We start from the raw sequence: 60,948 nt of genomic DNA, 5'->3' as shown, positions 1-60,948 counted from the left end.
AATGGCGCAATCACGCAACGGTGGGTAGTTACTTTACTTTACAATATCTGCGGGATTTTTGTAAAGTAACTACCCGCCGTTACTTTTTGCGCCGTTATCGTTAGCAGTAATGCGCAAACAGCGGCATCACGCGTAACGTAACGGGCCTCTTTTTTTGAGGCCTTTACCAGTAAAGTAACGCGTTATCCAGCGGATAACGCGTTATTGAGCAACTAGACTTTCAAGGCGGCTTCGCCGCCGCTCGTCCCAGACTAATTACAATCCAAACATCAATTCTAAATTCCCCTCAGCCCTACTTACAAGGAGTTGAAAAGCAACCGCCAACATTGTGTGATTTGAAGTTCAAATGTGAAATTTTAATGAAAAGGGATGCAGACTATTCTAATTCTAAGACTGTATACAAATGAAGCGCGAATGGTCTATGACATGACATTTCATTACGGCTCAGGAAATGATGGAATATGAATTTCAAGCAGACAGGTTGATAATGGATGAAAAGTAAGAAGGATTCCCGTTGTTGTAAGTAGGGGGGTTACCAAAAGTGCCTGAATTAACCTGGAGATTGAAGAATCAGCATTCATACTGATGTTCTTTTGGACAAACTACTTCATACCTTGACTATTAATCGGGAAGTGGTTGAATCAAACCCATCAAGCTCGCCTTTAAGAAACACCCTGACCCCAGGATACAAATTATCAGATACATCAGGATTAAGCTGGAATTTGTCGATTATGTATGCAACATAAAATTCGCGGGTGAACAGTGCCTGATTTGTGTTGTCAGCAACGTCGAATAAACCACGAGTTCATGACAAACTCACATCGGTGCGATGAGCAACCACGAGTTCAATAATACATGAATTTGCTGAGATTAGGGTGTTGACTTTTTGGATCAACCTCAGGCGTCGAATCGTACCTGTTCCTTCCATTTTGATCGGTTTCAATGGTTCATTAACGTGGTTTGATTGTATTCTGTAGAATTTTTCAGGCGTGTAACAAAACTCTTGATTTGCAAGAGTGTTGGAAACTCTCACGATTCCTTTCAACTGATAATATTCGCCCATGCGCAATTTTGGAACCCCACGACCATGACAAACGAGTCGTATCGCCAACATGCCCGCTGTTGATTCTAATAAGCTAGGGGAAAGAACTTTCGACTGGTAGACTTCTTCAGGAGAAACAATTCCATTGAATGTTTCAAGGCGCAATTTCTTTTACAATTCATAATCTCAGTTCCACTGACTGAATAAGAAGATAGGACAAGCAAACCTTACACAATCTGTAGCTTGAAACGTTCCCTTGAAGTGTAAACCATCAAAATCCGTTAGTCCATCGAAATCGGTGTGTGGCCTGATTGAAATCATAATGTTTGCGCGAATATATAAATGGAATTCGTGAAGTCGGATAATTACGGTATCAATTGGTAGATAAGTCACCAAGATTTTAATTGACGGGGGATTCTTGTCAGGAATCCTATGCAATGATGCTCTCTTTTATTGATGGGGCCGCAACGCCATCGGAAAAAACTAACGACCGGGGCAGCATGTTTAGCCAAGATCGTCTGGCTGAAGTTTGGCGATTGGCTTGGCGGCTGACACTGACTGGCCCTAAGTCCCAGCGCCGTCGCGCAAGGCATTAGCGGTTTGGCTCAGGTTGGCGTATTGTAAACAACGAATCACATTTCAGGCCATCAAGTTCTCACATCAAGACATAGTGTATCGCAAGAAAGGTAGTTGATTGATCTCCATGACATTTTCTAGCTGGAAACATGACGTCCTGGATTAAGATAGCGACTTTGCAATTAAGTTTAGATGTTGTATTTGAGTAGACGAGTGCGGAACAACCTTTGTAGATATGGAAGCGGAATTGGAGGAATGAGATGAAAAATTCAAAATTGTGATAAGGGCCTGCTGATTCTCTTAAGTGATAGACCCATACATTTCATGGAAGAAATACTTGAATGAGAGTCAATCAGATGTTTGAATAGTCAAGTGCTTTTGATTAATCGCTGTATGACTCTTCGTCTTGAATGTCTAAATCTCCACTGGTAACCTGATGCAATCATACTTGTCACTATAAAGCAGACCATATGAGACAGACTCGTACTCACCTCTACCCTCATCATATCCAGTTCCCGATTCCAACCGGCCAATGTTCCACGGAATAAGACTCGCTTCCCCGCTGAGAGTAATATAACCTCATCATCGGGAATAATCTTAGATGGGACGACATAATTTACAAGCATGCTATCATTCTCCGGGTCCTGTCCGATTAACAGGTTAGTATTCAAGTTGATAAAAGTGTTCCCAATTGCTTACATTTTCGTCGACTCCATCATGTCTTATGATTAAGGAGATGGGCCCTTGAAGCCCCAGGCTTGATTTAGAGTGTAAAGTCTGAACAATAACACCTAGTGAATGAACTCGAGTTTCTCCGCTGGCGTGCGTAGTCGGAACTTCCCGGGTGTTGTTAATGTTGAACATTATGAATGGCATTTCGTGCCTCTTTGCCCCAACAAGAAAACCCTCTATGGCATAAGTTTTACCGTAAGTCAACTTGCAGGAGAAGTTGGCGCGATACATTAACCGAACACAGGTGTGGTCCTTGTCCGCCATCAATCCACCAGAAACATCGTACTTGGCACGAGTCATTAATTCCGCCTTTAATCCATTCGTCGGTAACTGGTAAACAGACTTGTCAAAGTTGTGAGAATAAGTGTCTGTACTTTTGACGGATAAACTGGGTCGTGCTTACTGTGTGTGATATTGAGAAAACTCCTGAAAGCTCAAACCAAGAACCGCACTCAACATTTGCTTCACGAAAAAAGCAAGTCTTCATTGTCGTTAATGATTGGGGCAAAGCTCTCCATCTGTTTAAGGACGCCTTTTAACTTGATTTTCGTGATATCAACGCGAGTGAGGAGCTACTCCATTAAACCCTGGGGAAGACCCTGTCAAACCCTTAGCGCCCCTTGTGGTCAAGTTCGACCATCAGCCGCAATGATCAATAGAGACTGTACAAAGGTCAAAGGTAGATACTTCCAGTAATGTTGACTACTGAGAATTAGAGCCCTTGTTAGGCGGAATTTCATTGACAGTCTGTCGCCCTGGTGATCAAACGCAAAAGACGACGGTAAAGGTGGGGTACCTTTGAGGGACGATTTTGTCTTACTTCCTAGTATGTTGTAAAACTTAGGAGTAAGGGATTCCGTGAGAAAACAAGATTTTCTCAAAGATGAGCCTCAGGTGGTGCTCAAATCTACCGCCTTTTGGATACTCGGCTCTTCGTTGAAGGGGTTTATCTTCAGTTGTGAGTCTGTTGCTCAAGAATAACAACACAAAAGAAAAGTATTTTAACACATCAAGAAGTCATAGCACTCATGATTGTCACGGAGAGACGTCATCATCCGAGGTTTTGTTTTTTGAGCCAAAACTCAATGTAGTCACTTTGGAGAGGGCGGTGGTCGATATTCTCCAGACCAATACAATCAACAAGGACTCCGTTGTGTCACTCCGTCAACTAAGTGACCGACAAGAACTCCCGCGTGTCACTAGGTTGACTAAGTGACCACTTGCCCAAAATACTAACTTGAACAAAAACATTTAAACAATCAACACTCAGCATTATGCTAAATGAGATTGCTGATCATAAACATTTGTCGGAGGAAAAAACAGAGTCGGTTGTTCTTGACTAAAGTGATCATTAAGTTTGAGATTGAGAATAACTAATTCAATCCTAACTGACTAACAAACTTAGCAAGGCGGGTAGGGGCGTCAAATTATCATAATGACGAGTAGAAGTATTATGTTTGACAAGAACTGAGGATCAATCTCGAATTGAAATGAAAGTACGCTTAGGACCATTAGGGTAATTTGGACGGCCGGCAGTTATTCCTGAAGTCACCTGAAAAAATTTCGCAATGAGATGATATATTTATCAACACTATTAAAGTCGAACACGTACGTTTACAATTAACCTGCCAGTCTTAACTTTGAATCCAATGATATAGCCAGCAAACCTCACTCAAATACCCGGTTCCAACCGGACAAAGTCATCAACCAGAATTTGAGAGCTGTCAAGTACATATTTGGCGTAAAATTCGCCAGCAGTTGTGCTCTAGGAGAATGTCAATACTAATACACTCGATGGGAAAATGCGCGAGTAGACTCACATCTGATTTGTGGCCAACAATCATCTCAATAACATTGGTGTCAGTTCTTCCATTACTCCTGTTAGCCAGGTCTGGTAAAAGGCGAACCCGACGTATTGTGCCCACCCCAATAATTGAGATGAGTGACGATGAGGATGACGACCTCGTGTGCCGAATTTGATGAATTCCGACCGGAGAGTAGGAGAACTGCAGATTACCTAGAGGTTCGGATATAATTACTTCTCCTCGAAGGTTGTAATATTCGCCAATAGTGAATCCTCCTGGATTATCAGAGGTCGGTCCTAGTATGACACTGAATTTGGATGCTTGGGAGGTATGGTCTCCTTTCACTTCAATTATAGATTGGGTTGTGGCTGATATGTCTCCCTGGTTTGGTGTGAGGTTAATATCTCTAGTGAAGTCAGCGGTGAGTGTTTAGAATAAAGGGATGAACAGTGACTAACCATTGCAACTGCCTGAAATTTTCCTTCAAACCACATCCCGTTGATATCACCTATTTGATCTGGTGAAGACATCCGGACGACTTTCTGGAAATAAGAGTTGTTGATATCGGTCATGGTGAATAATAAAAAAAACAATAAGTGCGACTAAACTGGAAGTTTAAATAGATCGTCGGACCCTGCAGACCTGACGATTTGCCTTAATTCTTCGAGAATAACAAAGAGCCCATCACCTCAGACACGCTATCATCACACAAGACCCTAGACCCTTCATCCGCGGAATGAGGTGATGGTCGAGCATAAGATTAATGTGGCGTTTGTTGTTGGGGTTTCTGACCCTACGGTTGACAACTATCAAGTCGGTTACGGTAGAGGAAATCCATGGAAATGGCTTGAATGCAGGGTCCCTTCAGGCGAAGGGCTAGTCCTCTATTTAACTTACAAGATTGATGTGGAAAAATAACCAATATACCGCTCGGCCAAATAGGATGAGTTGTCTTTGGAAAAAATAGTCAACCTCGAGCTGAGTTGATATTAAACAAAGTTAATGAGTTGTCTGTTGCCTTCACGCTAATAATGAGGAACAATAATGTCGACTTCAGGTACACTAATCACATGATAGGAGTCCGCTTACTGGCGGGGCCTTTGGCCGAGCCGTAGGGACGCTGCAGCAACCTTTTTGATTCTCCCGTTACCCCAAAGACCAAATGCACCAACTTGAAGCCGGATTCTTTCAATTAGCTTCAGCTGGCGAATTAACTTTCATATTGGCGAAAAATTTAATAGTAACATTTCATTCTATGTCGTCAATATTCAATTCATCCTGATGCGTGTCAAATTTTAAGTTTTATATGGCCGACTTGTTCTTTGCATGAATACTCAGGTTTTTAACCAGAAATGAATATATTGCACCTAATGTATTTAGCCAAAAGATAATTCCTTGCACACCTTTAGGCAACCACCGCACCCCTTTACTCGACCACCAAGTCTATCAAACAAATATAATGGCTCTCGCAAGCGTCTGATACAATTTTTAGCAAATGCTATTAGGATTAAAGTCATTGTATCACGACCAGGCAAATAAAAAAATGCAATACTTAACTTTGACAATTAAATCTGTTTGGTCTCAGGCAACAAGTATCGGGTTATAATACCCAATGTGAGCTCTAGAGATGTTAGAAGAGCTTTAATGAAGTACCAAAATCCAGCTTGACAATAGTCATGGTAAATTGGGAGAAAACACGTGAAATTGAGGTGAGTTTCATTCACAAATGGGGACTTATTTGACTAACATGTGACATATGATAAATGCGGTGGTGTGAAGAACATGAAGAGAAATTATAATCAGGTTTGTGGGATCAATCCTAAGTAGGAGACTTAATTGTCCTAAGTCTTTGGAAAAACGAGTCAACAATCTTGCATTCAATCCAGCTTCGCAATAGGTGAAGCAACCAACCCTTCGATGAAAGATGAATAATTCGTCCACTAATCGGAGCGTCGCTCAATTCGCCCAAAGTGAACCTGTGAATGATATAAGTTTTTGACGCAAAGAATAAAAAGTTTAAGACATACCTCGACGATCATTAGGCCACTTTTTTCATCAATGCCCTGAAGTCTTCCGCACAAATCAACACAATCCCCAAATTCAAACCACGGTAAATGAGAAACGCCAAATTTTTCAGGTGTAATGATATAGTTGACGTAGACTTGGTTGTGGTCGAAGCCCTTTAATGAATGGGGTCAGCCAAATGACATTAACGTTTTCCTCAAGAAATGTTTAACCTTTAAGTTATGAAAAACGGTGAGTCTCAATGCTTTATTCCCACTGCCAGCAACAGGCTCAATGACCTCGTTCTTGAATATCATACCAACACCGGAGAATAAGACACCTCTCCTCGACAGTAGAGGACCACAAAAGGTCGTTTTGGTAACAGTGGAGGGAATAGCTTCGAGAATTGGAACCCGATCGGCGCCGAGACCGACTACATTCCCTTTGCATGCGTGTTTTTCTCCGAAGATGAGGACTTTTGTCGGTGGTTTGGCGGAGGTCAACATAACTGGGAGGCCGCGAGATGAATGGAAAACACCTGAAGTCCAAGCATAATTTTCTCCTATGTGCATATCTTGAAATTGCGGATCTGCGTAGTCCATCCGTGACTAAAATTCATGTCGTAAGGTTTTTATCTTCGGATAAGATGAATATAAGTGCTTACCGGAATGAGTACTTGAAATCTCCCTGAAAACATCAAGGAGTCAACAAAGTCAATCACAAATTCCCCTTTACGCGAGGAGAAGGTTAGTGTGGTCCCCGGCATCCGAGTAAGTAAAATCAAGTGCAAGGTGGATATAAAATCTACAAGGACAGCTTTTCATGGTAAATTGACCTTTTTTCGCCTTAAGATGTTCCCGGGCGGTTGTCAAGGGTTGATTAGGAACAAGAGCCCTTGGCACTGGTGACCACAAGGGTCTGTAAAGTGTTTCTAATCATTTCAAATATAGGGGCTTTAATTTCATCATCAAGCCTCGCTTTGTGTACAAGAATAATAGTGTATGTTGACGAAGTAAGAAAAAATACATTAAGAATCACTCAGCAAGTTTCGTCAACTATGTCGAATCTATATGTAAATTTCCGTTAATCTTTTATTATTGGGTGATCTGTATTTCCCATAAATGCCAGTTGAAGTGATCAGAAACTGAGTTCTTAAGGTTATAGAATTGAAAAGTGGTGGAAGCGGAACCCAACTCACTGAAAATAGTCTTGTGAACAACGTTGACGAGGCCTTCCTTCTGGTCAAGCTTACATACTAACAGATTTGCTTGTTGAGTAACCCGGGAGAGGGCAACGTATAGTTGGCCATGTGCAAAACAGGAGTTCGTGAGCATCACTCCGACCCGATTTAGCGTTTGACCTTGTGATTTATTAATTGACATGGCATACGCAGGCCTTATAGCCAACTGATGACGGAAGAAACTAAGGCCTGATTTCTGACTCCCTTCATGGTGAAGTTTTATTTTCGGGAGCATTACATTGTTGCCTTTGAAAGGGCCAGACATCCAGATCCCTTCGACGGATCCACGTCCTATTTGTGTCAAAATCAGCCTCGTTCCATTACAAATCCCCAATGAAATATCAAGGTTACGCATCACAACGACTGGCATTCCGACTTTTAATTCCAAGATGTGCTCAGGAAAATTTGGCACACTTATCTTGTTCAATACTTCCTCTGGAAGACTATCAAGTCCATTAGGGTCGGGACAATCAATAGAAATTGCTCGGATGAAAGGTACCTTGAGGCGAAGAGCTACTTCTCTATTTAACTTTCCCACATCGATGTTCAAAGGTGCCAAGATGCAGCGCTCGGCAAGATAGGATAAGTTGTCCTTGGGAGGAAAAGTCGACCTTGACATGAGTTCAGAATAAACGAAGTTGATGAGTTGTTTGTTCCCTTCACACTCATTTTGAACCGCGATGATATTAACCTCAGGTACACTGACCACATCATAGTCTGCTTGCTGGCCGGACCCTTCGCCAAGGCGTAGAAGCGCTTCGGAAAATTTTCGGTTCCCGCTCTTATCTTGAGAGCCAAAGGCACCGACTTGAAGCCGCATGTTTTGAATTAGCTTGAATTGCCGAATTGATTTCCACAACGGCGAAGACTTGATTGTCGCATCCCATGATTGAGGATATTCGTCATATTTGACCACCAGCAGGATTTGCCTAAAATCGCCAGAAAAAATTACCACCTTCCCTCCGAAGGGGAGGTCCGACTGACAACACCTTCTTAACAATCGGTCAACGGCTTCAATTGCGTCCTTATGTATAGTCACTATCTCGTCCCAAACAATCAGATGAGCCGTTGCAAGATGTTTTCCCAGTTTATGATGCGGCTCAAAGTTGCACTTGATGTCAGGTTTCAAGTGGATTGGTATACTGAATGCGGAATGTGATGTTTGACCGCCGGTGAGTAACAATGCGGCGACTCCAGAGGAAGCAGCAACGACCGGAATTTTTGCCATTGAATGACATAAATCGATAATCGAATTGAGGAGGAAAGTCTTGCCCGTTCCTCCCGGACCATCAAGGTAGAACATTTGGGGGACGTGTTGCTTGATCAGAGATGTCCTTACAATGGCAAAGAAATCCGCCTGTTCGTTGTTGAAACTTTCAATAGCAGCATCAAGTCGGACGACGACCGTGGTGAGGGATTTGATCTTTCCAGGAATATCCTCAAACTGGCGTAGTTTCCGATAATCAGAAGATGTTACACTTATTCCAACGCGCTGAAGGTCAGTATTCATCTTTTCCAACAAACACTTCAATTTGAAAAGTCCGTAGACGCGTCTCCGCAAGCAACTGAGAGGAATAGTGTTCCTATCTTTTCGATTGAGGCAAAGCAAATCATCAGTCATTGCGTCCCAATGCTTCGTATAAAGGGCAGTCGGGTTGGAAGGCGGTGAGTTAACAAGCATCAAACATAGGAGTTGATGTCCGCTCTGAAATGACGAAGCCTCTTCGAGGGCTTTATCGTAAAGGAGATCATTGACCAATAATCCCAGTTTGTTGCAAGCATCTTGATAAGACTCGCATAAGACTTCGCCGACCCTTCTGAGATCCTCATGTGATGTAGGCCCTTTCCGATGACAAAGTAGAGTTCGAAGATAAAACTTTTCTCCGGCTAGATACGAAACGCTAAAGATCCTTCCAACCAAAATGGTCTTGTTCTTGCGAGGAGTCCATTCCTTTTCCTTCTGATTCCAAGTAAAGAATTCAGGAATTTGTTCGAAGAGAAGTGTCAGCCTGCGTGATGCCAAGGACAATAATCCTTCTAGCTACACAAGCTGCAAAGTGAAATACTAGAGTTTTAAGGACTCTGGGGATGATATCCAAGGCTTTGGAGAGGTTGTGTGGCGTAAAAAATAGAGAAATAGTAGTTTAATTATATTAATAAAATTAATATAATTAAAATAAGAGGGGCCTGCAAGCAGGGGTGGTTTAGATCCCTCTAAGGTATTGTGCAAAAGCAGAAGATTTAGGTACCTGTTAGTACTGGGGCCTGCAAGCAGGGGTGGTTTAGATCCCTCTAAGGTATCGTGCAAAAGCAGAAGATTTAGGTACCTGTTAGTACTGGGGCCTGCAAGCAGGGGTGGTTTAGATCCCAGCAAGAATGAAGCGGAGAATCTCAAGAGAAAGGGGTTAAACTTACTAGAATTAAGCCCTTAAAGTCTTGAGGTTCTTCAGGGGAGAATCTGAGCAGATTCAGACGAAGGAATTGAGCTAAAGTCAGCAACTAAGGATCTTACCAGGCAGAGAACAGGTGTTGAGCACGTGTTGGAAGCGGGTAATGATCAGAGTAGGTGTAATAGCATGAGGGAGGGTCTTTGGAGCGCACAGAGGGCCCTTTAAATAGTCATGAAAGCCCTCAGGGAGCGCTCAGGGAGCCATATAGCTGCTGGCCAACTTGTGGGCGTAATTCTGGCTCAATTTGGCGGTTGGCCAACTTGTGGGCGTGATTTTAGACCAATTTGGCAACGCTACAGGAGGACTATTCCTTTTTGGGGCGTGCAAATGGCTGCAAAAGTAATATTTGGCCGTATCAGGACTAGTCTAAAACACTTCTAACTAGTAGGGGTTGTTACGTGTGTCCTATCTTCTAGATTGGGCCACTTATGATGCTCCTGTATCATAATTAGTCTGAAACACATGGTAATTGTTTCAGGCTAATTTACAGGTTACATAATAGTAATTACTGTTTGGGACATGCAGACTGTCACGTGTGGCCAATTGTTCTGCTTTGGTCTACATAATGACATCACATGTACCAATTGGTTGGTACTTCTTATCTTTGTGCGTCAAGAATGTTTTATTTACATCATTACATATGTAATGGAACATTCTAGGCGCTCATGGGACTCAGAAGGTGTCATATCTTCATAGTATGGCGTGATCACGGCCTTTTTGGGTGTCTGTGGCGCTTACAAGCATATGTACATGAGCATATAAGCATGAGCGCTACCTTATCCGTGGTAACTGGGTATATTTTCATGTGTAATTTACACAGGGAAGGAGTAAGAGTTTAGGGTACGTTGCAGTGAGGTACCCTAGTTTATTTTAGGCGTAGATTAGGAATCTGAAGTAATATTCTACAATTTACATATGTAAGAGTGCGTAATAATGTCTCTTTCATAGGTAATATTTATACTTTTTATAGTGTTACATATGTAGGAGATTAGTAATAATGTCTCTAACATATGTAACAATTTTATTATTTTTCTGTGATATTATGTCACGGTGGCTCTGACATAGTAGCCAGCTGACAAGAAGAGATTGGGCCCGACGACCCTCTGCACCTATGGCGTCATTCGCGTTGAGAGCAAAGAAGGCAAGAAGATTTGTGTTTCCTGGATCTTGAAATTTCAATTGATCCATGACTTCGACACCATCCCGGAAGTAAACCATTTGTTCGTCCTTATCGTGAATACTCAATCTGGTAACAGGAGGCCATCGCCTTGAGAGAGGGAATTTTAACAGTCTCCATGCCGCTAAATTGAAAAATCAGTATAACTAAAATTGGAATTGAGAAGAGGAAGCCCTCACCTTCTGGAGCACTGATGTATTGAGCGTCAAGAAAAGCCTTTGTCTCATCGCCGTCTTTAATCTCAATGGAGGACCGATCGTGTCCTTTCGTGATGTACTTGTATAAGTATTTTACTGCTGTGCTGTCGACTGGAATCTCTACGTTGATGTGACAATCGAACTTGAGGGAAAGGTACTTGTTATAAGGAACTACATGGGAGCTATCAAAAGTTTGTTTGTTCTTCGAGATGACGTGACCGGAAATACGTCTGCGATAGACGGGATAAGCGCCACTTATATTAATTGTCCTCGCGGTGAAAGGTTTGGGGTAACCGGCGCTACAACCATCCTTGGACCAGCATGCTCTGCCAGTGCATGGGCCGTGAATCATCAACCGGGAGACTATATTGTGAAGCTTTGGTTCTTGCTTTGGGTCGGGCACTTCTGCACAGACAAGAAAGTCAATTTTATCAGCTGTGTCAGGCCTATTGGTCTCCTCGAGAGTCACCATCAAATGTAGGTGAGGAAGACCACGTTTTTGGAACTCAATGACTGAGACGTGGGAAATAACTTTGCCTAGCCGGCCTAGGTCGACAATTTCTTCAAGAAGAGCGTCGACTTTTAGCTTGAAAACTCTATCAACTAGCACAGGATGATCGGCCGATGAATCTGAAAGACCAATCTCATCAGTGATATCCTTCCACTTTGGGTTGGCAGTCATAGTAATAAATAATGACGGTGGACCGTATTTCCTAACGATCGCCATTGAATCGTGGTACAACTGAGTCATCGCTTGAGGACTGCCAATAAACGTCGACGGAAGAATGACGCGACGGCCAGTGGGAACAATAGAGTTCTCAATAGAAGCCATGAGACTGTTGTACTGACTCGCCTTTAAGGCAAGTTGATGGTTGCGGATGAAGTTGAGCCGTGAGCCTTCAACGCAAACGTACATGTCTACAACAAACTCTTGGAAAAGAGTCCTCCCGTGCAAGATTATTGAATATTGACCGACTCTGGCGAAAAGGAGGAAAGCAAACCACTCGAGTGACTTTACTGGCCGATTCGTGGCTGCGAAGTGGGTTAGTTTGAATATGAAATGGTTAGGTTAAGACTGGTCTACTCACATCATTTTGTTGAACACCTGTAAACGTTGTCCCATTGTTGGGAACCAAATGGAAAGAAGATTGGATATTGGAGGGGAAAATAGGAGGAATGGAGGTCGGATATGTATTCGAATCTCCCGTCTTTGCGTCTCAACTGGATGTGGCGGGCCTTGTTGAGTTCGCCGCCTCCTTCAATGACGATCCCTACTTCCTCCGGCTTGGGTATGTTATATCGTTTCGGATCCGTGCCAGGTTTGTGAATCGTTGTAAGAGCAAGTGTTTTCGAGGGTGATCCTTTGAGGGTTGCTCGCGCATTTTGGTAAAGCTTGGCATAAGGATTCCGGCGATACATCAACGTCATCAAGTCCGAAACAATGTCCTCTCTCATGTTGAACTTGGATCCTGCTGGGTTACGCCGGCCGGAGGCTTTTGTGATTTGTAAGCGGGTTTCCTCGAGTCCGCCATTGCCGACGACGTATATTTGTGCCCATCCGGGGTCACTCATATTGAGAGGCTCTACGCTTGGCACTAAGTGACTTAGACCCCCCAAAATTCTAAAAACGTCAATTCCTTTTTGGCCCCTGGCAGAGGTGTCGATATTTGCCCCGAGGGAAGTGAAACTGAGAGAATTGTTATAAAGGCGAATTAATGCTTGAAAGTTGACAGCCCCTAGTTGAGAAAGAGTTAGCAAGTCAATGAGATATTCATTGCAATAGGTAAAAACCTTACTCTCATCAGTTCCGGTAAACAAATCTTCGAGGACTCTTGGCGTCTCGGGTGCCTCGGGGTCCATCATCGGCAAAGTAACTTGGTTCTTTTGACAACAGGTTGAAAATTCTTTGTGAACTTTCACTTGGTCGAGTTTGGTCGCTTCTTCGTTGAAGTGTAGTGCACCGCAACCAGTGCAAACAACACAACACCCACCGAGCCGATGAGGAATAGTAAATAAGACTTGGTTCAAAATATAGTTCTCGTTGTTGTCGCATTCGCGAGTAATAGCTTTGAACTTGAAGGTCATACCTAAAAAATAAATGTGGGATGAAATTCTAAGCTCTTTGTCCTGCGAATTTGAAAGTGTGGATCATAGCATGAAATGAGGTTAATCAACTAATTTTTATAATGACTCACTTGAAGGAAGTGATTAAATTATTTGGCAGGTAACCTTTTGCCGTGAATCTTTTAGGAGGAGGTGTTTGTTGAGTTAGTATGGCTTTTTAATCGGATTATTGTTAGTTAATGACTTACAAGAGCCTTCAAAATGTTCTGGATCCTCCTTTGGCAAAATGGATTAAATATCAGAGCCTGCGTGCTCGTTTTAACCAAAGGAAAAAATGAATCTAGCTGGTAGGATTTTTTCGACCGAACAATTAAAAGAATTTTGTCAATGAAAGGTTGAATTCTTTCCGAGGAAAGAATGTGGTGGAACGAGCGTAACTGTATATATTAACCAAAAAGTGACACGAGTTGACGACGACTTGATCTGCGGTTGAATAAGAAGTGTTAAAGAATATGTGAATAGACCGAAAAATGGGACGGGTTGGAAGCTTCAAATGAATCTTTGCAGTGGTATCTGAGAAGGGACAAGTGGTACAACGATGAGGAAGTGAAGTTGGACCTTATAATGAAGAAACCAGATGAAGCAAAGGGGACTTGCGGATTCTCTTTTAAAAGCGAGCGGCGGCAGATCTTAATTGTAGTTTGCGCGGTAAAGCCAGCTCTCGTGTGCGATGGAAAGGTTGCGATGCAGTCGTGACCGGGCCAGGCAAATGAAGGTAGTGGGGCTGCAATGAACGACGTGACCCTAAATTTGACCTTAAGTCCATGAAAAACATGACCCGACGGTTGACTCACCAACTTGGGATGTACAGAAAAAACACCCTTGGATCATTTCAACACGGGACAGGCCATTTTGTACGAGGCGGGGTTCTATGTTAAGTGGTTGAATGAATACGAGTAACAGGCTGGGCCTTGACAACCTCGTGTTCAGGAAAAGTTGGGAAAGAATCTGGACCAGTTGAACCACTTAGATGAGAAGGACCGCCACGTTGAAGAAAAGAGCGATAGATTGAATCTTACCTTGAGTCTATGAAAAGGAAGACCCAGTACTTAACTTACCAGTTTGCCGTGGACACTAACAGCGGATCGAACGCCTTGTCTTGAAGGTTTCAAACAGATTTGCTGCCTGTTCCTGTATCTCTCAAGCAGTTATAAATGATTTTACAACATCATTAATCCCGATGTTAGGCTGTTTATACCAGGAGAGAACTCTTACAAAGTCTTAGAAACGCTGAACAATCACATAAGACATATCTCAACTACAATTTCTGTTGCGGACCGAATCTTCATGTTCCTCTTCTTATGGTCTTACCTTTAATAGATACCCTTGATTTAGTTATGCTGTCAGAGTCTCCCAATCCAAACATTAATTTATGGATCAAAGTGATATGTTTGCATCGGGCTGTTGTGGGACTGTAAATCAGAACTGATCTGAATTGCGCGCAAAGGTGATTGAGAAAGGCAAGGAACAGGATTGACAAGAAGTTGAAGAAAGAGGACGACGATGTGTAGAGAATAACTGCAACTAAAACATGTTCGATGAAAGCCAAAAGATGAAGGGGACTTTGTAATAACGACTAATTCTCGTGACTGCTAGAGAGAAAAGAGAAAGAAGAAAAACCGAGTAGAACTTGCCAAGATGTCGGCGGTAAAGTCGGGCGGGCGTGATAGTCTTTTGATGATTAATGAGTTCTAACCGGAATGACTGTGGCGGAAACCTTGAAGTATAGGTTGATGAACTTGTGATTCGAATGGGGGACGTTGGGACTCTTGGCGATTCTTGGCGATGATGTGTGAAAGGACTGGGAGAGAAGTCGAAGCAAAGATAAGGCACTGAGGAGTTAGTTACGCTTCATCCTCTTGGAAGCATGGGCCAAAATGTTCTTGCGGGGACGACCAGGCCCCTTCCTTTTTTGCGGAGGGAAAGCTTCTTCGTCGTCCTCGTCGTCTTCTTGATCTGGAAAATCGTTGTTTTCATTGTTGGATTGACTGGCAATTGCCTTCTCCTTGCCCTTATAGGATTGTGTTGAACCAATATTGCTGCCAGAACCTGATGGTGTCGGCGTTGGCGTGAGGGGGGAAGAGTCACCCTTTTTGAAGGTAAACCTGTGTTGATTTGAAGGCAACGTTAGCATTTTATGTGAATAATTATTGAGATTGCGTACAATTTTCTTCCCCGGCCACCTGGAGTTGAGCCACCCGATAACATTTTGTTGGGAGAACGCGAATTTTGATGACCGCTGGTAACGCTTACTCCTCCGACCTTTGAAGACTTGGTTGAATGAAATGCGTGCGAGTTAAAGGAAGAGGAAAGACATACCAAGATGACAGGCATTTTTGCCTTGATGTCCCAGTCAACGAGATGACCGACGATGGACATCTCTCGTCCGAGAACGTAAAGAATGTGAGTCTTGACAAGGTTCTTTGATGCTGGAACAATATATTTGGATAAGAATGGTCGGTGACATCGGGCCTGCAGAAGAAATGTTAGCTAGAACTAATTTGGGCTTTGGTGATTGGTTATCTGAACTTACGACGGGGTCCCAGTCATTGTGCAAAAGAATGACCTCAAGCTGATTGTCTTCCCCCGCATGAGGGCTGGGAATCTCGTTTCTCTCAACGATGACACCTAAGCCAACAACGCCGGTCCGGTTGCTGAAATCGAGGCCAAGGTCTGATGCTTTACCGATCCGCATGATTGATTCTTGAGTATAGGTGATGGTAGGAGTACTGCCGTCGTTGAGGGCGATCATTCGTACTCCCGTCAAAGAATAAAGGACTCCTTCTTCCAAAGTGTTAGTGATTGCGGTATTAGTCATGAGTTTCACTTCGAAATCAATTTCTTTGTCGCCTGCGACACCAGCACATTGGAAAAAGGTCCCAGTGGTTACCAAACCGTACTGGTTGCCGCGCACTACATCGATTTCAGACTAAAAGAGGAAATGGAATCAACAGCTTGCGTCCTTGAAGAGGACAAACCAGAAGCTCACATCAGCTGTGGCCTCGAAGTGTCCAGAAAGAACGCTCGGATGATTGGAAGGTCTGGCAACCGACATGCTAGACGAGGTTAAATGAAAGGATGAGTGATTGGGTTGAGTCTATGTTGGGGTTGTTGGGCGATGTGGATGATGAGACAGATGAGGTGGTTGGAGGTCTTTAAATAAGTGAGAGATTTTCGAACTGGTGAGACTATGTTTCTCTCCCAGGAGAACTGGTATCAATGTAAACGTCAACACCGGCAAGAAGAATTGAAGTGGAGTAGCAAGGGTAAAGGTTTGAGGTGGCGGTAAGGGTCTAACGAGAAGAATAAATAAATTGGAAAACGAACTTGGCTTCATGTGGCAATGCTAGGGGGCAAGGCAAAGGTAGACGACCACATGAAAACAGAGCAAGAGTCGCGGGGTAGCAGATAATCGTTGGTGATAAGGGTCTGACAGTCTTGGAAGATAATTCAAGGGGAATAGTGGAAGGTTTGATGCGAAGGGTAGACCCGCTGTATTGACTGATGGACGAACCGTGGCGTGAACAACAGGCAGTTAAGACGACGGGTTGTCATAGGATTTGCGAAAAAGGGAGCCTGGCGATGACGACGAGTCGTCAGGGTTGAGTGTGAAGATGTAGATGCAGTTTGCGTTTCATGGGGTCTAGCTGAGTGTGCTCCCAGTGCGGGGTTTAACCGTTGTGAGGTGTGGGGTGAACTTGTTGCGTATCGTGTTGGAAAATTATGGAGTTCAAACACACTGTAAGGTCAATGAAGGTTCAGTATTGTCGGAATACCGTTAAAGGGTGAAATTGGAAAAAGAACAGGATCTGTACTAACTGGTGGGAGGGAGGGTGAGACGACCAGCAAGCAACCACTATGGGGACGACGATTCATCAGGGTCCAGTATCGTGATATATTGCGATTCGGTGTTTCAAGTAATCCGGATGAGGTGCCCTTGCGGTGGCGAGTGTCGACCGTTAGGGGTATGGGCGGAGCTTGAAGTGTTTCGTGATGGGCAAAAAATGTACGGGGGGAAAGGTTTTAGGATATGGACGGAGCTGGAGGCGTTTCGTGAGGGGGGAAGTATGGGCGAGCTGAAACGGTGTGTGCTCGTTGGGGGGGGAAAATTTTGGGCTGGGTGGAATATAAAAGAGGGGTCGAAGCGGCCAAGGGGAAAAGAAGCAAGCCCCGGTCTTGGCTTCTTTATGCCGTCGGGGTTTATTTACAATGGGGGCTCAATGGGAATAGGGGGTTTAAGACAGGTTAGCGGGATTCGCGCCAGTCTTGGGGGTCTCACTTTTACGGAAGTGACCCCCCCAAATACCAAGGGGGAAGCCATGCTCCAGGTTTCTGTAAAACACTTGTTTATTGAAACTTGGATAAAAGGCCAAATTGGCCCTATTTTGGCCTTTTCTTGCTCGTTATCTTGCCCAATATCTGTCGCTACGCACTCAGATCTAGTAACGGCCGTCGCGAAAAAAAAAACTCTTGGTGTGATATCGATATCGCACTGCCGTTACTGATAACAATAACGATAACGGCAAAAAACGTTACATTATTGTTACGTTACGTGTTACTGTAGCAATAACTACCCACCGTTGAATCACGCCATGTCATTGAGTTTGTGACCAATCCACACACCACAGAGGGTGTGCCAATTGTTGGTACACTTAGAGTAGAGATTGCCGAGTGGACCCGGGTACTCATGGCGGGTGCAGGTACCTGCGGTCATTTTGGGCAGATTGAGATACCCGGACTCGGACCCGGAACCCGTAGGGCGCGTACCGGCGGTACCCGTGGCGGGTATCATGGGACGTTATTCCACTGGTATCCTAGAACGTGTAGTTGTATGTACATATCAGTAGTTAGATTAATGGTGCGGTATGTGAAATTAATAGCACTTTTAAAAAAAAACCCTCTAGCCGGTCTATGCCGGCTTTGAGGGTGGTGTAACCTCTTGATGACCGTCTCAATGTCCGCTCTGTGCCGGAAACCAAGAGTGTATGCCCCCTTGGTGTCCAGCACATACCAGACATCAATAGGGCATACATACACCCTCCCAATGTACGCTCTGTGCCAGAAATCAAGAGTGTATGTCCCCTTGGTGTCCAGCACATACCGGACATCAAGAGGGAATACATACACCCTGCCAATGTCCGCTCTGTGCCGGACATCAAGAGTGTATGCCTCCTTGGTGTCCAGCATCTACCGGACATCAAGAGGGCATACATACACCCTCCCGATGTCCGCTCTGTGCCGGACATCAAGAGTGTACGCCCTCTCGGCGTCCAGCACATACCGGACATCAAGAGGGCATACATACACCCTCCCGATGTCCGCTCTGTGGCGGACATCAAGAGTGTATGTCCTCTTGGCGTCCAGCATGTGCTGGACACCAAGAGGGTTAGGTTAGCGGGGGCCATGATTGCTCTGGAAAAGGTTGTCCGCAACTGCTTGTCTCCAGACCTTTTGCAGCGGGTACCTGGATGGGTACCCGCCATCCAAAATTTACATACCCGGACCCGCAGGCAGGTACCCGCCAAGGGCTGGTGGGTACCCGCCCACGGATACCAGGTACCCACGGTGTGGTGTTCCATATGCGTGACAATGCCAAAAGCCCATTGCAGAGGTATTATAGTAGAGGGAGTGTGTAATACGGTGCGGGGGAAGAAGGGAAGAAGGAGCAAGATGGGAGGAGAGGCTTTGACCCCCAACATTGGGGATGGGACAGGTTAGACAGTGGATGCAGAGTATGTGGAAGAGGATGGAAGGTGGCTTGGTTGCATAGCAACACATGACATCATGCAGCACAGTACATGCATGAGAGGCTGTGTAGTTGAGATCCCCTGCAGCAATAATCCCTCATGAGGAGCTTCCCTGGGGTAAAAATCCCTCACCCTTCAATATATAAGGAGGCCCTTTCTCCCCTCATCAGAGTTTTGATCATCAGCCTACAGAGGTTTGGTCACATACGGTGGTTTAGTCAGCAGTGCGGTTATTAGCGGTATTAGTGGTTAGGTACAAGTAGCGTAGAAATTTAGTAGTAGTATTAGTGTTTTGGCAGTAGTAGAACCAAGCATAACACAACAACAAGTTCGCGTTAAACGGCATATTAGTAATGTGTAGTACGGGTATAACAAAGTAAGTATATTGCCTGCAAGCAAAGAAGTTATAACAGATTTGCTAGCCTGTTGAATCAAGTGATCTAGGTCTGATAGATATTACTATACAAAAGTAAGATCTATCTTGGAATCAGCCATATCTTTATAAATATTGATTACAAGACTCTTAGATATTTGCATAGTATTATTAGAGGGGCAGGTCTTTCAAACCACCTGTAAGTTGTAATAGCCTTTCAACCTATTAAGCAATTTATTTCCCCTCAGCGGATATTTCACCAAATTATATTTAGTGTCCCACACAAGTCCTACAACGGGCAATCTCTATACCAGATAATTCAGAGGTCAATTCACCGGGGGAGATATGTTCCCACTCCCCAGGGAGTGACTTACCGTAACTTTTTTCCATAAATTTGCTGGAGGCCTTTGGTAAAGAAATATTGAATAGGTATGAACAAGACTGGAAGTCAGCTTGAAATCAGTTGGAAATCATCCTGAAATAAACCATAAATTGCCAAGGAATAATCCAGAACTCATCTGGAATTCATCCAGAACTCATCCAAAATATAGGACTTTCTTGGCTCCATGACCAGTGTGTCCTTTTCATGGGGATGTGAAAGGCGCAGTATGTCATATTGTCCCCCTCATGTACTCGCGTACATCAGGGGGACAATTGGTGTCTCAACACAAAGTTTTTACTTTTCATGTGGCTGTGAAAGGCCCATCCTGTGATATTTCCACCTCAATGTACGCGCGTACATTAGGGTGACTATTAGCAAAGTGCAAAAAAGTTCACTTGCATGTGCACATGTGGATTTTGAAAAGCAAAAAAGACAAAAAATCACACAATCGTTTTTTTGAAGAGGCCAGGATATGTGGCCAAACTGGGGTGGCACTGCAATCCAACCTTGACTTACCTCAGACTTTCACCCCAATACAATAGTTTATCACCATTTTTTTAGCCAAATTCAAATTAATTACAGCATTTCCAAGAAAATGGGTTTCACTAATTTATACTGCAACATTACCACATTCCAAAATTCTAAACCAAATAATACCAAGTTGACTTTTAGTTTAGGCCCCGTTTGGCTGCCACGTTATACGTCATAAATGGTTGAATTTATGACGCGCGACCCCCGGGGGTTTCAAAGTTTTGGTGGCAACGGGGGGCGAACTTTGGGTCGCGGCGTCATAAATTCAACAATTTATGACGTATAACGCGGCAGCCAAACGGGGCCTTAATTTTGTACATGAGGGCATATAATGTGAATTACAAGAAACTCATTTTTTTACAGGAATTACATTCAAGAATGGAAATTTTGCTTTCCTATCCTTTGACATCATCAAACAGGGGAAATTGATGAGTTGGACTTGGGTGAAATATCATTTCATCATATTTTTTCCTCTAGTTGTACCTAGAAAACAAAAGAATTCTACACAACATTGTGTTGACTCCCAAATCAATTCTGACTGACTTTTGACTCACTTCTGCATCCACTTCAATTCATTTAGGGATGAGTTACTGATGCACATCAGGCTCACATCCAACCAAAACTCACATCAAATGTAGCTCTGGCACTCCCTGGGGAGTGGGAACATATCTCCCCTGGTGATTTAGAGAACAAAACTTGTAATTTTTATTCTAGAAACAAAGGGTCATTTCTAGAAATTTCATTGTTGAGATTATTGAGAAAAAACTCTCTATTTGAGGGGTTAGAGAGATTGTCAATATCTAAACTAAGACCTAATGGGGAATCACTACTCAGGGAGCTTTTAGGTAAGGATTTGTCTAATAAGGGCCTCTCCCTCTGGCTCTCCCGCTTCCATAGCCTCTCCTCACTCCTTGTGTGGCTCTCATTAGGTACTCTCCTATTTGTAGAACCCACTGAGTGTTTTCCGGTGGGTGTCTCCAGTTCCTCTCTGATCCTCTCCAATTGCCTTGAGTATGAGGGGGGTTGTGGTCTGCGTACCCGTGCGGCATGTGAGGATAATGGTATGGATTGTACCCGCCAAGTTGATAATGCGGGTTGGGGCGGAACAACTGAACCACCTCTTGCAGTATAGAAGCTGGTGGTGGCCTCATTTGTAGCGTCTGCAGCGGTGGTGGGGGTGGCAGCATTGGAGGACCGTGGTAGGTCTGGTTCTCTAGGCGCGGCTGTGGTTGCAGTGGTGGAAAAAACTCTTGATGGTTGGAGGGGGTAGGACCCTGGAACTCCTGCGCCATAGCTTGTTTTTGAAAGCCCGTAGGTTCTGGCGTCGGTGTGGCTAGTATAGGCTGCTGACTGGCATGTGGCACTATGGCTAGTTGCGAAGGAGGTCGGATTATCTGCGCCGTCGAGTTTGACGGCTTGTTGCCTTTGTTCTGAGTCATTAAGGAGGCCTCCAGACTGTTGAGCTTGTCTCTGGAGATCCACTCCTGACAAAGGTGGATGGCGTCGTTCTTCCCAACTAGTTCTATTATCATTTCTTGAGTCAGAGAAGCTTGGGAGAGGAGAAGCCTCATAGTTAGCGTATTCTGCGCTTCCCGGGCGCGGAAAAACAGGTTGAATTGCTTGTTGAACATGCTGATGAGGCTGGATAGTTCCTCCTCTTCTGGGATAAGATCCATCGGGCCAAAGGACGCCTCCCGTCAAGGGTTCTGAGTGTACGGAAGGCGGGCTAGATTGCGCAACGCCGTGGGTCTCATACCCTCTGGGTTGGTAGGCTGAGAGGGCGGTTGAATCCTCTGAGGATAGCTCGCCGTTATATCCAGCTTTTCCCTGTTGTTGAAATGTTGTAATCCTCAGTGGTCAAAATCAACACATCAGGCATGGACTTGGTAGCCTACACTACAGGCATGTAGCTGTCGCTGCGGGATGCAGCGTCACCCTGTTGTTGCAAGCCCGCGTGACTGCGCAAGTAGGCGCAGTCACTGCGGCCGCGACCCCAATTGCAACGTCAGGTGACGCTGCGGGCCGCAACAACACCTATTTGCCCGTAGTGCTAGTTGGTAAAGGCAGCACTTCTAGTATAGTGTCTTAGCTTCAAGCTAAGGTCGCTGGTTCAAATCCTGCCCAAGTCAATAATTTTCTGCTAAGCGTCTGCAAAATGCATTGTTAGTTTTAACACCTGTCTATTGGGCGCGGAACTGGAGTGGATCTACTCGACGCTAGAGCTATAGACGTCTCTCTTGGATGGTATAGCGCCGGAGGGATCCCGGTATCTGGTGGGATTGGCTCATCCTTTGGGAGCTTGAGGAAGTCCTCCTGCAAAGGCGGCAAGGCTGACTTTAGCTCTTCGAAGCCGTTCCTCTGCGGCGGGGCTGAGGCTGTAGCAGAGGTGCTGTTCTGCTGAGAGGTCTCTGCCATTTCTGAGGTGGGGAGGCATTGTTGTAAGATTTTTGGGAAGAGGAATATGGAGAATGTAAAGGAAAAAGTTTGTAGATCCTAATTACCTGGATCTTTAGACTTTTTAGACAGTCTAGTACTTCTACACGTAGTAGCAAGGGTTTTTTTCTTGATTTCTTTTGTGCTAGATTTCGGAGAAGGTTTAGAAGTCCAATCAGAGATGTTAACCGCTGCAGTGACCTTTCTGCGACGGACTTTTGGAGCTTTAGTTGTAGCTATAGGGCTCCAAGTGTCACTACTAATCCAGTTGCCGTTTTGCGGATTTGCTACGCGCTTATTGTTGTAGTTTTTGTCTTCTGCGCTGTCCTGCGCTGTTGAGAATTTTTTTGCGGCGACTGGAGGCATTTTTAGTTAAGAAGGAGAAGAATCTTTTGAGCTTACTCTGTTTTTCTCTATCTCTTCTTGATCCAAAGATATAGAGGATTCCGGTGACGATAAGTCCGATGAAGGGATAAATAGATTTGCGGAAGAGTTGCAATTCTGCACTTTCAGCAGTACACAGGACGTATTTTTTTTTCAAGGGTTCAGTTAGGGATTTTATTGATTTAGAGTCAGTTTAAAATGTCTTTGAGAGAATTTTGACGTCAGTAGGATATGTAGAAAAATGTTTAAGTGAATTTTTGAGATTTTTATGAATTTTTTGTTTGATTTAATCAGGATGATCAGTCCTTGGCTTTAAGCACTCTAGAATTATGAAAAATGTGAGCAATTTTCCCAATGAGGCCCTTAATTGTGAGCCTGAGTCTCTATAGTGACAGCAGGACACAAGAAAATGGGGGGCAATATTTGGATTTCTTTTGATAAAGAAAATACAAATATAAGAGAGAGAGAGAGAAAGAGAGAGAGAAAATGAGAAGATTCAAGATAAACAGATATTCAAGGTTATTCTGGTGGGTAATAAATTCCACTGGCAATACTACCTCCTTAAGGGAGGGCTGCCAAGCTGTGCTAGAGAGTGCTACAGCCTCCTCTCACCAAAGAAATGTGGAGGGCTTCTGGATTAGACAAGTTTAATCCAGCCAAAATATTTTAGCTTCCTTCTGGATAGTCAAGGTTCTTTAAAGGGAAAACTATGTGGTTTGTTTCTTACAAAAACCACAGAAAAAGAAGGATATAAAGCAGCAGAATCTTTTGGTTGATGATATCAAAACAGGTGCAGACCTGTGATCAAAGATGGGGCAAAGGCCAGCAAAAGAATAGCAATCAAGCAGACACAGAGTAGTACCTCTGAGTCTGAGATAAACAAGTTTCAGTGAAAGAGGTTACTTACTGTCAATATCCTAGGTGCCTGTGACGGTAGGTATACTGGGAGCGTGGTAATCTCTTTGGTGGTCATCCTAGGGTTATCTGAGGTGTGATTCTGGTGTGATGAATTCTATAGATCCTCCTCAGGCAAGGGGGATCCTGCCTTCAAAAAGTTTCACAGTTTGCTTATGTAATTACATATGTACATGTGATTTGGTGCGCCTGGTAGCGCTGACACGTCACAACTGCGCATGCGCGCCACAACTCAAGAACTCAGGGAAGGAGTAGAGTTACAAAGAAATGGTAAGTTGTAACTAAGGTTAAAATTGCATGGGGAAACAGAATATGAAGTCAAACCAAGGTTATATCTTAAGATGAAAAAGATAAGAAGTAATTCATATGTAAAAAGGTAGAAAAGGCAGTTTTTAGGTCAGCAGTGTTGACTCTAAGGCTGACATTGCTTCACATGGTTTACAGATAAACACCAGTTCAAAATAAACAGTGACTAAGCTTTTGATCAGTTCAACATAGGTTAGGTTACAGTCAAAATCCTCATGGGTTTGAAAATGAACAGAGGTTATGGGTGATCTGAAATATACACCAGTACATAAATTGGATAAAATTACAGCCAGGAACTCTCTGGAAAGTGCCACAGATTCCTCCCTGGTGAGGCTCACGGCTCACCAGGTAATGGTGTACAAACCACGCCAGAATTTCACTGCTGTCTGGCATATGGAGCAAGAAGATAAGGACCTTCTCTTTGTCGGAGATTGATCTTCCATTCTTAAGGAGCCCATTCATCAGCAACTCTTCAACAAGATTTTTGAACGTGGCTTGTTCCATTTGAGTTAACTCACGGAAAAGCTCTGGTCTGACTTCTTTGAGTAGGAAGCGAGTATACCTTGCTTGTCCGCCATCACCATAGTATGGTTCATATGTATTCCAAATGCTTGCAAGGTATTTGCAAGCAAACCCGGTGGCGGCGACTGAAATCAAGAAATGTAACTGAAACATTGTTGCCGTTAGCGCAACAATAATGGCAACAATTAAGTTACGTTGCCTGTTACTTTTAGTTACGGATAATGTAACTTCCTGTTGTTGGGTAAGCTGAGTGCAAGTAGTCTGCTGAGGGAAATTAAAACTGGGGGGAGGAGAGCCTCCTTAAATAGACAAGAGTGCAAGATTTTAGCTCCAGGGGAACAAGAGAATGAGGGGTTTTAGCTGCCCTGAAGGCTACAATGAGGTATTTTGGCTGGTGGTTGACAGGTCACATGAGGTCATGATGTCATATGAGGGAATTTAGCTAGTGAGAGATAGGAGGTGAGATGGTTTAGCTGGCCTGGCCTGTTGAATGATGTCATCTGCAAGCTGCATGGGGGGTTTTTGCTATCTTGACACCTGCATGATCCTGCATGATGTCATCTGTCAACTGTCAGACTGCAGCCCCTATTACACTAGTCTGCATGCACCTGCATAAGACTGCATTAGACTGCATAAGCCTGCATCAAGTGTGCATAACACTGCAGGACACTGCATGACATGTGCATAGCACAATGTAATGAGTGCAGCTGATGAGGTAACGTACATGTAAAGGGCAGACAAGCTGTCAGAGTGGTCCATGTAACAGATTACATGGTCCTGGGTAAGTGTGGTTCATGTAACAGATTACATGACCTGAGTATGGTGTTTTTTGTGTATGTAACTGACTGATGGTGTCTTGAAGGGGTTGTAACTTGTGATCCAGAGGGGTGTAAGGTGTGTTGTCCATGGTGTCCTGTGTAGTTTTGGCCGTAGAATCCAGTGGTGCGGCCTCATTGGTTGACTTGAGAGTGTACATATGAGAAAAAAAGGGAAATTTTGAAATGGGCAAGATGGGTAACCACAAAGCATACCACACCGGCTTTGTTGGGGCGTTCTGGGGTCCTATTTACTCTTGCTTAGTCCAAATTTTACTCCCGGGAGGAGTTTAGTCTGACTGAATCGGATCCAATGCGGTTGCCGAGGAGGATTAGTTACGCTAATCCCTCCTTAATCCGCGGCCGATGCGGATGCTCTTTTAGACTCAGGTGCTAAGTTTGGCTGCCGTTGGTCCTGGGGCAGCCTGACCTTCCCAATGTCCGCTGTGCACTTTCTGCAGGGGCAGATGAGGGGCAGCCAACCTCCAAGTGCACCCGTATTCCCGGAAGGAGTATCCAAGCAAGCTTAACTAAGCCTCTCCGAGGAGGCACAAAGAGTCTCCAAAGGAGAGGCTTAGGACTAATGTCCCATACTTGGCCTGAGGCTGACGGGTTTTTTCAATGAAAATGAGTGACTTTGTGTTTCTACAGCTTGGTATCACCTCATAATCCAAATCCTGATGTCTCGCCCTTGATCTCAGCTGTCTTGTGCATGTTTGTGCAAGTAAATTCACCATGAACTGGCCGCGCAGCAGCCATTCTTGTGAGGGCATTTTCTGGGCATTGTGGAAGACCCGCCCAGGTCACGTTCAGACACTTTCTCTCCGTTTCAGCCTTGCAAGGCCTTGCAAGCCACGCTTTTACAACAATTTTTTTTCCAAGGGATGGGCCGGGTAGTTGTTGTGACATCAGCATATGTAGAATCTAATGGTGCCAGGGGCTGTGAAGAAATCCAATGGGTATATGGAGGACCCAGGAAAGCCCCTATGGAATACAGTAACAAAAATGTATGAATTTTTGGTCAAAAAACAAAAAACATAGGCACCCCACAATGTATGAATGGGAAATTTGGCGGATAAGGTAATCACCCCAATTGTATGAAGTTTTTTGGGGGACAAGGGGGGTAGTAACCAAAAATGTATGAGAATGAGGATATGATGCCAGGGTTTTTTTTGCACCCCCCTATATTGGTCCAGCTCTTCCTGTATCAGCCACATATCCCGATTGCGGCTGGTTTCTACACTTCCTTGCCGAGTTCCAGGATTTTTGTGCATCTTGAAGTAGCACATCTGCACTATTTATTCCCAGTCACCAAAGGCTTAAATATTACGGATGCTGGTGGGAATTGTGTATCCATCTCCCAGAGATTACATTCTCTTCTTCTTACAATGTATCAAATTTATTTTCTAGAACACTGGTAGAACAAATTTTTGAAGATAAAAGCTCTCAAAAAAAGCAATACATAAAAATGTTGATGAAGAGTAACAATCAGGCCCCGTTTGGACGCCCGGTGTGATATGATAAATTGCATCATAATATACATACCACCCAATGTGCAATCCAACGGTAATAAAGCCAATCAAGAAATGATTAGATTTATAACATGGCTGTTTGGCGCATCCACTCCAGAATAATGTTCGAGTCCATTTATAACAGGCTGTTTGGAGAGCAGAAAGTATCATACATGTACACACACCTAGTACACATCTCGATGACCTGTTCAACTGGTTATCCGGAGGAGTAACACCCTCTCGATGACCGGTCATCTGGTCATCAAAAAGGACTTCACCTCTCAATGACCGGTCAACCGGTCATCAAAGAGGACCTAACCTCTGGATGAACGGTTCGGCCGGCCATCCAGAGGAGTTCACCTCTTGATGACTGGTTGATTGGTCATCAAGAGGTCAAGTCCTCTTTGATGAACGGTCCATCAAGAGCGTTCAGCTCTGACCGGCCATCCAGAGGAATTCAGCTCTTGATGACCGGTTGATCGGTCATCAAGAGCTGAACTCCTCTTTGATGAACGGTCCATCAGGAACGTCTCTTGGTCCATCAAGAACGTTCACCTCTCTCAATGTCCGGTTGATCGGACATCGAGAGATGAACTCCTCTCAATGACCAGTCAAACGGACATCGAGAGAGGTGAACTCCTCTCGATGACCGGTCACCCAGACATTGAGAGAGCTGAACTCCTCTTGATGACCGGTCGACCGGACATCGAGAGAGCTGAACTCCTCTCAATCATCCGGTCATTGAGAGGAGCCCACCTCTCAATGTCCGATCACCCGGTCATCGAGAGCTGAACTCCTCTGGATGGCCGGTCGAACCGGTCATCTAGAGGAGTTCAGCTCCTGATGATTGGTTGAACCGGTCGTCCAGAGGGCTTCAGCTCCTGATGACCGGTTGACCGTTCATCAAGAGCTGAACTCCTCTCGATGACCGGTCAACTGGTCATGAGGACACAACCTCTCGATGACCTGTTGACTGGTCATCGAGAGGTGAAGCGGTTGACTGGCCATCAAAGAGGACACACCCTCTCGATGACCGGTCAACCAGACTCCCAAGGTTATGTCCTCTTTGATGACCGGTTGACCAATCATCAAGAGGGTCTGTCCTCTTCAATGACCGGTTGGCCGGTCATCAAGAGGGTGTGTCCTCTTTGATGACTGGTTGAACCGGTGATCATTGAGAGGTGAAGTCCTCTGGATGGCTGGTCAGAACGGTCATCCAGAGGTTGTGTCTGGATGGCCGGTCCAACCGGTCATCCAGAGGTTGTGTCCTCTTCGATGATTGGTTGACCAGTCATCAAGAGGTTGTGTCCTTCTTGATGACCAGATGATCAGTCATTGAGAGGTGCAGCTTGATGACTGGGGGGTGAGTACATATGTAGTCACCAATATATCACCCGGAAATAGAGGTCCTGACCTCTATTTCCAAAATGGCGGGGGTGATATTTTTTCGGTGATGTGGGGTAATGCATTTTATAATATCATTGGCAGCCCCAAACACCAAATAAACAGGTGTGATACCCCGGGCGCCCCCCGTTATAAAATGCCCAATTTATCATATCAAATCGCGCGGCCAAACGGGGCCTCAGTTGTTGATGATAGTCTATGCAGTTTTCTACTTGAATATGAAATTTAAAATATCTTCTTCTTCCATTTTTTACCTTTGTCACTGCTCCTCTGGGTATGTAGCAGAAATGGCTACTCAAAAAAGTATTTCTGGGGGTATTTCTTCACACCCACGGCAAAAAAAAACGTAAGCACAAAATTTGCATGAATTTTTTGAAAAAGCTCTGCACCTATGCACAAAACGTGTATGAATGGGCTCCAAAAATGTATGAATTTTTCAAAAATCTTGGAATTTAGGTTACTGTGTTCCGTAGGGGCTTTCCAGGGTCCTGTATACGGTGATAAGGGGGTCAGAAGGGATTTTTGGCTGTCTCCCGCAAGCGGGCGCAAGCGGGAGGGTGCCCGCGGGGGGCGGGACTATCCAAGTGCGCCGAGGCCGCACATACCAGCCAGCAACCACGCAGAAGATGCAGCTGATGCAGGGCTACCGCGAGCGCAAGGACCGCGAGCGCCGGACGATCCAGGACCGCTACGCCATCCTCGGCTTCATCTCCTCGGGCACCTACGGGAAAGTGTACAAGGCCCGGCCGAGGGACGCCCCGGGCGCGGCGGTGGCCATCAAGAAGTTCAAGCCAGGTCAGCAGAAACATCCCCAGAGAAGACGGACGCTGACGGGGAGGAACACACACACGTTGCAGACCGCGACGGCGAGGCGAGCTACACCGGGATCAGCCAGAGCGCGTGCCGCGAGATCATGGTCTGTGCACGCCCTCTCTCTCTTGCTGGGGTCCCGCCGGCTGACTTCTCGCTGGCCAGCTGAACCGCGAGATCGGGCACGAGAACCTGACGGCGCTGCAGGAAGTGATGCTGCAGGACAAGGCGATCTACCTGGTGTTCGAGTACTGCGAGCACGACTTCCTCGTACGCTCCTCCCCCCCTTCTCCCGTGCACACACACACAAGACTGACGGCCGGGCAACACGGGCAGCAAATCATCCACCACCACTCCCAGACCCGCTCGGCGATCCCCGAGCCGACGCTCAAGGCGCTGCTGTTCCAGCTGCTCAACGGGCTGGCCTATCTGCATGCCAACTGGATCGTCCATCGGGACCTGAAGCCGGCCAACATCCTCGTCACCGAGCGGGGCGTGGTGAAGATCGGTACGCGCGCTCTCTTTCCCTCCTCGGAAGACGCTAGCTGATGGTGGGGGGGGGGACAGGCGACCTGGGCCTGGCGCGCAGCTTCCACTCGCCCATCCAGTCGCTGTACGCCTCCGACAAGGTCGTCGTCACCATCTGGTACCGCGCGCCCGAGCTGCTCCTCGGCGCGCGCCACTACTCGCCCGCCATCGACGTCTGGTCCGTCGGCTGCATCCTCGGCGAGCTGCTTTGTCTGCGCCCCATCTTCAAGGGCGACGAGGCCAAGCCCGAGCCCCACCACGCCTCCAAGAAAGCCGCCGCCTCCGGCGTCCCGTTCCAGAAAGACCAGCTCGCCAAGATCTTCGACGTCCTCGGAACGCCCTCCAGTTGAGCCCCTCTCCCTCACTACATATCGGCACAGGAGAGACACTGATGCAGTTGGCCGGGTGGAAGAGGAAGAGTGGCCGTCGATCGTCCATCTGCCCGAATACGCCCACATGGCCCGCTTCGACAAGTAAGCGTCCCGCTCTCTCTCTTCGGGCTGGAGAAGGAGACTGAAAACGGTGTGGGGGAACACAGGACGCCGAGCGGGCTGCGACACTGGTACATGGGCAAGACGGCCGTCCACGCGCGGACGGCGGGGGGCGGGGGCGGGCAACAGGAAGGGTTTCAGCTGATGAGCGGGCTGTTGCGGTTCGAGCCTGCGCGCCGGCTGACGGCGCACGAGGCCCTGGGCCACGCGTACTTCACACGCGCCGCGCCGCTGCCCGGCGCCGACTGCTTCGCCCCGCCCGGCCCCGGCGCCGCGCCCAACAAGTACCCCCAGAGGAGGGTCTCCCCCGACGACGCCGACCCCATCATGGCCGCCGACGCCTTCAGACGCCCCAGACCCGACCTCCCCATCCACAGACTCTCCGCCACCTCCGTCTCCCGCGCCTCGTCGGCCACCAACTGTCCCAGCAGACCCGCCAGCTCCAAGCGGCCCCGCTACGACTAAAAACACGATTTTCACTTGTATTACTAGAAGACGAATGAGAACAACAGCTCCTGCGTGCGAGATGGTCACTTGTGTGTGCGCGCCCGTTTGGAAGGCTTCGCGTGCTTGTCCTTCTTGAGCGCGGCGACCAGCTGGTCGACCGACCGAGCCTGGGGCTCCTGCGTTGGCCGGCTTGAAGAAGCGTCCCCGTGGATGGCAGCGGGCGTCGCCGCGGGGAGCCGGGCGCGCTTGGCGCGGACGGCATGGAGCAAGTGGGCCATGCTGTTCGTCTTCGGGAACCTGGGTCATCATCATCCGGGTCAGCCAAAACAGCACATACACGAGAGAAGGGGGCCGACTGACTGGGGCGTGGAGGGGTCGATGGCGAACTCGGGGTCGTGAGCAATCGCGTCGACGAACCGGCGGTCGTCGGTGTCGACGACGAACCGGTCCTGCTCGGCCTGGCCGCCCGGCGTCCGCTTCCGCTGCCGGCCCTTCGCGGCCGCCGCTTTCTCTTGTTTGCGGATGTGGGCCAGGTCGAAGTGGCGCTCGTCTCCCTGCGCGGACAGGTCCGGGAGCCCGAGCAGGGCGAGCTCGTCTGCCCGGACGGCCTCTTCTGCGGCGGCCTCTTCTGCGGAGGCCTCGTCTGCGGAGGCTTCGTCTGCGGAGGAGGAGTCGGGGGAGGAGGAGTCGGGGGACGGGGGCCGGTCGACGAAGCCGGGCTTGAAGGAGATCTCGAGCTCCTGGTGCTGGTCGAGGGTCGCTGCGGGGCGGGCATCGAGGCCGAGGACGGCGCGCAGCTGGCGCCTGCCCTGGGGCGGCCGCTCCTCGTCCTCCTCCTCCTCGTCGGCACTGGAAGGGGGGGCGATGAAGCGGGCGAAGTCGAGCTGGTCGAGCTCCTCCTGGGCCAGTTTCTGGGTGTTGAGCCGGGTGTACTTGGTCCGCAGGGGGTCCTCGCTGTCCCAGGTGAGCTTGACCTTGGAGTGGCGCAGCACCTGTGACCTCCGCTGATCAGTGGCTGAGGGGGTCTGTGGGGGGAGGGGGAAAGAGGGGGACGTACGTCGGTGCTGAAGTCGACGGGCGTGTAGTCGGCGGCGTCGGCCGAGCATTCGTCCCACAGATCGGCCTCCTCGAAGGCCATGTCCTCGGGCACATAGCTGTGTGGGTCTGCGTCAGTGGGGTGGAGCAGTGGGTGTGGGGTAGGGGACGGACCTGAGGTCGAAGAGGTTGGCGGTGCGCTCGAACTCGGTGCCGTCGATCTGCCGGAACAGGTGCTGGGCGGTGGCGGGTTGGTCGAGCTCGACGACGGCGTAGAAGTAGCGCAGTCTGTCGAGCTGGTACTGGCGGAGGGCCCGGTCGTCGAACTCTGCCCCGCGGTCCTCGTCCACCACCCCCTCCTCCCCGTCGTCGTCGTTGGTTTGCGGCGGGGCGAAGATCTCGCGGGGCGGGCCGAGCTCGTCCTCGCGCGCCATCCGCGCCTTGCCGAACGCGCTCTTGTACACCCGCACCCGCTCCACCCGGCCCGGCTCGTCGGGGCCGGCGAGCAGGGACGCGAAGACCTTGTAGAGGTCGAGTGCGTTCAGGTTGTCCCAGTCCATGTTCACGGCGGCGATCCGGCGGGTGGGTGCGATCTGCTGCTCCTCCTCCTCTTGTTCTTCTTCGGCTGGGTGCTCGGTGAGGTCGATGTCTTGGTCTTGGCGGGGGCCGCCGAGCTCGACATCCTGCTCCGAGTCTTCTGATTCTTCTTCTTCCTGTTCTTCGTCTGAGCTTTCGAGGAGCACTCGGCCTCGGGCGTAGTCGACTAGTGTCGGTGTCTCTGCTGCTGCTGGTGGGGTGAGTCAGTCCGTTTCTTTGGTGTTGTGGGGGGGGGGGGGGGTGGTTGTTTACCTTTTGGTGCTGCAGTGAATCTGCTGTCTGGCTGTGTTGTTGTTGTTTGCCTGTTTTTCTTGGCTGGTTTGATGAATCGGGGGTCGTTCTGGAGTGTGCTGAATCGGGCGTCGTTCATCGTGGGCTGGGGCTGGGGGTATGCAGAGTGAGTGGGCTTTTTTTGTGGGGGGCGGGGTGCGCGGATGGCGGATGGCAGCGCGGAGACCCATATGCATATGGCGGGTATGCAAAATGCACCAGAAACCAAACCATCCGCGGCCTGCCTGCCCAGAAGTATCCGCCACCCACTCCCACCACCATGTCAGCAGCAAAACACACCCAGCTCACCCTCCGCTCAGACTACCGCCCAGCGACCATCACCGCCATCACATCCTCCCCCGCCACATGGAAGCCAGCCCCCGCACAGCGCGCCACCATCGCAATCGGACGCGCAAACGGAGACATCGAGCTCTGGATCTGGCCCACCAGCAGCCCGCCCTCGCTCCACCGCACCCTGCCCGGACACCTCAGCAGACAGACCCCCGCCAAGGTCGAGCATCTGCTCTTCACCCACCAGTTCATCGCCGACCAGGACGAGCCGGATGACCGCGCGCTGGCCAGCACCCCGCCCAGGCTGCTCGGCACCAACGGCGCAGACGAGCTGCTCGAGTGGGACTGGCAAGGCCCACGCCCCGGCACCATCAAGGTACATCCACACACACACACACAACCACACAACCACAACCACAACCACAACCACAACCACAACCACACTGACCTGCTTCTGTCCAGCGCACCCTGCCCATGCCCCCCGCCGTCGCCATCTGGTCCCTCGCACCCTCCCCCGCACACACTAGGCTGGCCATCGGCTGCGACGACGGCGCCATCCGCATCGCCGCCATCGCCCACAACCAGCTCGAGCTCATCCGCAAGCTCGACCCCTGCAACACCCGCCTCCTCAGCCTCGCCTGGGGCTTCCCACCCCCCGAAACTCCCCTCCCGCTCCAGGAACCCCCCGACTCGCAGCTCTTCCTCGTCGCCGGCGGCGCCGACTCCAGTCTGCGCAAGTGGGCCGCAGGCTCCGGCCGCTGTCTCAACCGGATGACCGTCGAGAAACTCCAGGGCGAACACACTCTCGTCTGGACCGTCGCCGTCCTCAAGTCAGTTTCCTCTTTTCCTCTCTCTCTCTACCCCAGCCGCCTCTGAAAACATCTCTCTTTCTTCCTAGTGGCACGATCATCTCCGGCGACTCGGTCGGCAATGTCCATTTCTGGGACGCCAAGTCGTGTGTCCGCCGCCAGACCATCCGCGCCCATCGCGCCGACATCCTCTGCATGGTGCCCTCCCCCGACGGCTGCTCGCTGTTCACCTCGGGCGTCGACCAGAAGACCTGCCAGCTCACCCTCCACATCCAATCCCACCCCGCCAGCAGCAACAAGACCGACCAGTCGCGCTGGCTGCTGGCCGCCTCCCGCCGCCTCCACTCCCACGACGTCCGCGCACTCGACTCCTCGCCCCCCTACAACCCGCTCCTCACCGCCCCCCAGGACCTCGTCCCCGTCCTCCTCTCCGGCGGCCTCGACATGTCCCTCGTCCTCTGTCCCGCCGCTACCCTCTCCTCCGCCCACAAACTCCGCCAGCTGGCCAACCCGGTCTCCGACTCCTCCTCCGTCGCCTTCGCCGACGCCCTCATGCGCAAGATCTCCTACGCCACCACCCGCGACCCCGTCGCCGCCCTCAGCCCCCTCGCCCGCCTCCTCGTCTCCCGCAACGCCACACAGATCTCCATCTGGAGGCTCCGGCCCCAGCCCGCTGCTGCCGATCATCCGCCCGAGCCTCGGCCCCCCCGGAAGAAGAAGGCGGCCGCCCAGCGCCCGGACGACCCGGAGGCCGCGTGGACGAAGGTGGTCGAGATGGACCTCAAGGTCCGTCTCTCTCTCTTTGACACACTCATCTCACCAAGCTGACGGTTGACGTACCGCAGTGTCGGACGAACCTGGTCGCCTCGGCGATCTCGCCCGACGGGCGCTGGCTGGCGGTCTCAGATCTGTACGAAGCCAAGCTGTTCGCGCTCGTCGAGGCGGCGGGGGGGATGCTGCAGCCGCGGCGGGTGAAGGCCTTCGAGGCCTTCGCGGGCCTCGCCAAGGGCGCGCCCAAGCAGGGCGCACGCTCCATCGAGTTCTCGCCGGACTCCACCAGGCTCGTCCTCGCCGCCAGCCTCTCCTCCGACATCGTCCTCCTCGACCTCGCCGCTCCCGACTCCGCCAGGCCCCAGGTCGCCACCCTCGCCGTCTTCCCCCTCCGCCCGCCTCCCCTCGACTGTCTTGGAAACCAGGCCGGGCCCCATACTCCCCTCATCACACCCCACGCTTCCTCCTCCTACATCCTCAAAATCGCCGTCAGTCCTGACGGCCAGTGGCTCGCAACCGCGGACTCGCAGAAGACGCTGCGCGTGTACAACTTGGACGCCATGAAGGTGTGTGTGTGTGTGTCTTTCTCTGTTTGTGTCAGGGGGGAAGAGACTGACGAGCGAGGGGGTGTTTTTTTGCAGCCCCATTGTTCCCTGACGATGCCCGAGGCAGAAGTGACATGCATGGCCTTCCCGGCACCGACGCCGTCGACGGTCGTCGTCGGCTTCGCGACCAATGCGCTCTACGTGGTCGACGTGGAGACCCGGATGGTGCCCGGGTGGGCGACCGACCTGGGCGGGCGGCTGGCGCGCGAAGGCCTCCGCGAGCTGCGCGAGCCCGTCCTGGGGCTCGAGTTCGCCCCGCTCCTGCCCGGGCCTGGGCCGCCGACGCTGCATGCCCGGCTCTGGGGCGTCTCCTGGATCGCCGCCGTCGTCGTGCCCCTCCCCTTGGACCTTCCCACGCCTCTGCGCTCGCTCTCCCCGCCCTCCCCGCCGCCCGCTAAGAAACGCCGCACCGACTCGCCCCCCGACGCCGTCCCCCCCTCCGTCCGGCTCGCTAGGAACCTCCACAACGTCCTCCGCGTCGCCTTCCTCGACGGGCCCCACACCTCCCTCGTCCTCCTTAGACCCTTCTTCGACCTCCTCCATGCCCCCCAGGCCGCCCTGCCCCCCGTCTGGCAGCGCACCGGCGCGTACGGCACTTGACCCTTTCAAGACCCGCTCCCTCCCCTTTCCCTTGCGTCTCCTCCGCTCCCGCCCCTCCCGTTGTCCATCCTCCAAGCCCTGTCTCGTCTCTCTTTCCCTAATGCTTATGTCTCTGTGCACAGAGTGTCTTTGGGTGTGGATGGGAGTGTGTAGCTCGAGACGGCTGCATGACCCGAGCGGTGCGGATGGCCGCTGGGCCCTGCCACTCGCAGAAGCCCGCGTCGTGTCTGGTCGCCAGCGAGGCAGTGAGCCTGTGGCCCCATCGTCGTCCCGTCCTGTCCGTTCGCCCCCCTGGAGTCTGGCACGCCCATCCGTTCGGGCTGCTTCCCGCGCCGGCAAAGCCCTGAGGGCGGGCTCGGCGCTGGGCTCACATACTTGGCCCGAGGAGCTCGCAGACAGATGGCGGGATGGGCAGGCAGGAGGCGCATTGATCAGGAAAACTGAACGACGACGCAGTGCGTACGTCGGGCAGAGAGATACGCAACCAGACTGTGCCACTGCCAACTGAGCGGATGCGTGCATCCAATCTGGGATGCGCGCAACTGACTTGACATTCGTCGGCCCACTCCGATGCACTCTCCGCATCCGGGCGAATCCTCGGCGCAGCCCTCAGGTCCTGCCCTCCTGCCCGTGCAGTCGGAAAACACTGCTCGGATCGCGCCGACCGGGGGCAGCGGAGGCGCGCCGCGGGCCAGAGCGTCCCAATAGAGGGACTAGGTCGCATCCGATTCCAAGTCGGCCGGGCGCAGCCGCGCTCCACCCGACAGGCCTCCCCCGCTCCAGCCGCTCATACATCTGTGCAGCAGCCAGCTGCCAGCGCCCCCCGACTCATGCGCGTGTCCGCGCGGCCGAGCTCGCATCTGGAAGCCGATCGCATTCGGCGCGGCGGCCGGCCGACGCTGTGCAGGGAGGCCAGCCGAAGCGTCGCGCTCATCCGGGGACATCGAAACGCAATCTCTGCTCTCCGGAGACGTCTGGGAGAACGGGCGCGCCGGGGAAGGCGGCTCTTCGGAAACTCGTCCTCCCAAGCTCGCTACATCCTGTACCTCATATCCCACACGGGTTCTCTGGTAAAAACACCGGGATCTTTGGTAAGAAACAGGATATTTGGGCTTTGTTTGGAGCCGATATAAATATAGGTGATATAATCATTGGTTAATTCAATGAAAACTACAAAATTCAACATAAAGCCTCCAAATATTTTTTCTAGGCAACCTACAATACTGGTCTCTTCAGTTATGGAGTCAGATTCAACTGATCCAGCCATATTCAGTACTGTAGTACCATTATATCACTTTTGACCAAAACAAAGCAATATAATGGTATTATGGTGCTGAAGATGGCTGAATCAGTTAAATATGACTTCATAGTTGATGAGACCAGTACTGTAGGTTTCCTACAAAAAAAATTTGGATTCTTTATGTTAAGTTTTGTATTTTTTATTGAATTTACAAATAATTATATCACCTATATTTATATTGGCTCCAAACGTGGCCTTGGTATCATCATTTTTTTCCTTTGTCTGTAGCAACAACGTTGTTGCCACAAACAAAGGGAAAAAATGATGATACCAAATATCCTGTTTTTTTACTAAAAATCCCAGTGTTTTTACCAGATGACCCGTATGGGATGTGAGGTACAGGTTGCAGTGAAGAAGCCAATTTTCCGACCAATGTTGCTGGAGCAACAAGGGTGCAGATTGCTGTGCATTAGTTCAGAATGGCCGCAAGAGACCACATTGCGTGTATCTTGGTGATTGGTGATTCATTTGAAGACAATTGGGGTGGGGGTGCAGCAACGCCTTGGAACACTTGGTTAACGGTTGAATAGTTTTGGGGGGCTGGTGTCAGCCTGTAAGTAACGAACCGTGTCTGAGAGGGTTGTTACTAGCAAGATGATAGTGTAAGATGCCAAGGAGGGGCCAATGGGTTCGTGCTAAGACCTGTAAAAGGTTTCACTCTATCAGTAATCTTGACTGAGAGGCTTGCTCAATTAAGGCGCATCCAGATCAACACAGAGTGTTAATAGGCATCCAAGGAATAACTCAACTTGGGTTCGTGGTTTTACCTACAGAAAGGTAAGGGTAATCAAGAGTAGATGTTATTCCTGAATTGAAAGATGGGTGAGAATGAAAGCACTGTTTAACTATAGTATGGGTTAAACTTTGCTGTAATAATATTCTGAGGGATAAACAGTCCTGGGGGGTGTGTTTATATAGAGGGGAAAAGAGCAGGAGGGAACATGAGGCGCTTGGAGGCGCTTCAGGACCAGGGGGGAACTGGAAGCGCTCAAGGGAAGCAGATCCTCATGAGGATCAACATTGGAAATGATCAGGGCAGTGTAATGATCAGTACTGATCCTGGATCAGTAGCTGTGCACACTAGCTGATCATAACCATTCAGTGATTCCATCCAGTGCTCTTTGAATTGGATTACATCATGTATTTTTTATGTATTTATATCATAACCAATATGTTATGTAAATAGGAACTGAGGCGTAACAGGGGATAAATGAGTGATACCTGTCTTGGAGTATTTCACGTGTACAGTAATATTACAATGTATTGTAATCTTACTGTTTGCACGTAAGTTAACTCTTATAACAAAAGTACATTATGGTAACTGTATTTAACTATGGTTATCTGTAATGTGATGTATAACAAGAGTACATTCTTAAGCCTGTATCTAATGATATACATATGTAATAAAGGTGTAAAAAGGAATGTACTATAAACAATGTGAACAATTGCAGGTACTTGATGCGTGTAAGGTACTTTGACATGTACTCTGTGGCTGACAGCTGGCAACTTCATTTTGGAGTCCATTTTGCTTGTTAGGGATACCATTCAGTAGGCATGCATGCCAGCGCTCAAGAACAAGGCAGAGGCCCGAAGAAAGCGGCAAGGAAAATGGGTATAAAAGAGTGGCTGCTTGGACATGTGGCCCATACAGACCACCACCACATCAGCTCATCTACAAACCTTGAGCTCTTGATCAAAAACCCCTTCAACTCTCTCCACCAGGATGAAGGTTATTCGGCCAACATTCTTCTTAATGGTCTTCCAAATGCGTGTCTTTGCCATCCCCGCCCCGCACGACGAGCTTCCTGTTGGTCTTGAAGATGCAGACACCCAAGCCCAGGCAAGCATCAGCAAGAGAAACTAAAACCCACCGGGCCTTGAGTGTTGCACTGGTTGCCCCGCCTGTTGAGCACTCAACTCAGGTGATTGTTCAAGCGAGTTTGACAGGTACAGTCCTCTTGCTCATCAATTCTACCGTCAGGTTAACCAATGACTGACACCAAAACTGGACTTATTCCGTCCAGCTGGTACTGTATCCCTTAGCAATCTGCAATCTTTCGCGCACAAGGTTTTGACTGGAACCGCTCTCCAAGACCTTATATTTGTCCCCAATTAGTGCCACATGGAAGTAACGTTTGAATGAGTTTGATGATGAATGTGATGAATGTGAGAATGAATGAAAACAACAACGATATACTGACCTATAGCAGCAATAGCTGTGAGTGGGATGTACGGAAGCCCTAGGGGGACACGCATCCTGTTACAAGTCAGAGCATGATTGCATACTACATAAGCATACTATGTACTTAGTCATCAAACAAACCTAACCTTGTGAGACAGCTAGACACTCAAACCTAACCTTGTATCTAGTCTATATGTATCCACCCGGCCCGGCTCCCTTCTCTCTCCTCATCGAGATTGGAGACCGGACCCGGGAGTGTGGAGAGCTTACACATAGGACTGTTATCACACAGGTTAGTTAGTACATATTTGCAATGTCATCGAGATTGGAGACCGGACCCGGGAGTGTGGAGAGCTTACACATAGGACTGTTATCACACAGCCACCTTGAGCTTCTTATAGGTTAAAAGCCGGCTCGTCTGCTTCACACGACCGTTATCCCAAATTCTCCAAGTGAGCGTTAAGTTTGCTGGTGAAGATACTGCGACAGCAAAAGAAAAACTTAAATCAAGAGATATATATATATAAGAGAACCTTTCAAAAATAAAAAAGAGAAAGAAACCTTACTGCTGTCCGGACGACACCCTCTCGAGATGGCACAACCAAACCCCGCTGCCAACCAGCAACAACCCAACGCTGGAAATCAAAATGCTTTGGCCGTCCTGCGAGAGCAAATCAACAACCTTAACGCCCAAATTGCAGGTATGCTTACTGCTTTTGGCACCATCTGCCCCAATGCGCAGACGAGACAAGACATCATATACTCAAAGTTCTTGAAGACTCCAGTTGTGATGCATAAAGAACTGAACCCTTCGCATCCAACCCTCAACTCTGATGGAGTTCGCTTCCAACCTTGGAAGAAAGCCTTGGACCGCACTTTGATGCATGCCTTCAGTTGGGTTGTATCTTTCGTCGACGACCTCAATGTTTTTGATAGTCTGGAAATTGAAGAAGCTACGACCGTTGACAGTCTCATTCGTAACACTCTTGAGACTGACCTTCTTTCCATTGTCAGTTCGACGACTCACAAGTCAACTCGTGCGCTATATGAGTTCATCGTTGCGCAGTGTCAACATTCGGATCGGCAACACAAGATCGGTCTGCTTGATCAAATCCACGACTTGATGGCGGATCTGAACCCATCCAGTGATGCAACCTTGTCCAAATGGTCACAACTTGGTGCTGAGATCAAACAACTGAAGATGTCCGCCAATGAGCTACTTGGTATCTTGCTGCAGAACACTTTCAAACCTCCGGCTGGCACAGATAATCTTACCTTCAAATTCAGTGTCACTCAGACGCTCAACGCGAAGAAATGTCCATCGCTCAAAGAGGTTGTGACTGTGATTCAGTACGCCATCAGCAAACATCGTCCTAAGGACAGTGCTGCCAATTTCAATGCAATGGATCTTGACCGCATCCATGCGTTCCAGAACCGAGCATCGGGTAAATATGTCAACCCGCACCGGCGACAGGAAGCTGATCTCCCGAAAGCAAATCACCCGAGATTTTCGGTGGATCATGCAAATCACTTCCGTGGTAAAGGCCAATCCCCTGAACTCACCTCCAAGTACAGGACGACCTGCGCCTACTGCTCAAAGAACGGGCATTGGTATGCCGACTGCCTCGACTACTGGCGTGCAGTGGCCACGGGGCAGCAAGAACAACAGCCAGCCAACTACAGGTCAAAGTCGTCCACCTACGTTCCGCCTCGCAAATCTGAACATCACGTGCGCAAGGTTGAATTTCCCAATGTCAGCGAAGGTGTCTTACTTGACTCCGGCGCATCCGCTCACGTGAGTGGCGACTCATCGCTGTTCATTCCCGGATCAAAGCTAACAGAACCACAAACCTTCTACCTGGCCGTCTCTGAATGTCATGTGACGGTTCGGATTCCGACGCCAACGGGGACAATCACAATCCCTAATGTGTATCATGTTCCCAGAGTTGATGGTGGTATTTTGTTGACAGGACGCTTGCTTTCCGAGGGTTGGAAATTGAACTATGATGGGACGAAGGCAACCTTAATAGATCCCCGCTTCAATAGTTACTCCACCTTGTTTCATAATTACTGTTGGACCCTGAATACTTCTATCAACAATACAATCAAGAAAGTCACTCAAGTCCCCTCTTTTGACCCATATGTATGGCATGTGCGCCTAGGACATGCGTCCGAAGAAATAGTCAAAACTTACCTAAGAATCAATTTCCCTGAGTTGGAGCTTAAATGGTCGTCTTTCTTCTGTGACCAATGCGCGAAGTCAAAAAGTATTGACAAGAAGGCGATGGTCCTTGGTACCCAGATCCCTCGAGATAAACCATTAGACTTCATGGTGTCAGATGTGGCCGGTCCTTTCGATTATGACATTAGCGGTCGCCGGTACATAGTAACCCTACGGGACCACGCTAGTACATACACCTATTGTACATTGATGATAGCGAAGTCAGATGTTCCATCAAAGATAATGGCCTGGATGCATCACCTCAAGAACAAATTTGGGTGTTACCCTGCTTACCTCTGTTGTGACAATGCACCCGAATATGTTGAGTCGCTGGAACCAATGCTTGAGGAGGTTGGTGTTACCCTGGCACTGGTTACACCCTACAGTCCTCAACAGAACGGTGAAGCTGAAAGGTTGAACAGAAACTTAGGTGACATGGCTTGTACTATGTTGCACAAAAGCGACTTACCTCAAAACTTTTGGAGCTATGCCTATTCGACTGCCGCGTACATGCATAATTGGATACCTAACTCGAGGACTGGCAATCACTGCCCAATCCAGTTGTTCTAGGGAACGGACCCTGATCCGAACTCTATATACTCTTTCGGCGCGAAAGCGATCATCCATATCCCAAAAGAACGCCGCAAGAAATTAGATGAGAGAGCTCAGGAGGGTTTGCTACTGGGGTACCCCGATGCCAGGGTTGGTTGGTTGTTTTGGCTCCCACAAGAGAAAAGGATGGTTCATTCTGCGTCGGTCAAGTTTCCCGATTTTCAAGCTTTGCCGGTTAAGAAGGACATCAAAAAGTCAGACCTTGAGTTCATTTTGAATCAGATCATCCTACAACTCGGTGAAGAGAAAACCAAAGAGTTTGCGGCAGAAGAACAACAGCAGTTAGCCCACTTGCATATCGGACCGGAACATGAGCTACCGAAGACCATCAAATCAGCGTTGTCGGGGAGTGAGGCGAATGAATGGAGACTAGCTGCGCGGTATGAAATGGGCAAGTTTGGTGAATTGGGTGTCTGGGAGGCGGTCGAGGCACACAAGGGCATCAAAGTACTGGGGGCTCGGTGGGTTTTCTCAATAAAACGCAAGCCGGATGGGACAGTTGACAAGTTCCGTGCGAGATATGTGGCAAAAGGCTTTAACCAACGCATGGGAGAGGACTGTAACAAGACATACGCACCTACAGCTTCGTTGAACACATTGCGAATATTGATATCCATTGCGCTCCGCCACAATTTCCCGACAGCAACCTTTGATGTTAGTTCCACGTACCTGTATAGTCCGATCGAGGAAGAAGTTTATGTTCAGCCGCCTGTTGAGATATGCCCCGAACTGAAAGGAAAAGTGATGTTACTCAAGAAAGCTATGTACGGCACTAAACAGGCCGCGCGTTGTTGGTGGAAATTCTTCAAGAAAACGGTTGAGAGCTTGGGATTTGTTGCGAGTGAAATTGAACCATCGCTTTACCTTTTTAAGAAGAGTGGTGGTTTTGTTGTGATTTGGCTCCATGTTGATGACGGATTCGTGCTGGCTTCCGATCCTGGATTATTGGACCAGTTGCGTGTTGGAATGACAAAAGACCTTGAAATTAAGTGGTCGGCAGACATTGAAAGGTTGGTCGGTATTGATATCAAGAAAATTGGAAAGTTGGTTGAATTGAGTCAGAAATCCTTGGCACTTCAAATTATCGAGAAATAAAAGAGGCAGGCTTTCATGAAAGACTCACCACTCAATGATGCCGACCTCAAAATCTCAGCAACAGACCCAATTGACCCAACCGAATACCGGTCTATCATCAGGCCACTCATGTACCTTTCCGGTGGCACTCGGCCGGACTTGTCTTTCCTGGTAAACCTGCTGGCAAGATTCAGCTCAAACCCCTCTGACAGGCACTGGACGGCGTTGGATGGCGTAATTGGCTACCTGAAGAAAACAGTTGATCGGAAGCTTGTGTACAGGGGTGATGGCAAAGGAATGCAACTGTGGACCAATGCTAACTGGGGGGGGGAACATGAACAATCGACGACTGGCTATGTCATCACACACTGTGGGGACACTGTAGCTTGGGGATCTCGGCGTCAAACGGTGGTAGCGCTATCAACCTGCGCGGCTGAATATGTAGCGCTGTCAGAAGGCTCTCAAATACTCTCACACATCATTAACATTTTCGAAGACCTTGATTGCCACATCCCAAAGTCAATCCATGTAGATAATCAAGCCGCAATACTAATTGCGACCAATAATGCTTCAAAGAAGAAAACGAAGTACCTCAAGAGGGCGTTTTATTTTGTAAATGATTCAATTCGCGAAGAAGGCATACAACTCTTGTGGACAAGCACCCTTGACCAACTAGCTGATGTCTTCACAAAGGCAATGGGACCAAAGAAGATGATGGGCGCAACACACAAGCTCGGACTCACCGGGTGAAGTATGCAATCGTGGGAGGGGGTGTTACAAGTCAGAGCATGATTGCATACTACATAGGCATACTATGTACTTAGTCATCAAACAAACCTAACCTTGTGAGACAGCTAGACACTCAAACCTAACCTTGTATCTAGTCTATATGTATCCACCCGGCCCGGCTCCCTTCTCTCTCCTCATCAAGATTGGAGACCGGACCCGGGAGTGTGGAGAGCTTACACATAGGACTGTTATCACAGAGCCACCTTGAGCTTCTTATACATCCGGCCACCGTTTGGAAAAATAAAAAAATGCTATTTCACAAAATACAGATGCATGAAACATGTACCACATGTATAAACCTTCCAACTTTGGGATTCCGTGAATAGGAGTCCACACTTCCGCTGATGCCCGGCCCGTACCGGCCGTCAATAGTCACTCGCCACATTCTTGATGACCGGTTTGTTCCGGTCATCGAGAAGAAGATGTACTTCTCGAGATGACCGGTTTGTTCCGGTCATTGAGAGGAGTTATGTACTACCCAAGATCCGGAACGAACCGGTCATTGAGAGAAAGATGTACTCCTACTCCTCAAAACGACCGGAACAAACCAATCATCAAGAGAATGTTGTACTCCTCAAAACGACCGGAACAAACCGGTCATCTTGAGGAGTAGATTGATGACCGGTTTGTTCCAATCATTGAGGGAGTATGCACTCCTGCCGATGACCGGTTCATTCCGGCCATCTAGAGGAGTACATACTCCTCCCAATGACCGGTTTGTTCCGGTCATCCTGAGGAGTACATACTCCTCTCAATGACCGGTTTGTTCCGGTCATCTACAGGAGCGTATACTCATCTCGATGACCAAGAGGACAGCCCATTGAGGGGAGCCCTCAATGACCGAACGAACCTGCCATCAAGGGGAATACGTTCCCAATGGCCGGTGTGTACCGCTCTGGCTGACCGGTCAGTAACGGTGACCAAGGAGTTGTTGATGAATCCGCGGTCCCATGGTACGCCTTCTCAAGCTCTCACATGAAAACATGAGCTCTGAGATCAATGACCGATCTCCACCGGCCATTGATTCAAGAATCCAACTTCTTGTTTCATGGAATTCTGAAGTTGGAATGTGTATACATGTGGTACACGTTTCATGCATCTGTATTTTGTGAAATCACATTTTTGGATTTTTCAATACGGTGGCCGGATGCGTGTCCCTCTAGGGCTTCCGTAGGGATGACATGGGAGCACGGAAACAAGCAAGTTGGAAGTGTTGGAATTTGAAATCGTTTCCGCTCTCCTTTTGCTCTCCTTTTTTTGACAGCCTGTTGTCACATGCATGTTAGCCTTCCCTTATGCATGTATTTTTTTCCCTATTCATTGTGCTCTTGAGCCCGCGCCCACAACTCAAACACCTTGTATGTAGTCTATTTAAAGCTACAAGACTACACAGGAACAAAAATCATCAGTCCTGACCATCTTGATCCTTTGTGCGCACTTGAGCCCGCACTTGGTCTTATCTACAAAGGCACTTAAGCCCCTTCAAGTGAGTTATCTGGTATTATTCTCAGACTTAATTGTCTGCTATTGGCTAAGCCAACTTTTCCCCTTTCTGCTCCACCTTGCTTTGCCTCCGGTTAAAAATCCTTCAGGAAGCACACCTAAGACAAGACAATGATGAGAAGAGAGTGTGAGAACCCAAGAGATGAGATGAGGGCATACCTAAGACCGAGTGAATGATACATTTGAATGAGTTTGATGATGAATGTAATGAAAGTGAGAATGAATGAAAACCAATACAATCTAGGTAGGGGAATCACTACATAATCACTTAGGGTTGCCAAGTATCATCATCTAAGTTCAAACCTAACTGGTCTAAGTCCGCAGCACGGTGCATGAGAGTATGCCCGGCTCTATAAGCCTCAATATCAATCAGAAACCGGCGATTTGATGGACAACTGGACCTTTGCCAACCATGCCTCGAAGTATCCCCATTTGCCTCTTAACAATAGAAATGATAATTTCACTCAGGAGGCTGGCGCAGGGGAGCTGATATCAACCAACAGACCAGATGGCTTTCAAACTGCGTCGCGATCAAAGGAGTTGTTCCAGAATAGTGCATCTTAGCATTCAAAAGACCCTTTTGACGTTCGGACTCCCAAAGGGGTCCCAGTGGCTGTGAACCCCAAAAACGATGTAGGTGACCCCCTTTCAATCAGCTGGGCTATGTTGTGGCGTTGGGCTGTTGGGCAAGACGCGTGCAAAAAGCATGTCAAGTTTAAGGAAACGTAACACACCTCCCATTTTGAAGCAGGACGTATCCCTAACTTAGCTGAGTCCCTCCTCCTTGGAGGAGCAAAGAGGCCTACAAGGGAGTGTAACGAATGCCATGGAAGTTAGGGCTTATGATGCTTAATAATCCTTTAGTTTTGATTGGTTATTGCGGCTATTGGGGGTTTAATTAATCAAATGATGACGTTGCAATCGGCAGAGCTATGACGTATTGTGCATGATGGTCGTCATTTGGATTGTCCCTCTCTTTTGACTATGTTATCCTCTGTTCCCAAAGTTTGTTTTCCCTCTTCCTTTCTTTCTCATCGAGATATTCTATGTCATTAGTTTGAAGGTACCCAAAGCTAAGAATGCCGCAAGAGTACCGGGGTCCATGAGCATAGGCAAAACCAAAACTGTTCTAAAACAGACCAGGAAGGCAGCTGTAGAAGGAAAGGTCCGAGCGGCAGGTTTTAGACTAGGAGCAAACGTGTGATATATAGAGGTGCATCATCTCGGAAAGACCTCCATCCTGACTTCCCACTCCAACAGTTTCTCGTGTTCCGCGCTCCATATTCAATATTTCTCTGACTCACAGGAAATATTCTGAATTTTAAATTCTGTCCCACCCACCCCACTGTTTCTAAGAAGACAGAGGTGCTCGCCGCGCATACCCTCCTTGATTATAGATACAAAGAATGGTTCATAAAAGAACAATCTGCACTTGTTACGCTTCTAGCCTAAATTGAGTGGAACTCAATTTTCTCCCTAGGCTCGGGTGGACTGAGAGACTTCTTTTTGAATTCTCCTATACACCCTAGAGGGGGATAAAACTAATTTAAAAACCATTTTTAATTCAGTTTTGTCCACCCTTGACACGAGTACTAGAAGTTAGTACCGATATGCAGAATGGATTCCTCATAATATAAATCCAAGAAATCAATCTCTACACGGCGGTTGCATAGCGCGGTCAAAAGAGCCGCAAGTTCGGCCGTCAAATTGACGGTACCCCCTCAGCCATTGTTGACCGGCAAAAAACAGCCCCCGCGTCAGCCGTCAAATTGACGGCCGAATTGTCAGCCCGCTCACCAGAGAGAAGTCGGGCAAACAGCTGACAAAACTTCCGGCCGGCCGACCCAAGCGGCAACTTGACGTCAACCCCCAGCCCGGGCACATTTTTCCACCGTCTGACAGCAACTCGGTTTGTTTTTTGAGACACCCTCAGGTCAACTCACAAGGCACTTGCAACTTTTTTTTTTTGCTTTTTTCTTTTTCTTTATGGGTTTTGTGTACAAGTTTCAATCAAACAGAAGGAAGAGAGGCAGTTGTTATTGGTACTGATATGAGGGAGACACTTGCCGGTAAAAAATGGCTTCCAACCGAGAGACTCCGGCAGTCTACCAAAGCCCGGTGATGCCAGCTATCTCGCGGATGGTGGGCGTGAAGACAGCAATCTTGGCGATGTGTTTGTGGCCCCCTAGCTCAACCTTTGATTCTCCTGTTGTCAAGTAAAATAACCAAGCCATCTAACCCCAAACCTCCTCTCCAATTCAGAAAAAAAGGTTCATACAGAAGTTGAGAGGGCTTACTTGAGGGGAGTGAAGAAGGGAAGAGATCAGGGGGCCAAGTTTGATAGACTGGTTGACACTACCAGTCACAATGATACTTTTGTATGAATCTCCTCACCAAGGCGGGCTGGTCGAGGCTGGAATTGGCGTTGTAGTAGTGGTGGTGGAAGTGATGAGTTCTTGGTTTTTGCAAAGGGATGAGGCCGGAGCTGTGCCGGAGGATGACGTGTCCTGCTGTACTCCGATGAGCGGACTTTGAAAAAATGAGTGGGAGCCAAGGGTGACGTGTCCCTCCGATGAGCGGACTTGGTAAAATTTTAACCTGCCCTCTTGGGTTAGGGCTATTGGCGAATCAACCCAGGCAAGTTAACAGAAGTTAAAATTAAGTTGCCTGAAGTCAAGTGCCGGCGGGTGGGCTGGCTATTTGGCTGTCAATTTGACGGCTGACGCGGGGGCTGGTAGCTGACCAGTCGAGCCGACCGATACTTGGCCCCTCACGTCAAATTGCCAACCCAAACTTTAATATGTGCAACTGCCGTGTATACTTTATCAAACAAATCTTATCATTGAACTAAATCAATCTACTATTCAAGCATCGGCGAGTTTATCCTCTCGGATAAACTTCATAGCCTATACATAGCTAACTGAATAGTAGGCCGGTCTCCACAGGGAGGCCCTGCGGGACAGCGTCTCTGTAGAGACTGTAAAATGAAGATGTGTCTGGTGAGAGTCGAACTCACGACCTCAGCTATGCTGAGACACATACTAGAGTGCTGCCTTTACCAACTAGGCTACAGACGCTTTTGGCTGCCAGCTGGGTGGTTGGTTGGTAGTGCTCATGGGTCTATCCGACAGCCCTCCATACTGTGGTGATACATCATGGTAGCAGACTAACAGACAACTCAACACCCCCCCTTGCTACATGATGGGAAGTGGGGATTGACCAGTGGGAATGAGACCCAGGAAAGATGATCAGTGTAGGGATTGAACCCGTGATCTAGATGTAGGCTTATAGGGGTTTTGCGTGGTCTTACAAGTAAGCATTCACAAATTCGTCAAGTCTCTATTGTAAGCGAGTAGCGCTCAGGTAGCACTGGGCTCATAACCTGTAGAGACTGTAAAATGAAGATGTGTCTGGTGAGAGTCAAACTCACGACCTCAGCTATGCTGAGACACATACTAGAGTGCTGCCTTTACCAACTAGGCTACAGACGCTTTTGGCTGCCAGCTGGGTGGTTGGTTGGTAGTGCTCATGGGTCTATCCGACAGCCCTCCATACTGTGGTGATACATCATGGTAGCAGACTAACAGACAACTCAACAGTCTCCCCTCCACAAAGAGAGGGACTGTTAAGTTAGGACGCATCCGGACGAGGAATCTGAAAAGATCTTCAAACAGAGACGAGGGAATACATTTTACTCCAGAAGGATGATCAGTGTTTGAGCGGGCCGACTGACAGATTCGATATGACAGAGCTGTTGTGGCACAGGGACTTCGAGACACAAGATGGTATGGATTCACAGGCTCAACAGCCCGGACCTGCGTCCGGGATGGGGAGGATACCGCGACTGCGGCAAGGATCGAGGTGCGTGGCCCTCTGCAACACGAGCTACCAGATACCAATTCGACGATAGACGTTTTATGTATCATTATCGACCAAGAATGATGCAGAGGATCGAAAGGAAGAAAGAGTTCCAGATCAGCCTCAGCATTCGGCGAAGGAGGTGTCCATAAACAACCGGGAAGTTGATGACGACGCCGAAGAGGGAAAGCTAGCGGACGGCAAAGATACAGAGCGAAGGGAGGGAATCAACGACGTGGTGTGGTCTCCCGACTCGGAATATCTAGTCAGCGGGTCGGATGACCATGCGATCCATGTCTGGGCGCCCTCGCAATCTCCAACAACGACGACAACACACCGATTCGGAAATTGCTCGGCCATTCCCACTGCGTCGGTTGCGTTAAATTCAACCCGATTGGAACCCTCTTGATCTCCGGTAGCTTCGACGAAACCGTCAAGGTCTGGGACTTCCTCGGCGGTAAACTCTTGCGCGCCCTCCCCAGTCATAGCGAAGTCGTGAGCTGCTTAGAATTCAGTCGCGACGGCTAGGTCATCGTCAGTGGTAGCTTGACGGCTTGATTTAAGTCGGGGTCCTCGTTCAATTTTTGAAGAAGCTGGTTAATGCTCCAACTCGAGCCCCAAGATGAACAAATCATACCAATTCTTGATCTTGGTAAGTATGGACTGGTCAAACTGCCATCTTGGCTCTTCCAGATGTATCATATTGCCGCTAGGAACTGCTGCTGCAATAGTCTCCTTTGGCGCATTGTTGGCCAAGGCAATTTGCACCTCGGGGGGCTTCTATACACCTAATGATCTGCCTTGTAGTATATTGCCACCGGGCAGAGAAGTCAAGAAGGGAAAGAAAAGCGTGTCAGTTTACTCAGGTGAATGTTGTGGAAAAATGCCATCTTGTGTTGTGAGCCACTCAGGATACTGTGAGAATCATGCCAGGTTGTACCAACTCGGAAATTTGCTTGATGATTCACTTGATTGTATTTATTTATTTTGGAAGATTTGACTAATGCCCACTCACTGCACCCGAGAAAACTTCAAAAGGAGAAAAAATGACTACTCTTTTGAGTCTGCAACATCCTCTCACAGGTCTTGATCTGTAACCTCAAGAAAAGGCTAGCCCGGCCAAGCCAAGACCCAGACCCAGTTGCAAAGAAAGGTAAGCCCTTTCGCAACCCAGACCAAGACCTAACCCAGGCACAGACAGCTAAGGTATATTGCTACGTTGATTACGCAAGCAGCATCAGCAAGAACCTTAACGGTCAAAGCCCAGCAAACAGAACAAACAAGATTCCAAACCTTGTATTGTCCTTTGTAGAAAGCTTGGACTTGAAGACCAGTTTGCTGTGCACAAATATGGGCTTGTACGTTTCCCTTTTAACAAGATTCCAAACCTTGTATTGTCCTTTGTAGAAAGCTTGGACTTGAAGACCAGTTTGCTGTGCACAAATATGGGCTTGTATGTTTCCCTTTTAACAAGATTCCAAACCTTGTATTGTCCTTTGTAGAAAGCTTGGACTCAAAGACCAGTTTGCTGTGCACAAATATGGGCTTGTACGTTTCCCTTTTTTTCTGCTGTGTGGTTTTTGACTTGTGGCGTGAATGACTGATTTTCACCACCATTCCCGATTTGGCCCCCCTACCCAGGAAATGATCTCCTCGGCCATCGTAGTGCCAACCTCCCAGGCTGCCAAAATTCCAGCCATCGAAAGTTTCAAAACAATTGGGATTCGAAAAAACTTCTAAATTATTCAAATGTTTTCAAAATGTCTCGGCTGGGGATCGATCTGTTTGGGAGGGAACATCCACCCCCGGGTTACCATTCCGCCTCCGAGCTCTACCAAATTCGCGGAATTGGTTCACCACCGGCAGTATTGATGGTAAGGAGGGCTAACTTTTATTGATTCTTGGACTAATTTCTAGATTAATCAATTGTTTCCGATAATTATTCCAGCCGCAGGTGATTGATTGCAGCACGAGTTTTTGGCTCTTTTACCCGAAGTCTGCAAGAACCTCAGCCAAAAATACCTATGGGACAATCAAATCCGCGAAAAAGTTTATGATCCAGGTCTCTGCTACATTGACCCTTGAAGAGTTTTACAAGACTGTCGCACAAGCGTGCGACAAGCAGTTTGATGGTGCGGCACAATTGATTTGTGATGCTCTCAAAACTGGCTACCCGCCTATGGATTGGAAGATTTTGATGAATCTTCCAGCTGCCAATGAATTCAAGGCAATTTCCAATTATCGAGTCAAAGATGCTGCAACCTTCACCCACTGGATGGCTACGGTCCTCTCCAACGGCAAGGACCATACAAAGGCAAGCCTGGATCTTGTGATGGTCAACCCAGAGGTTGTCGCCAAAGAAGCCAAGGCTGTTGTTGAAGTCAAGAGACACCTTGTGACTCGAAAGGCTGCTCAAACAGCCTCCTTGAATCCGGCAGATCCATCGAGGAGGGCTTTGCCCGGCGATTTCAATTCAATCAAAGTGATTGTCAATCAGATTTTTGCCGCCCACCCACCGAACCTGAAGTACGAACAAAAACTACCTGTGTACATTGATCCCACGGATCCAACCCAATACAGTCCTCTCAATTCGACCATTTTCCAAAAGTGGGCGCAAGCGATTGTGAGTAGAAAATGTGACCTTTTGTTCCAGTTGGATAAATACTAAACACATTTCGTATCATGTGTTGTAGTTTGAAGGGCAGGACGGAGTGACGGTTGAGACCCCCCCACCCATTTTGAAGTTTGAGATGCTTTCCGCCCAAAAGAAGCGCAAGCTCAGTGACAACTCAAGCAGCCAGATCGACAGCCTTGCCGTGGATTCCGATACCTTGTTGGTAGTCAATCTCAAAGAGAACCTCCTGGACGTATACCTGAAGTTTGTCAAGATTCCTGTTCGCAAGAGAGAGGGCATAGTGAGTATCCTTGTAGACAACAAGGCCACAAACCCCAAGATATTCCAATCAAAGAATATCACCCAAGAAATCATGAAAGGCTGGGGTCTACACGATGTCTTCATTGCCCAGTTACGAGATCATGTGCGAAAGTTTGAAAAATCAAATTCCTCTCAATAGTCTATTCACTAATCTGAAAATAATTACCCCTTCAAGCATGCTAGTTTATAATACCCGACCATTTGTAGCCTTAAAAATAAATTAGCTTGTTTTTATATATATATCCGAGGGCATTAGTTCTAGCTTAAGACTTTAAAAACCACTCTCGCAAACAACTGAACATCTAGCTTGTATTTTTTCATACATTTGCATAGCCTGACACATTTATCAAATCCTTAACAAAAACTGACAGTAATAGTAGCCTTAAAGATATGAATTTAAGCCCCTTGGCTTTACAAAAACCAAAACAAAATGCGCACAAAAAAACAGGCCCTCGACAGGAGGTCCAGCCGAATTGGGTGACAAAGAGATCGGAGAGACGGAGGCGGAGGGAGACGAGTGATTCTGAAAGGCAAAAAAGGTCTTCAAGAAGTCGACAGCATCCTGGTCCACGTATAATCTGAGGGGCGAGATCTTGAGCTTGATGATGGCCTCGTTGCGGGCCGAGAGTCTGGCGGAGGGCGTGACGAGGAAGTTGAGCCAGAGCATGGGCGCGCCGGTTGGGCGCATCATCCCGGCATTGCCGGGCCTCAGCTCGGTCAGGAACTTCTTCCAGGTGGATGTGGGGACGTTAATACACAGTGAATTTGATTCAATGTTGTTTAACTTTAATGGTAACAACAAATTTACGTACTACACGATACAAGACACCTAAGACTATTTTTGAGTAAGATACAATACATTTTTGTTGGGTAAAATGATTCAGACTCGAGGCTTGGGTTGGGAAGAGGACTGGATCAAGTGTCTGATCCAAAACTTACAATCATGTGAGGTAGGATAAAATTATAAGGCTTGGCTTTGTGAGATCAGGGAGTAAGATGGATGAAGTGAGAATAAAAAATAGTTCAGTTGGGTGGAACACAATACCCGCAGTGGTCATACACTTTACAAGCAAAGTCAGCAGTCAGGATATCGCCAGCTGCCAGGCAAATTTCCCATTTGGAGTTGTTTGACCGATTGAGGATCTGTGAAGCTCGCAGTTGATGTTTGATTGAGGCAAAACCGAGCCGATCGGGTTTAATTCTGGCCAGTAGGGTGGCAAGAATATGAGTTGGATCCCGGCTGCCTTGCAAAGATCATGCACACGGTGGCCTCGGTGGATGCTGGCGTTGTCCAAGACCAGGACCAAGTTGACATTGGGGTATGGGTTCATGCGAGGAAGCTGGTGCATCAAATCAGCTATAGACAAAAAAAAAAAAAACATGCCGGCTGTTGAGATCACTCACAAGATCTTGCTCCAAAAAATGTTTGAACTTGCGGCCATCAAACGTGTCGGCCGTGGTTGTAAGGGCAGCAAGTCCATTGATTGAGATGGCTGCCAGCAAGCTGAGTCAAAGGGGGTTCTGGTTGATCACAAACCAAGCAGCAGGGGTCCCTCGCGGCGACCTAGTATAGCATCGGAGGAGATCCCTGTCGCAAAAGGAGCTTTCATCTGCTCCAACTAAAATATTAGCAAGGACAAATGACACCACAGAAAAAAAGAAACCCTCACCAATGAAGACCAGGAATTCTGTGGGGAAATACTCCATGCGCTCAATAAAGGAGTACTTGGCAAGTATAGATCGCCGGATATTGCAGGTCTTGGGTTTCTTCAGCGTAATCAATAGCCGATGGACGAGGTTGCAATGGACCGCCTCAACACTGAGGAGAACCCCGGTCACATTGTACAGGTGTTCTCGGATCTCTTCCAAGAACAGACTGGGTTCGGATTTGACCAGCTCAATAATGAATCCACACTCCTCTCTTGTCAACGTCGCCGGTCGGCTGCAAGCCTCGTAAGTTTCCGGATCCCTCACGACACACCGGGTCTCTTTGAAAAGCACGAGCCACCGGCGGAAGGACTGAGGTGAAATTGGGGCGCTGAGCAGGTTACGGATCTCCGGCAAGCTCATTCCTTGATGGGCCATCCGGACGACGGCAATTTTTGTGGCAGGGGCGTAGGCACAGAAAACCATCGGATTGGATCTTAGTGATGGCTAGTCGGAGACGGCGGTGTTGAGGGAACCGGGACGGGATATCGATCAAAAACCGGCGGGATGGGTGGAAGGTGGGATGGAGCGGGCTCTAACACAGCCTCAGGATATGACCATCCAACCGGGCTGGATCGATGACGTCACAGTCCTGTTCAGGCTGTGTGTCAAAAAAGCCGGCAGAAACCGCTGCACAGCTGCTCAACCACATAACTTTACCGGGTGCGCTTTTCCGGGAAGACCAAGCTTTATTCAATTCACAATACGTACCTGAGCCCAGGCAAAAGCAGATCTCATCCTGAGACTGACTGAACCTTCTTTTGTTAAAGATTGCTTGCGGAACGTCTTGGACCCAAGCTCAACCCAGACCTGCTCGACAGGATCACAGAAGCAACAGCTACGTTTAAGCCCAGTGAATATTTCCATCAAACAGACAGAAAAGAAAAAGACAGCAAGCTGACTTAGATGAACCATGTTTGTTAAGCAGCTTCAGATTCAGCAAACCTATTTCGCCAGGATAAACTCAAGCTACTAACATAGCAGGGACATACCCGTGAGTAGAAACAGACAGACAGAAAAAAGAAAGAGGAAACGGAAGCTGAATCTGCAAGGACTGGTGCCGGTCATGCAGGCTTGTCTCACGCACTCCAATCTTTGTGCAAACCATTCTCTCAAAGCCTGTCTCCCTTGTCCAACCAAGAACAACCTCACTCAGCCCCACAGCTCAGGCAGTACTTAATCTGCTTTCAGGTATAAATAGTTTTGCACTATTAATGTTTAGCTCTTAAGCATTTGTAGTTTCATTTCTAATAAGCAATACATATTTTAGTTGTTCAAATTCTTTTAAATACAAGAGACAGCTTCAGAGTGCTGTAAAGGAGTGTAAAAATAAATTCATAACAAGATATTCAAGGATAGAATGTTGTAACATGATACTAATAACCGGGAGAATAATGAAGGATTACAAAAAGATGAGGTGGGCCGTTTATTCAAGTACCACTTCCATCTGAATCTTGATTCTCGGCCAATTCCTTGAGTTCCTGAGGAAGGCTGCTCGTAGTGAAACCCAGTCCTCGTCGACGAAAAAGATGAAGTTGATGGTGGGGGGCCGTGAGGAGCTGGGGCTTGGGCATTTGCAAGCTCAGGGCTTGGCGGGCGATCTTGGGTTGGGCTGACAGCCATTCGGAAAGCTGTGGGGCGGAAGGGTGAGGATCTTCCATTTTTGCTTCTTCTTTGGCTTGGCAGGTTCGCCAGGTTGGGCTGATTGGATTTGAATATTTCTGCATAAAAAGTTCAAATTGTTATTATCTGGAAGCTTTCATCGTGAAGTAGGCGCCAGGAGGGCCGGAGGAACAATCTTTTCACTCACCTGATTTCGGGTGAAGAGGACGTTGCGCTGAAAGTAGTGGCCCTGCCCGCTGCGCTGAAAGTAGCGGCCTGTTATATTCCATTCCTGCTCTAAGCATTCTGACACCCACTCTTTGTTAGACTTGATGGTCCTGATATAGTGATAAGCAATGCCAATAAGACTTGTCATCCCAGGATTACATACAAGCATAATGGCGGATAATGTCTAGACCAAATGAGTCCAGCATGCATCAGCGCACTTAGCTTAGTGGTTAAAGCAACACTCATGAAGTTTGGAGTCATGGGTTTAATTCCCATAGTGCACATCTATTTTGGTTTCTGACACGGCCCTGCCTGCTGCACTGAAAGTAGCGGCCCTGCCCGCTACACTGAAAGTAGCGGCCCTGCCTGCTGCACTGAAAGTAGCGGCCCTGCCCGCTGCACTGAAAGTAGTGGCCCTGCCCGCTGCACTGAAAGTAGCGGCCCTGCCCGCTGCACTGAAAGTGGCGGCCCTGTCCACTGCACTGAAAGTAGCGGCCCTGCCCGCTGCTCTGAAAGTAGCGGCCCTGCCCGCTGCTCTAAAAGTAGCGGCCCTGGCCGCTGCGCTACGGCTTTTTTGGGTTGGTGAAAAAGCGGGTGACCGCTACTCTCAGCGGTAGCGCAGCAATAATCCCGCTGCACTACCTCTTTTTAGCCTGGGGAGTTATTGTGGCGGCCGCTACGCTGCGCTAAAATCGCCAATTTCTGCAGCGCAGCGTGCCTTTTAAGTCTTGATTCCCCTGAAGAAGTGACTGGGTTAGTAAATCGTACTTGATTTTCCACGTGTATCAAGTTATAAATACTTTGGCTTTTTTTTTTCTTGAGTTGTGTTCAGTCATCAGTGAATCCCCTCAAAGGGAGAGTCGCGCCAAAGTCTGAGTCTCATCAAAGGCTGAGTCTCTTCAAAGGCTGAATCTCTTTGAAGGCTGAGTCTCTTTGAAGGTTGAGTCTCTTTTAAGGCTGAGTCCCGTCAAAGGCTGATTCTTGTTGAAGGCTGAGTTGCGTCAAAACCTGAGTCGCGTCGAAGGGCGTGTTTCTCCTTGCAACAACTCTTCAACTTGATTCTTCACATGTATCAAGTTGTAAATACTTTGGCTTTGATTTTTTTTCTTGAGTTGCGACGTGTTTGAGCATCATGAGTCACCTTGAAGCGTGACTCCCCTCAAAGGGCGAGTCGCGCCAAAGACTGAGGTGCCAATTATAAACGCTTATTGAAATTTTATTCAAAAAAAATCAAAATTCATTCAAAACTTTTTCTATCTAACTTTTTCTTATGTACTTTTTCAAAAATAGCCCAAATGACCTCGAGGAGGTCATTTGGGACCAAAAATTTTCAAAAATTTGTTATCCAAACCAATTACAGGTGTACAGTGCGTGTACTGGACACTGTACTGCACTAGTCCAACGGTACAACTCAGTTTGTACTTCAATAAGCAATACACAGCCGCATGCAGATTTTTCGGCGACACCAACCAGCAACCATCCCCCCATATCCCCCCATACAACAAGACCTGATCCAATCAGCTCACCAGAAACCCCATCTGACTTCACCCTGCAGTTTGTCACAAAGCCAATTGAAATCTCCTAAAGACATTCGGAAGTATTCAACAAACCTGACCGCTGGTATCCGGTTTTCTTTCCATGGCTCCCAGCAATTGGGCCTCTTGAAGGCGGTAGGGCCGGCGCGTACATAGATATATTCAGGTACTTGCTGGAGTTTCTGCCATTGCCAGATGGCATACATATGAATTTTTGTGGGATTGAGGGGTGGTGGTATCATTTGGAGGGACTGAAATTGTGCGGTCGTGGTGATGGCCCTGGTTTGTTGGTTTCGCAGGGGGGGGGAGGGGGGATAACACCGCAACAGGCGGTCTTGTCTCAGGATTTGGATTTCTGTCTGTGTGGGCTCCAGGTTTATGATTGTACAATCATATCCAGACTTTTTTGAAACTTAATTGGGCCTGTATCGGCAACATAAATTTAACAGATTTTGGTTTCAAACAAGTTTTGAAAATATTACAATAAAATTTCAATAATCGTTTATATTTGGTCCATGAGCTGAGTCAAAGGCTTAGGGCCCAATTATAAACTAGTTTTGGAATAATTTTAGGATTGGTTTCAAATAAGTTTGAAATATCTTTTTGCTAACTTTTTTGGGATTGAAAATCTCAAAACAACCCAAACCACCTCGGGGAGGTGGTTTGGGGAAAACTGGTTTACCAATACTGTTTTGAATGTGATTACAGCTCAGCATGCAGATGCCCTCCATACACCTGACCAGTACTTCCCCCCCCCCCCCCCCAAAGGCCACAGAATATGTACTTGCGCAAGATACAGCCATCAAGGCTGATTTGCGGGTAATTGCAAAATGGAAACCATGGACGGATAGCCAGGATGCAAGTGCATCTATCAATTCCCGGGACCTCATATGTAGCTTGCAGAATGAGCAAGCTACAGGCTCTCGCAGTTGAACCAGGATGTTGCGTGCAAGAATCAGCCTTCAAGGCTGATTCACGGGTATCTATTGACTTGGGAGAGTCGGCAGACATTGGCGGCCAGTTGTCCCGACCTAGGTTGTCCCCCCAAGTTTGTGGGAACGCTGCTGTCGTCGCTGCCATTATCTTGGCGCATGCAAGACGGACAACTGCTGATGGAGCAACCTGTGGTAGTGTGAGGCTCACATTCAGTTGCGCCAGAAATTCATCCAGCATGGTGGTGGGTTTATAATTTACACTTGGTTTGAAACAGGTTGGAAACAGTTTTGGCCCCTGTATCTGCACCACCAAGATAATTTTTTTTTGATTTCAAACTTATTTGAAAACAATCCCAAAATTATTCCAAAACTGGTTTATAATTGGGCCCTTAGTCTGATCGGAGGCTGAGTTGCGTTGAGGGCTGTGTTGCGTCAAAGGCTGAGTCGCGTTGAAGGGTGTGTAGCAATTCTTCAACACCAGTATCCAGATAATTGCTTTGTAGGTGGGGCTATCCACAGTAATGCATATATAAGGCAAGCGCAAGCTGGCTTCCATTCCAGAGGAAAATATTCCCGCTTAGGACTCTACTTGTCTCTCAACCATCATCAACTCCTCTAACCTATTTTACATAATAAAATTGACCAACTCAATTATTCATAGAATGAGATTGGTTGTGGTAAGATTCTATATTACATCCCAAAAGATGAAAGCGCTGAAGTTGAACATCAATTATTTTTTCTTTAAAGCTTCTTCAAGTAGTTTTGTTGGTTACTGCACCTCTGCCTCGCGGGAAAGAGTTTTGGGACAAGGTTCCCAACCAATTGGAGTCCAGCAGAAACAGGTCGGATGGCTGTCATTTAGATTCAGATTTTGGATCAAATGTGCCGCGCCATGATCAACAAGAAGAATGTGAAATCTCTAGTGACTCTGCTGTTGGATCAAAAGTGCTATACAATCAGGCTGAAAGCTCTGTGAGTGATAGATACAGTTTTTTTATAACATTCATGACAGTACCAAAACTTATTTCTTTTTTCTTCTTTAAATCTTTTTTTTTTCAGAGAGGAATCAATACTGAATTACCTGGGAATACATTTCCTAGATTGAAAGCAGAGCACAATCATCCAGGAGATTCTGTGAGTGATATACCGTTCAAAAATACAACAGCAGTAGATTTAGTTTCTAACATGTGACCTATGTATAGGTTTTGGAGAGTGCCAATAGAAATGAAAAAAGCCAAGGCAACACCATTGATACATCAAAAGTTCAAAATTATCAGCCTGGACATTCGGTGAGTAATCTGGTTAGTTGAGATACCCAGGAGGAAAATGAAACTTAAAAATAGTCTATCTGGGTTATGGATTTTGAAGGTTTCCAATTGGAATGAAAAAGCTGGTACTAGCTTTCTAGGACCAGAAGTTTGCAATGACCAAGAAACTAATTTGGTGAGTAATCCAGCTGTTTTGAACCACCCAGGAGGACAAGAAAATTAAAGGAAAACATTGTTTTGTCTGTTTTTGAAGGGTTTAAATGGGGAAGAAATGCCTGGAAATGATATTCTTAGATCAACAGTGCTTAATGGTCTACCAGAAGTTCCAGTGAGTAATCTTATTGGTTGAGCCCATCCCAGAAACAAAAAATATTGAAAACAAAAAAAATACCATGTCAATGATGATTGGTAGATTTCCAATGTGGTTGATGGAATCCCCAGAGACATTCCTTCCTCTAAAGAAGTAAAAAAGCATCTATCCTCATCATCTTCAAATGTCCCAACTTCCATTGAAGAAAAAAATGTGAGTGATCAATTTGAGACCAGATTGAAAAGATTATAAAAAGCTAACTCTTTTCTTCTTCTTTGTTTCCATTCACATGTGGGTCCACCAGGAAGAAGAAAATCCATGTGCCATTTGTCTTGGAGATTTAAATCAAAGCTTAAACAAAAAATGGAGAACTTGCACACACTCATTCCATGTGGATTGTGTAGCTCCTTGGGAAGGAGCACATTATACATGCCCCATATGCAAAGAAGAAGATAAAGAACTCCCAGTCTACAAGTCAGTCTTTCAAAAAGGACTGAAATTGTGGATTATTGATTTTGAAGCTAGAAACCATGTCCCTAGAGATGGTTTTACGGTGAGTCATTTCAATTTATTGGAAGTAGAGATAAATTTAATTCTGAAAGCTTGATTGAAACAGGATCTTGACCTTATGTACATGAGAATCACGAAACATGAATGGGATGAATTCAAAAACTCTCACCCTTCAATATCGGATGATATTATGGAAACTCATTATGTCAAAAATGCACTAAAGATTTCAAAAATTCTGTCTCGTTGGATCAATAGTTATAATTCTTAGTCTTGATTTCTGAAAATGACTCTTTCTGTGCCCATGGATTCAAATTGGATCCTGCACCCAGATTTAAAATTTCACTCAGTACATATCATTGTTTGATTGAATTACTAGAGCCCAAAGCGGCTCCGCCGCTGCAGGGCCCAAATCTACTCCCCGCACCCCTGGAACCCGGCAAGCAGACGCCCAAGCC

The 60,948-nt window shown here is 47.7% G+C and overlaps 8 protein-coding genes across 8 annotated transcripts; 2 read left to right on the top strand and 6 right to left on the bottom strand.

The window, feature by feature from the left end:
- Positions 1 to 2,000: 2,000 nt before the first annotated feature.
- PtA15_4A634 (uncharacterized protein) lies at positions 2,001 to 4,727 on the bottom strand (the record flags this gene model as incomplete). The annotated part of the gene is made up of 5 exons (XM_053168538.1): positions 2,001 to 2,051; positions 2,110 to 2,262; positions 2,318 to 2,680; positions 4,390 to 4,536; positions 4,614 to 4,727. The coding sequence occupies 5 exons, from the start codon at positions 4,725 to 4,727 to the stop codon at positions 2,001 to 2,003; spliced, it is 828 nt and encodes a 275-aa protein (XP_053019737.1).
- Positions 4,728 to 13,954: 9,227 nt separating this feature from the next.
- PtA15_4A633 (uncharacterized protein) lies at positions 13,955 to 14,122 on the bottom strand (the record flags this gene model as incomplete). Its single annotated transcript, XM_053168537.1, has 1 exon — positions 13,955 to 14,122. One exon carries the CDS (start codon positions 14,120 to 14,122, stop codon positions 13,955 to 13,957), a length of 168 nt encoding a protein of 55 aa, XP_053019736.1.
- Positions 14,123 to 29,296: 15,174 nt separating this feature from the next.
- PtA15_4A632 (uncharacterized protein) lies at positions 29,297 to 30,964 on the top strand (the record flags this gene model as incomplete). The annotated part of the gene is made up of 8 exons (XM_053168536.1): positions 29,297 to 29,465; positions 29,528 to 29,586; positions 29,646 to 29,750; positions 29,817 to 29,988; positions 30,048 to 30,353; positions 30,421 to 30,481; positions 30,547 to 30,708; positions 30,796 to 30,964. 8 exons carry the CDS (start codon positions 29,297 to 29,299, stop codon positions 30,962 to 30,964), a joined length of 1,203 nt encoding a protein of 400 aa, XP_053019735.1.
- A 65-nt stretch (positions 30,965 to 31,029) lies between these two features.
- PtA15_4A631 (uncharacterized protein) lies at positions 31,030 to 32,948 on the bottom strand (the record flags this gene model as incomplete). The annotated part of the gene is made up of 6 exons (XM_053168535.1): positions 31,030 to 31,243; positions 31,307 to 31,938; positions 32,004 to 32,100; positions 32,156 to 32,667; positions 32,725 to 32,765; positions 32,831 to 32,948. 6 exons carry the CDS (start codon positions 32,946 to 32,948, stop codon positions 31,030 to 31,032), a joined length of 1,614 nt encoding a protein of 537 aa, XP_053019734.1.
- A 180-nt stretch (positions 32,949 to 33,128) lies between these two features.
- On the top strand, positions 33,129 to 35,924 carry PtA15_4A630 (uncharacterized protein; the record flags this gene model as incomplete). Its single annotated transcript, XM_053168534.1, has 4 exons — positions 33,129 to 33,478; positions 33,667 to 33,969; positions 34,038 to 34,734; positions 34,794 to 35,924. The coding sequence occupies 4 exons, from the start codon at positions 33,129 to 33,131 to the stop codon at positions 35,922 to 35,924; spliced, it is 2,481 nt and encodes an 826-aa protein (XP_053019733.1).
- Positions 35,925 to 49,586: 13,662 nt separating this feature from the next.
- On the bottom strand, positions 49,587 to 49,949 carry PtA15_4A629 (uncharacterized protein; the record flags this gene model as incomplete). The annotated part of the gene is made up of 1 exon (XM_053168532.1): positions 49,587 to 49,949. The coding sequence occupies one exon, from the start codon at positions 49,947 to 49,949 to the stop codon at positions 49,587 to 49,589; it is 363 nt and encodes a 120-aa protein (XP_053019732.1).
- Positions 49,950 to 52,794: 2,845 nt separating this feature from the next.
- Positions 52,795 to 53,089, bottom strand: PtA15_4A628 (uncharacterized protein; the record flags this gene model as incomplete). Its single annotated transcript, XM_053168531.1, has 2 exons — positions 52,795 to 52,807; positions 52,845 to 53,089. The coding sequence occupies 2 exons, from the start codon at positions 53,087 to 53,089 to the stop codon at positions 52,795 to 52,797; spliced, it is 258 nt and encodes an 85-aa protein (XP_053019731.1).
- A 2,446-nt stretch (positions 53,090 to 55,535) lies between these two features.
- On the bottom strand, positions 55,536 to 55,766 carry PtA15_4A627 (uncharacterized protein; the record flags this gene model as incomplete). The annotated part of the gene is made up of 1 exon (XM_053168530.1): positions 55,536 to 55,766. One exon carries the CDS (start codon positions 55,764 to 55,766, stop codon positions 55,536 to 55,538), a length of 231 nt encoding a protein of 76 aa, XP_053019730.1.
- Positions 55,767 to 60,948: the final 5,182 nt, after the last annotated feature.

The sequence above is a fragment of the Puccinia triticina genome, chromosome 4A, assembly GCF_026914185.1.
Source record: "Puccinia triticina chromosome 4A, complete sequence".
Classification (NCBI taxonomy): domain Eukaryota; kingdom Fungi; phylum Basidiomycota; class Pucciniomycetes; order Pucciniales; family Pucciniaceae; genus Puccinia; species Puccinia triticina.
Note: the sequence above shows the minus strand (reverse complement) of the source record. Positions and strands in the feature narration are given on the sequence as shown.